Source organism: Microtus oregoni, unplaced genomic scaffold (genome assembly GCF_018167655.1).
Source record: "Microtus oregoni isolate MIOR12 unplaced genomic scaffold, Mior012 000034F_ref0000314, whole genome shotgun sequence".
NCBI lineage: Eukaryota > Metazoa > Chordata > Mammalia > Rodentia > Cricetidae > Microtus > Microtus oregoni.
Genome location: NW_024543093.1, coordinates 21,771,060 through 21,843,148, shown reverse-complemented (window position 1 = coordinate 21,843,148; position 72,089 = coordinate 21,771,060). Strand labels below are relative to the sequence as shown.

General features: G+C 36.6%; 1 protein-coding gene across 1 annotated transcript; it reads left to right on the top strand.

Annotated features, from left to right (window-relative positions):
* The first annotated feature begins 21,905 nt into the window (after positions 1-21,905).
* On the top strand, positions 21,906-56,151 carry LOC121432339 (solute carrier family 7 member 13-like). The gene is made up of 4 exons (XM_041630185.1): positions 21,906-22,572; positions 50,157-50,288; positions 51,753-52,114; positions 55,906-56,151. The coding sequence occupies exons 1-4, from the start codon at positions 21,906-21,908 to the stop codon at positions 56,149-56,151; spliced, it is 1,407 nt and encodes a 468-aa protein (XP_041486119.1).
* Positions 56,152-72,089: the final 15,938 nt, after the last annotated feature.

The window sequence follows — 72,089 nt, the reverse complement described above, 5'->3', positions numbered from 1 at the left end:
AATCAGTAGCCCCATGGTAACACACAAAATAATAAAAATGAGCTAATTTAAGATGTAAAAGTTAGGAAATAAGAAATCTAAGCTATTGACCAAATAGTGTTATAGTTAATGTAGTTTCTGTGTTATTCTTCAGGTCTGGGAAGCCGGTACCTGAACAAGTAGCCTCTTACTACAAAATGACACCAAACATGGGGCTAACCCTCATGGCCAGCCACACACTTTGGGTCTGAGTTCTTGTATGCCTGCTTGGGGTTACGAGGATAGTAGCTGAGAGTATTCCTGCTTCTCAGCACCCCAGACTATCAAGCAGCTCAATCAGGTATGCTAGGCATGCACAGATTAAAAAGCAGAGCAGATTCCTGCCACTATACACAGGGATATTTCCACACCACACAGCATATAAAAGGGTTTATGTTCTGCACAGTACTTCCCAGAGTTGAGCTGGTGATCTCAGCTTCCACTAATCAGTCCAAGAGCTAGTGGTAAATATACCTCTGCCATAATAAAAGGTCAAAGAGACAGAGTCTAAATCCAGGGCTGGCTACTGTGACTACACTGCTTACAATTTTAAAATGCTACTTGTCCAAAAAGATTTCAATTACACAATAAAAGAGATTCAGACATAAAAGATCTCTAAATAAGGCACAGTGTGTTTCAAAAAGATATGTAGCCTTGGGAGAGAAATGAAAGAAATAGATAAAACAAAGTCTTTATAGAGACAGTAGCAGTAATATAAAAATATAGTTATATATTAAAAGAGAAAAATAAGTCATGTAAACATAAAAATACACAAAGTCTGAATTATGCATATTATTGTGCTTTTTTGAATTTTTTAACTAAAGAAAGACATTTGACAGTGGGCGCTGCTAAGCTACACCAACATATATGTGTTAAAGGTATCCTGACTCCAAAATTTAGGTCTAAGGATGTGTTGCTTTGGAAAAGAGGTTTTGCTTTTGTTTCCACAGAGGATAAAAAGCTGTGGATTCCTTACTGACTGATATGGTTTGATAAAATAAGACCCATGATTTAATAGCCCAGATGGTCCAACATCCATGACTGCTTCTGAACTGCTGGCTGATATGGACCTGCCACACAGGATACCCCATAAAAGACCTGATTAACAGTATGCCAAACACCAAAATGTAGTCTAGAGAACAACACCCAAATTCCCTAAAGGATTGTAGATAAGTGTTTATTTTCATTTAAAGGGAGATATACTATAGAGATAAATACTTTGCATTGATATAGATCTTAGTTCATTGATACAGATTTAAGGTCAATTTTGTTATATGTATATTTCTGCTCTTGATTAAGGTATTGTGTTTGTATACTTCATTTAAAAATGCAATGTATAATTAATAAATACAGGTTAATAGATAGTAAAGCTTGTAGTCATGTTAGATAAGTTTTCTAGTTGTACAAAGATGTATTTCAGATGGATATTCTTCAAATCTTTCAAAAATACAGAATATGGCATTTAAAATGCTTTAAGAATTTAAATTTTTTCATGACAAGGAGACATGTCTTCTTCTGGCAGCACCAATTACTTTTGAGAGGTTGATGGGCATTGATAAAACTAATTATGAAATTTGCCTTCAATGTGACAAGACTAGCCATTTGTCAAGAAACTGATCTTTCCTTGACTGCTCAATTGTACACTGTATAAACTGGGCATAAAATGGCTGTATAACCCACAAAAATTGACTGCAGAAGATGTCTAAAGAAGGTGACATAGTCAGTCAGGTTCCTGGTTTGTAAAACCATCACCAGACATTCTGCAGGACACAAAATAAAGTCACTGACAAACTTTCAAAATAGGCAAAACTTTCTTTAAAATATCCTGCTTCATGAAAAAGTCTGCCAGATATTATGGACCTGCAGGTGGAAGATGGATGCCCCAGTGTTACAGAAGAACTTTAAATTACTGTTCAGGCAGGGAGTTGTCTCTGTCAGTTCAAGAACATTGAAAGGGCATCTCTTGGGTATATTCCCAGGAGTGGTATTGCTGGGTCCAGGGGTAGGTTGATCCCAAATTTCCTGAGAAACCGAAACACAGAATTCCAAAGTGGTTGCACAAGATTGTATTCCCACCAGCAATGGATGAGGGTACCCCTTCCTCCACAGCCTCTCCAGCAAAGGCTATCATTGGAGTTTTTTATTTTAGCCATTCTGACAGGTGTAAGATGATATCTCAAAGTTGTTTTGATTTGTATTTCCCTGATTGCTAAGGAGGTTGAGCATGACCTTAAGTGTCTTTTGGGAATTTGAACTTCCTCTGCTGAGAATTCTCTGTTCAGTTCAGTGCCACATGGGGTGCACCCACCCACTGAGACAGTGGAGCTGATCTATTGGGAGCTCACCAAGGCCAGCTGGACTGTGACTGAAAAAGCATGGGATAAAATTGGACTCTCTGAACATGGTGAACAATGAGGGCTGATGAGAAGCCAAGGACAATGGCACGGGGTTTTGATCCTCCATAATGTGCTGGCTTTGTGGGAGCCTAGCCAGTTTGGATGTTCACCTTCCTAGATATGGACGGAGGGGGGAGGACCTAGGACTTACCACAGGGCAGGGAACCCTGACTGCTCTTTGGACTGGAGAGGGAGGGGGAGAGGAGTGGAGGGAGGGGAAGAAGGGTGGGAGGAGGGGGAGAAGGGTGGGAGGAGGGGGAGGGAAATGGGAGGCTGGGAGGAGGTGAAAACTTGTTTTTTTTTCTCCTTTTCTCAATAAAAAAAAGTTAATAAAAAAAGAAAAAAAAGAACATTGAAAGTTGCTTACAATGCATTTCTGGTTTACTTAGGTAATATATACTTCTGAAGTCTTTGATGGTATTAGAAAAAAGATATAATTATAAAGAATAAATTGGATGTAGAACTTTAGACTCACAAAGATAGGATGGATATCTGATAGAGTATTTTACTTGATTTGCCAAATGTAAATGAACTAAACATTATAACGGTAATTCTTGGTTAATATTTGTATTGATGTATATAATCTTGCTATATTAAAGTCAAAAACCTTCCTTTTTATTTAGACAAAAAGGGGAGGTATTTTGGGAATTCCCATCTGTATGTTGTAAATGTTTATTACCATTGGTTAATAAAGAAGCTGTTAGGTCTTATGGCAGCACAAAATAGAACAAGGTGGGAATTCCAAACAGAGATAGAGGGAAGAAAAGGCAGAGTCAGATAGACACCATGTAGTTGCCAAAGGAGACAGAAGCTGGATGGAAACTTACCAGTAGGCCACAGCCACATGGCAATATACTTATTAATCAAAATGGGCTAATATAAGATAAAAGAGATAGTTAATTAGAAGTCTAGGCCAAGCAGTGTAGTAATTACTATATTTTCGGGTCTGAGTGTTCTGGAAGTGAACAGTTGTCTCCATCTACATCTGGGGATCTCCATCTCATCATTGGACAATGCTGACTGTATGTACTTTTGGCATCAGATTTCTATGCTGTGAGTCAGGAAGGACAGATGACTTTATCTACTCTATGGTTAAAGAGAACAACCTTCCCATTGTAGCTGTCATGCAAATTGTCATTTTCTTTTCACTTTTTTATGCTTTCAAATTAAAATTATTTAATAAAGTATTTAGAGTTAATATTCATTTTCAACAATGAGCTAAGCATCATACTTTTATTTAAATTGAAGTACTAGGACCCATATAGTACTGAAACTTATCAGGTAAATCAAATTGATAAAATTAAGTTTCTACCAACACTAGATAAATAATATTAAATTAGTTAAAATGAAGTTTAACTATCTGTGTATAACAATTCCAAACTTAATCTATGATAATCTAACTTTCTAGTTCACAATTTTGTGATATCTCCAGTTCAAATTTTTGATTGTGTTTTTAATATGCAAAACTTCAAAATTTAATTTTTATATGAATATATATCCTTTTATCATGATTTAGAAACTAGCCACTGTTTTATTAATTGGGTACTTGAATACTGGTACTGGACAAAACTAAGTTCTCTGTTACCAATACAACAAAGATACTGTAACCTTACATTCTGGCTAATGTCCTGAAGAACATATCAAATTTCTATAAGATGTTGATAAACCTCAACTTCAGTGACTATAAAAACATTTTAAATTTAAATTTAACTAACAAGACAAAATTATTGGTATAGGTTAGTTAAGCAGTCTACATAGAACATGTAAATATTTTATATTTATTATATATTATATAAATATATAATTATATTAAAATATTATAAATATTTATGAGTATAAATTTTTTTGTTGATACTAAGGAGTGAACCTAGTGATACAAACACTCTTAAACAAGAGCTTACCACTCAATTTTCAGGACACCTTCCACTGGGAAAATGTGTCACTGAGTCCAGGTGCAGATCTTTGTGACCAGAATATAGTGCGAATTTAAATAAAATTTGCTATTGAAATGGCTACACAATTACAAGATAGAATATACAAACAGTAAAATAGAGCAAAAGAAAACGAGTTCTTATGTTAAAAGATAGTATTGAAAACTCTATAAAACATGAGTGAGAATAAGCATGCATATATTCAGTCTGACAGCCATCATAAATTATATTAAGTAAATTTATTTTAAGGCAACTATGATGTTAACTCGGATCACCCTATCTGAAAGAAGGAGCAGGGTTTTCTGATATCACAGTCTATTTATTTGCTATTGTGATGAATATTGTTTAATGAGTGTATTAGATGTTTATTTTGTTTTTTGATCTCGGTACCAAGGATATGTTCATGTGTGTCTCTCCAGAAGTAATTCTTTGCTTTTGGCTTGTGGTGGCTGCATTCAGTATCCACAAAATACTGCAGTGGCAAACATTTTTATGATCAAAATTTCTTCTTTTTTATATTTCCTTAGTTTCCCTCATTTTTTCATTTACTCAGATCTTTATGTCTCTTTGTTTATCTCTGTGCAATGAAAGGCAGAAAATTTATAATGTTTTTTTCTAATGAAAGACAGAAAATCTATAAGGTTTTTCCTTTATGCCTTATTCATAGTATAAAAATGGTATCAAAGTGGCCTATTTCAGATGTTAAATTACTTGGAGATGGTGTGAGTAGTAAAGAAGAATCTCTTATTTCCTGTCAATCATTATTATATGCACTAAGTATTCTTTTTTTGTTCTTATTGAGCTATATATTTTCACAGCTGCTCCCCCATCTTCTCACCTCCCCTTCTAGTAGGTATGTTTTAATTTTATGATAGAAACAATAAATTAAATTTTAAATAAGAGGTTAGGATGAGTACAATTTCAATATTATACTGTTGGAACTATATTTACTTCTCAACTGGCTAGTTCTAAAACTGTGGAATTGAATCTATATCTGTACTCTGAAATGTTCATGTATTCTTCCACTATTTATAAGTTTATTCATTTATTTACTAAAATCAAAATATTTTCAGAAAAAGGATTAAAGTACGTATTGAAATATATTGGGAGCTACTGAGTACCAACCCCAGGACTCCTCCACAGTTCAGAGCTGGATGTTTATGGCAAGCAAAATCTGGCTTGGGAAATGGATCTGAGGAGTAGATCTAACTGACTGATTTGTGCAACTTTCTCCTGCATGTTTCTTTATTCCTTGGTAGAAGAAGAAGGAAAGAAGAAAAGAAGAGAAGGGAAGAGAAAGGCCCATTCTCCACAAGGTTTTTTATTTTATATAGGCATACAGACAAGTTAGCTATGCCATAGGTTGAAGGTGTAAGTCACAAAACAATGCCACCACCAGTTTGGAATTATGATTAATAGAAGGGTTATTTATTTAAGGGGGAAAACTTACAGATCACTGTCCCAGACAACAACCCTCAGCACAGCCAGGAACAGAGTAGAGCAGCCAGAAGTAGGAGCCAGAAGCAAGAGAGTGAGTGCAAGGTTACGAATTCTTTTTAAAGCAAAAGAGACCATGTCTAAGTGTATCACCATGAGGTCTTGGCCTACCAACAAAATTTCAGCATGTCTATCTCCAGCTGTGGCTCCATGGTGTCCATCTAACTCTGCCTTCCCCCTCCCATGCTATAGACCATGCCAGCTCTTTATTCGTTAAACAATAAAAACAACACATAGACAAAAGACCTCCCACACCATTTCCCCTTTTCTGTTTAAACAAAAAGAAAGGCTTTAACTTTAACATAGTAAAATTACATATAACAAAACAGATATCAAATAAGAATTAAAGTTACAATTTTCTTTCTCTTTTATCATAACTAAGGAAAACTATAACTATAAATTCTTCAACTCTATCGAAGAAACCAGAGGGACATGATATTACCTAAGTAAACAGAAAGTGTCTTATAAGTAATATTCAAAACTCTAGAATTGAAAGAGACATTTTGCAACCTGAAGAGTCAACCAAAGTTCTTCTGTACCATTGGGGCATCTATCTTCAGCCTAGAGCCCTATAATATCTGTCTGACTTTTCCATGAAGCAGGAAATTTTAAAGAAAGTTCTGACTATATTGGTAGTTTGCCAATCACTTTCCTCTGTGTCCTGCAGAATGTCTAGCAGATGTTTTCATATATCAGGAGCCCCAAAAGACCATCTCACCTTTAGGCAAGTTAAGCAGTCATTTCTCTGTGGGTTCTGCACGTCTATTTAAGCAGTCCAGGAAAGAACAGTTTCTTGCCCAAATGACTAGCAAACTCCATAAGGAGGCTCTTCAATGCCCATCTTCCTCTTGAAGTAGATTGGTGCTGCCAGGAGCAGATGTGTCTCACTGTCATGAAAGTCTTAAGGTTTTAAACATTTTAAATGCCATATTCTGAAGGTCTCTGAAAGATTTGAAGAATACCTTCCTATCTGAAGTACATCTCTGTATATCTAGAAAATCTAACGTGACTACAAGCTTGACTATCTATTAACTTATATTTCTTAATTATATATTACATTGTTTAATGAGATACACAAACACAATACCTTAAACAAGATTAGAAATATAATATAACAAGATTGACCTTAAATTTGTATCAATAAATCAAGATCCATACCAATGCAATTTATTTATATCTATATTATATGCCCCTTTAAATGTAAACAAACATTTATATACAATATTTGGGAATATGCATGTAGTTTTATCCAAACTGCTTCCTGCTGTTTGGGGGTGCTGTTAATTAAGTCTTTCATGGTATATCTTAAGTGCTAGGTTCATCTCATTCAGCAATTTGATAAAGTAACTTTTTGGGGAGTTATTCACAGAGATCTTTCAGGGGGTCTTGTTACATAAAACCATATTGGTCTGGAAGCAATCCACAGGTTCTCATCTTCTGTAAAAACAAATGAAGAATCTCTTTTTCAAGGCACATATCCTTAGACTCAAATTTCAGAATCAAGATATCTTTATGTTGGTTTAAATTAGCCGTCCATACAGTGAAATATTTCTCTGTATTTAGTTCCTTCACAGTCAAAAAATTCAAAGAAAACACTATAATATACATAATTCGGACTCCCTGTGCATATTTCATCTTTATGTGGCTTGTTTTTACTTTATTATTTTTAATAATTGTTTTATTATCTTTATTCCTTTAATCTATGACTGTCTGTACCCTTTTTTAAAAAACCATTTACTTCTTTTCCAACACTCTATACTCTTTTTCATCTCTCTATCCAACACTGTAACCAATTTAGAAGTTTTTATTTCCATCTGGATTTGTCTTTGTTGCCTATCTGTAATTCTTTTCTGACCAGAAATATTTTGTAAAATGCTAAATGCTTAAGAATCTAACCTCTGACATTTCTAGGGTACATATGGTACTTCCAGCTTGCCCCACCCAGTCTAAAACTTAAGCTGTGCCATGACTATATATACGGTACTTCCTATTTGTTCCACCCATTCCAACATGGCAGAGTCACTAGCACATCTGAGAGCCAAACATACAGCCCCATTCTCAGGCACACAGCCAGTCCATGTCATCATTAAGCAAGCTGCAGCAGTCTGCTCACAAACCCCATCCAAATAGTTGGTTGCCCAAAAAAGCCAGAAGTCATGCTGGCAGCACATCCCAAAAGGCCTACCTTTCAAAATGGCACAGCTATTATATGCTGCTGCTGCCAAGTCAGGAAAACCCCTCTTAAAGGATTTTCCTCACACCACAGGCAAACAGCAAGAATTTGTGTTGAACTCTGTAATTTTTTTTTTTGTCTAGAATTCCTTTTCAAGAACTCTCAAGTTTTACATGGATTTGGTTACACTTGTTGGCACCAATCTGTAAGAGGAGGGGCCATTTGTTCTTCCTGGCTTCCTGGCTAGCTAGGAACCAAAATAATCACACAGAAACTGAATTAATTAAATTACTGTTTGGCCCATTAGCTCTAGATTCTCATCGGCTAACTCTTACATATTAATTTAACCCATTTCTATTAATCTTGCATCACCATAAGGACATGGCTTACCAGCAGTTTCAGCATGTCTATCTCCAGCTGTGGCTCCATGGTGTCCATCTAACTCTGCCTTCCTCCTCCCATGCTATAGACTAAGCCAGTTCTTTATTCATTAAACAATAAAAGCAACACATAGACAGAAGGTCCTCACATACCAAAGGCCAGATGGTTTCAGTGAAGAATTCTACCAGAACTTCAAAGAAGAGCTAATACCTGTACTCCTCAATTTGTTGCACACAATAGAAACAGAAGGAACATTATTAAACTCTTTTTATGAGGCTACCGTTCCCCTATTTGTAGGTCCCAGGTTTACCCCTGCTCCCAGGGTTCATCTTGAGGACAATTTTTGGCTAGGCAGCTAAACATCCTGTTTGTTCCTGTGCTCCCTCTGCCTAGCCTGGTGGTTAGCTATAGGGCCATTGTTTACTCCACCTTGAGCATGGTAATTTCCCACCTGCCTGGGGGAATTCCATTGTGTAGCAGCTAGGTATATAAGGATTTTCCTAAGCTTGAATAAACGGCATCAGCTGATCTCCTCTCAAATGACCCAGGTCTTTTATGTGTTCTTTCAATCTCCACACCATTGTCTGTATCACAAACAGTACAGTGCCATGCGAATTGTACTGAGAGTAATGCAGGAGTTAAAGTTGGAGGCTCATCAGTGAGATTGAGAAGTAGGGGACCTCTGAGAGATTGCCCTCTGATGCTAGCCAGGGGGTAAGAAATTAATAGTGAGGGTGAATTGAAAATGGGTGAAAGTAATTCTGTTCCAGTATTGATGGGCCAATTAGTGGGTCAATTGATAGTTCTTTTAGATAAATGAGGCACCAGTATTAAAACTGAGACAGCGTAAGAGATCATTAAGACAGTTTTAGTGTTTAGTCCCTAGTTGCTACAATAGGGGCTTTAATATTACTGATTGGGAGCAGGTAAAGGCTGACTTTCAAAAAAGTATTGAAAGAGCAAGGCCCAGAAGAATTTTCCATAGTGATATTTTCACTATGGTGCTTAGTCAGAGATTCTCTTATCAGTGATGATGTAAATGTAAAAGAACAATTAGAGAATTTGACCAAAAGCTTTGAGGAGATTCAGGAGGTAGAATCTGTGAGTTCTATTTAGAGTTTTGAGGAAAGGGAAGTTAAAAGTACTAAAAGGGATATAGAAGAGGAAGAAGAAATTTTATAAAAAGATTGCACTGATAAAAAAGAAATTAGAAAAAGAAGAAAGGTATCTTTGCAGAGTCTGTCTTTCCAGAGAAAACGGTTTGTTGTGGATAGGTGAAATACAGGAGGATTCTGCAAATGCTGAGGGTTTTTCTCAGCATGACGTTGACCTGTTAATGGCTTAGCAGCACAAATTGCTTATGACCTTGCTGTTTATGATCAGATATCTGCTGTAATGTATGCATAGCTTTACTTAATAAAGGAGCAGGGGAACAACTGTCTAAGGTCCTTCAAGGACCCTCAGAACATTTTCCTGAGTTTGTTGACCACCTGCTACAGCTGGGTAGTCATGTTTTGGGGGATATGGACACACCCATGCCTGTCATAAAGCAATTGGCCAATGAAAATGCTAGCAAATACTGTCAAGAAGCTATATGCCCCCATAGAAATAAGAGTTTAAATGACTATGTCTGATTATGCAGACGTTGATGGCACACATGTAATGGGACAGGTAATTGTTTCTACCCTTAGGGAAACTCAAGGTGTAGTGAGGTCAAGGAATTGTTTTCAATGCAAACAATTGGTACACATCAAAAGGAATTGCCTTATGGGTAATGGAACGATTAATCAGCCTCAGGGGATACCCAGTTGTTTGTCCAAAATACCAAAAGGGGGCTCATTTGGCTAATGACACTCCCTCTAAAACTGACATTCAAGGAAATCTTATTCCAGTGTCAAGAAATGGAAGGAGGGACCTACACCCAGCCCCCAAAACACAAGTGAATAGAGTCATGAGCAAACCAGCTGTTCCCATCAGATTCATTCCTCAAAGAAATGCCTCACTGTCTATGAGCTTGTCAGAGGCACCCCAGAAAATGCAGGACTTGACCTCTGCACCTCCATCTGGGTAGTATTGACCCCACAAATGGGTGTGCTGGCCTTGGAGACTAGAGTATATGAACCTATTCCTGAGGGTTCAATAGTTATTGTCTTGGGTAGAAGTCGTTCAGCATTTATAGGAATTAAAATTTTACCAGAAAGTATAGACCATGATTATGCTGGAGAAATTAAAGTTATGATTGAAGCTGAGATGGGAGTCCTTGTCAACCCTCAATGTTCCAAGGCCTTCCAGATACAGGGGTTGATAGTTCTGTGATTGCTAAAAGACACTGGCCTGCATCCTGTCCTCTCCAGCCAGCCTCTATGGCATTACAGGGGGTAGGAATGGCCAGTTCTCCAGAGTACAGTACCCAGTATTTAGATTGGAAGGATGAAGAAAGCCATAAGGGCATTTTTAAACCATTTGTCCTGGAACACCTTCCTCTCAATTTGTGGGGAAAAGATGTTTTACAAGCTATGGGAGCAATTCTGATCACTGATCCTGTGAGGTGCATGTTAATAAACCAGGAATTTGCCCTAGTTGGGGGTTGTGCAAAGATCTGCATGGAGACATGCAAATTTTAGCAGACAAAAAAAATAATACAACAATTACCTGTACAGTGTGCAGCTTTAGGAAATTTTTCTTAGGGGCCATTGCAGAGCAGACAGAAAGCATTCTTATTAAATGGAAAATTGAAAAACCTATATGGATAGAGCAATGGCCCCTAAGTAAGGAAAAATTACAGGCTGCTCATACCCTGGTCCAGGAAGAGCTAGAGGCAGGACACATAGTGCCATCCACTTCTCCTGGAATACTCCTATCTTTGTTATTAATAAAGTCTGATAAATGGAGGTTGCTGCAAGATCTTAGAGCAGTAAATGATTGTATGAAAATAATGGGGGCAACTCAACCTGGGTTGCCTCAGGATACCATCTGACCTGAAAGATTGTTTTTCTCACTATTCCTTTGCATCCAAAATGTTCTGATAAATTTGTTTCAGTGAACCGTCTATAAATTTCATAGAACTATATAGATGCTACCAATGGGTAACATTATCCCAAGGATGGCTAATATCATTTGCCAAATGTTTGTGGCCTGGGTTATTGCCTCGATAAGGTATAAATATTCTCAACTATATATCATTCATTATATGGATGACATCCTATTAGATGGACAGGACCCAGATATAGTTCTTGAGGCTTTTACCCACTTGCAAGAATGCCTAGCACATGCAGAATTGATGATTGTCTCTGAAAAGGTACAACAGTTGAGGCATCAGCTATTGCAGATAGGAGTGAAACCACAGAGAGTTACTCATCACTTAGATAAACTACAAACTTTGAATGATTTTCAAAAATTACTTGGAGACCTCAATTGGGTTCGGTCCAGTCTAGGAATTCCTTTGGGAGTCTTAAAACCACTTTTTGACATTCTGCAGGGAAATCCAGTTCCAACCTCCTTCTGTAAGTTGACACCTCAGGCAAGGAAATATATTACTTTAATTGAAGAAAAGCTTGCCTCTGCTCATATTCAATATATTGACTATAGTAAGCCTTTGCTGTTGATAATTTTTTTCCCTCTCAGTATAGTCCTACTGGAATTTTTATTTTTTTGGAAACAAGGACCCATTCTATGGATACCTGAACATGAGTCACTTGCAAAAATTATTATCTCGTATCCATCAGCTGTGGTATGTGTTATTCAGAAAGGGTACAAACTTAGTTTGCAAACCTTTGGAATGTTACCTGATAAGGTTATTACACCATATACCCAGGCAGAAATAACTTGGGTGCAAAATTTTGCTAAAGATTGGGCCTTGTTTTTATGTACTAATCCCTGCAAGTTTGATAATCATTATCCTTCTGATAAGTTGGTCACCTTTTTCAAAACTCATCTGTTATGCTTCCCTAAAGTTATTTTTTTGCAACCTCTGGCAGGGGCACACAATGTGTTTACTGACGGGTCTTCCACAAGGACAGGTGTAGTGGCCACCTCTCCTGATTTTGATATTATGCCTATTGATGCTAAATCTGCTCAGGTGACTGAATTGGTCTCTGTACAAATGGACCTAGAGAAATACACTGATATTCTACTTAATCTTTTTACTGACAGCCAATATGTAAGCAAAATTCTTGAACCTTTGGAAACTGCAGCTTATATTGCCTCTGTATCTTGAGTCCAGATGCAGTTATTAGCTATTCAAATATTGCTTTGGGCCCGATCTGTCCCCATTTGCGTTGGGCATTTGTGGGCTCATACTGACCTTCCTAATCCCTTGAGTGAGGGGAATGCATTGGCAAAGCAGCTTACTCTCCAAATTTTTGCAGTTAGTAAAAAAATCTTATAAGGTGCAGAAAAAGCTCATAATTGTTTTCATCTCAAAGCTAGGTCTCTAAGATTTCATTTTAAGATATCGCAAGAGCAGGCCACTAATATTGTTTTTTTAAAAAAAATGCTCTCTGTGTACAGAGCTTTGAGCTGTTTTCCATTTGGGAGTGAATCCTGGGGGGCTTGCTCCTAATCATTTATGGCAAATGGATGTTATCCATGTTCCTTCTTTTGAAAGTATGCAATATGTTCACATAACTGTGGATACATATTCTCATTTTATTTTTGCCTTAGCCAATACAGAAGATAAATTATGGGATGTTAAAACTCCCTGTCTCCAGGCTTTTGCCTACATGGAAGTTCCAAAAACTGTAAAAACTGACAATGGGCCAGTCTACACCAGCAGTGGCTTTGTTAATTTTTGCTCTGAGTTCTCTATTTCTCATAATACAGGAATACTTTATACTTCTCAAGGACAAGCAATAGTGGAGCATGTACATCATATGCCCAAAGCCTATTTGCATAGAACAATAAAAGGGTAATATGGTCCCACCCACAGAGACCATTTACTTTTTATTTTATACATTTAAAAATTTTTGACTGTTGATGGTCAATCTTGTTCTGCTGCTGACTGACATTGTTGGCCAGTTTCTTCTGAGATGCCTCATGTCAAATGGAAGCATCTAGCAGATGGCACTTGGTGTGGTCCAGATCCCATACTGGTGTGAGGAAGAGGGGGGCTATTTGTGTTTTCCCACAGGATGCTGACAGTCCAGTATGGGTACGTGAGCATCTGGTGTGTGCTATGGATTTTCCTATCCCAAAGCCTGAAGAGAGGACAGAGCCAGGAGATTGAATAGACACTGGTCTGTCAATTCAAGAGTTTTTGGGATCCTGAGGAGCTGGCTGTTGTTGAAATAAGGAGCAGTGGGCTGTGTCCCAAGCACCCCAGCTGCCCGCACGGCTAGCTTATGCCTGAAATAACAACACACAAACGATTCATTTAAACACTGCTTGGCCCATTCTCTTCTAGGCTAATTCTCACATATTAATTTAGCCCATTTCTAATCATCTGTGTATGGCACCCCAAGGTGTGCTTACCAGGAAGATTCTAGCCTATATCCATCCTGGGTTGAAGCTTCATCCCGGGAGCGGGGCATGGCGTCTCTCTCAGGCGTCTGCTCCTGAGAGGAGAGCTGTCGAGACTGAGCTCACTTCCTCTTCCTCCCAGCGTTCTGTTCTGTTGACTCCTCCCACCTATCCTCTAACCAATAAAATGGGCCAAGGCAGTTCCTTTATTAGCCAATGACCTTCCTCCATCAGGCTGTGGTGTTCCAAGTGCCAAGGATTGTTCTTCTACCTATCAACTCATCCCATGATAATGACAGCCATTGTTGTGGCTGCCAGAGTGGCTACAACTGCTAGATTTTCCATTAGTCAGTCAGATGCTTCTGCTAGCACAAAGGATACCTTATCAGGGCAAGTTACAAATGCCTTAACCACTTAAATTGAGCTAAATTTACAAATGAATATTACAGTTAAATTTACATTTGGTTTTGGTTAAAGACCACTGCTAGTTACACAGTTATAGGTTTAATCTGTTATTCATTATCCCTGGAATGCACAATTTACAAATTGGCTCTTGAGATTATTCTAGTTAACTATACCAGGGTTCCTCCCACCAGTGCTGAGACCTTACTTAAAGGGTTCCAATTTGTGGGCAGACTTATTAAGGATTGAGCAGGCACACCCTCCTTAAAAAGTGCTTATATGTGCCAGAACATCATCATGTTTTCATTCATGGTGCCAGAGCCAAAGGCAAGCTTAGGTCAAGTCACCACTTGGTGAGTTTTCTTAGCTATTTTCCTGGATGATCTTCCAGTGCAAATCTGGCTGAACTCAGTGATATGTGACTAGTGAGCCAATGACAGGAAACGCTTTTTGGGGGCTGCCCCAACCTAAGACAGGAAATGTGTTTTGACCTGACCACTTTCCCATGATGGGTAAGGGGTATAGCCTGAGGTACAATGCCACCTAAGACAGGCCTATTTATATAATTTATATAATAGGGTGACCTATAGGGCCCATGGATCTACCCCTGCTCCAGGAGTTCATCTTAAAGACAATTTCTGGCCAGTCAGCTAAACATCCTGTTTATTTCTGTGCTCCCTCTGCTTTGCCTGGTGGTTGGCTATAGGGCCATTGTTTACTACATCTTGGGCATGGTAATTTCCCACCTGCCTGGGAGAGAATTCCATTGTACTAGGTATATTAAATTTTTCCTAAGTTTGAATTGGTGTTGGAGGGTCTTCTGTCTATATGCTACTTTCATTGGTTAAATAAAGAGACTGCCTTGGCCTTTTGATAGGGCATAAAATTAGCTGGATGAGGTAGACAGAACAGAATGCTGGGAAGAAGAACAGAGTCAGGCAGATGCCATGATTCTCCTGCCCAAGATGGACCCTGGTTAGACTCATGCAGGTAAGCCATAGTCAATACACATTAATGGAAATGGGCTAATAAAGATGTGAAAGCTAGCCAATAAGAGGCTAGAACTAATGGGCCAGGCAGTGTTTAAATGAATACAATTTGTGTGTTGTTATTTCTGGGTATAAGCTAGCTGGATAGCTGGAAGCAAGGCAGCAGGACACAACCCACCACTTGTACTACAACATTGAATAAATGGCATTTGGCTGATCTCCTATCAAATGACCCAGGTCTCTTGTGTGTTCTTTCAGTCTCCAGGCCATTGCCTAGCTTGTGAATGATACAGTGGCATGTAAACTGTACCAAGAATAATGCAGGCGTTTCACCTGATAATGAAGCCACATAACAAAGACGCAACCAAAAAAAGAAAAAAGAAAATTGCAGACCAATATTGCTAATGTACATTGATGATACAAAATACTCAATAAAGTACTAGCAAACTGAATCCAAGAGCACATTAAAAAATCAACCATAATCAATTTGGCTTTAACCCAGAGACTCTGAGATGGTCCAATACATGAAAATAAATAAACTGAAATAGAAAAATGTAGGATCATCTTATTAGATGATTAAAAAAGCATTCAACAAAATCCAACACCCCTACATGATAAAGGTCTTGGAGAGATACCAGAATCAAGAAATGTATCTCAACCTAAAAAAGCAATGTACAGCAAGCTAAAACAACAAATTAAATGGCAAGAAGCTCAAACTTATTACACTAAAATCAGTAACAAAACAAAAACATCCTGAGTGATGTAACTTGGACCTAGGAAGACCAACACTGTATACACTCATAAGTGGAGATTAGACCATAAGTATAGTAAAAATTCTAGAGAAAAACTCCCAAAAAATATTGTCTCCCAGAATCACTGTAGACTTACTTTTTATATAATAAAATGGGGATATGCTATTAAGTCTTTCCAAAAATGATCCTCTCCTTATTATGGTTATAACTACAGGTAAAAGACTTATCTTTTAGAAATATTGGAGATAATATATCAGAATTGGCACAATGCTAAGGTCTCAAGTCAGACACTCAATTTTGGAGAAAAAGTATACCCTACTGAGGTTGCTCCAAGTAAGATCAGAAACTACCCAAGTATTAGAGCCATTTGCTTACTCAAAGGTGAGTCACAGATTGGAAATCTCAAAGGAGTAATGGTAAGGTTCAGATATAGCTCAGAGTGATATCCCTCGTGGAACACAGGACCTCTAGTTTCCTTGTCCTTTGGTCTCCCATTTTGACCTGTAGAACACTTATACGGAAAATCTTCCACAATGCCATTGGAATCTCCACTTGGCTGGGATCATAATCATTTGACCCAATAAACCAAAAAAGTAAAGCTTTTATTAAGGTTATACTTTTGATAACTTTATTTACTTTGTAAAACTAATTTGACTTCACACCAATGTTCACAATTAATGCCTCATTTTCTCTTGAAACTTAGAATATTTTAATGATGTGTATAATACTCTCAAATGTTGTTGGATTTTATCTTTCTCTTAGCTCTTTGCTCTTTGGGGGAGTACCACCCAGTTCCCAAATAAATCACACATGGAGAGTGTAATTACTTACAAATTCCTAGCCTTAGTGTTGCTTACTTCTAGCTAGCATTTCTTAATTTAAATTACACCATTTTCCTTTGGCCCTTGCACTTTTTTTCTTTCTCTATTTCTCATACCTTTCCTTACTTCTTACTCTGTTAATGGCTGTATAGCATAGTTGGGTGGCTGGCCCTTGACATCCTCCTCTCCTTCTTTATCATTTCTTCTACTTTTTTTTCAAGATTTTTTTCCTACCATTTATTCTCTGTGTCTGTCAATCCTGAGTCGAGTCATCTCATCATCACTCAATTAATAATTTTGAGGATATAAATGTCACAGTTTCTTCTGAAAGGAGCAGTCTCTGAGGTATTTAAGATGTAACGTCATCTATAAATGGTTTGTAACTGGTATGATGGCAGATTATTTAAGACAGGAAGAATGACAAATTCTACCTTCCTTTTCTAGATTAGGATAGAAGTTCTTTATAGAGAGTTGGTGGGTTGAGTTTACCATTAATTAATACATATTTTGGGAACTCCTGACTATTTCTCTCTCTTGCTTTGCTATTGATTGTTCATCTCTTTATTAGACCAATCGCAGTTTGGACAAATTATCAAGCTTCACAGACTTAAACAAATGAAACTTAAAAGAATACAACAAATCTCTGAATAATTAAAACAAATGCTCCACAGCATAAATGAATGTAACACAACTTAAAATAATATTCCAAAATAGCTTTATTCTTTGCATCTCAGTCAATTAGGTAGAAAGATGCATGTTGATTTATTTAACCCACAATATGGACAAAACACCAAAAATACCATTTTAGCTATTCCTTTGAAAGCATTTGTCAGGTAATTCATTCTCTTTAGTGTATGAATGGGAGTCAAGTCACTACCAGAACACATAGGGCTGTGAGTGGCTTGTTTCCTTTCACATTATCAGAGAATTATTTAAAGTTGTCTCTGAGAGCTTAGAAGACCTGGCTCAGAGTATTATACAGTATACCCTTCAAAACCAAATATATTCACTAGAGACAGGGGCTTTCAAAATTGAAGGGGCTTATAGCACTTAAGTGCTGAAAGGAAGATTGCATCTCTTCCTGAAGAAGAGTGCTATTTCCTGTTAATCAGTCAGGATTGATCAGAAATGCTTAATAAAAATTGATAGGCCATGTCAAAAAAATTCAGCAGCTATATGAACCATATGACTAATGGTCTAAAACTTGATTTTTTGATTATTACCCTTAGCAATGGCATTCTTTGTTTCTCATAGTCCTACTCTTCAGAAATCTGTTTCTTCTTTCCTAAAAGCCATGCACTCTATTACTTCAGCGTTTCTGATCAATCAATCTTAAAACAAGATTTAATTATCCCTGTCTCATCGGGGGTGAGAGTTCATGATCTCCTATAAATAGAGAACACATATTTTATAATTGGTAGCAGTTACTGAATATCAGGTCTTCTTTGTTTTGGCTTCTCATAAAGATTTTATTTTCAAGGATCCTGTCTCTCAAGGACAAACAAGGTATGAAAATAAACCCATACATGTATATGAGCCATAAATAATTTAATTTGAGGATTCAAAAGTCAAAAAATAGTCATAAAATTGTTTTGGACCATTCTAAGAATTATAAAACCCCACTGTCACCATAAAGCCAGTCAGTCATCTGCAACAACCTAGAAAAATAGCCCCTTCTAACACTCTTCTGTAACATTTTGATGAATAAAAGTTCTTTAATCAAGAGAAGTAGGTTTTGAGGTGGCATGCTTATACAAGCCTAATCCATTCTGTGGAATTACTTCATGCTTTTACTTTTACCTTTCAAAAAGTTACATTTTCTGTGTTAGAACTCCATAGTTTTCTCATTTTGTTCAAGTTACAAAGAACCCAGAATTTACTTCAATGGGATATCCATCTCTGGAAAAAAAAAAAAAACCATTCATTGCCAAACTACCACAGTTGAAATGCATTGATGAGTAAGAGTATTGTACACTAATACCTATAAGAAAATGGGGATTGAATTCTTGAAAATGAAAAAAATATCATCTCACTAAAAACTGCTAAGTGGCATGGTGAAGTTCAAGTCTTTGTCTGCTTAAGTTCAAAGTAAATAGTATATACAACAGCTATAAGGTATTGTCTTGGTGTAAACTTGTAAAGTAGTATATCACTGTTATATAATATTACAGCAGAACTGTCCTTTGAGATTAAACTGCTTTCTCTTCACTGCATTCTACTATGAAAAAAAGCAGTATACCTGACTAGAAGTTTCACTATGAATAATCCTGTTTTGCTTGGCAGGAACCAGAACATCTGTAACAAATTTACTTTAGAATAGTAAAAGTTCTTCACTTCTCAGTCATGTATAACAACTGAGAGAAAGAAGGCAAGTCATCATAATGTTTAACTAGTAGAAAAATAATGTGCTTAACTGACAAATTCCAGGAACTACTTCGAGGAGGTCGAAATGGATGACATTGTTCTTGAAAGTGACCAAAAAAAAAAAAAAAAAGAAAGTTGGAACACACTCGCATGATTTGACTTTTCCAGCCTGTTCATGTTGCTGTCCCTTGCACTGTCTTATAAAATCTCCTTTATGTTTTTCTTTCGTAAATACTGTCATTGTGTGCTTTTGTTTTTGTTTATTTCTTTTGATTAGTACATATGTATGCATGTATGTCTGTTTTTTGAAGTAATTGATATTAGATATCTCCTAACCATTCCAGTGTCTTTTACTGGAAAACTTTTTCTTTTCTGCCAATTACCTCCCATTTACTGGTTTTAGTGCATCAAGCAAACAGGTTATATATAGAGTGTAGTGCTTTAACAACAAAAGTATCTTACACAATGATTGAAAATACTTCTCTTGCATATAGTAACTTTTTCCTTGTCATGTGTAATATTTTAAATATTGTGAAAAGGAAATATATTTTCTGTGATTTTAGAAGGAAGTTAAAATTAAGGTTTTGCTATTGTTGTTTCTTGTTTGTTTTTGTTTGTTGAGACAGGGTTTCTCGGTATAACAGTTCTAGCTGTCCTGGAACTTGCTTTGTAGAACAGGATGACTCAGAACTCAGAGATTTGCCTTCCTCTACCTTCAATGTGCTGGGATTAAAGGCATGTACCACCACCACCCTGCTAAAAGTTAATGATTTTCAAACCCAAATTAAGTTCAAACTTAAAATCTGTGAAGAATTTTGATGGGACCTTGATGGCGATTGCATTGAATCTATAAATTGCCTTTGGTAGAATTGCCATTTTTACTATGTTGATCCTCTCAATCCAAGAGCAAGGGAGATCCTTCCATTTTCTGGTATCTGGTATTTCTTTCTTCAATGCCTTAAAGTTCTTGTCAAATAGATCTTTCACTTCCTTGGTTAGAGTTACCCCAAGATATTTTATGCTGTTTGTGGCTATCGTGAAAGGTGAAGCTTCTCTGATTTCCCTCTCTGCTTCCATATCCTTTGTGTATAGGTGGGCAACTGATTTTTTTGGAGTTGATTTTGTATCCTGCCACATTACTAAAAGTGTTTATCAGCTGTAAGAGTTCTTTGGTGGAGTTTTTGGGGTCACTTATGTACACTATCATATCATCTGCAAATAAAGAAAGTTTAACTTCTTCCTTTCCAATTTGAATCCCCTTGATCCCCTTATGTTGTCTTATTGCTATTGCTAGAACTTCAAGCACTATATTGAGAGGTATGGAGAGAGTGGACAGCCTTTCATGTTCCTGATTTTAGTGGGATGGCTTTGAGTTTTGCTCTGTTTAATTTGATGTTAGCTGTCGGCTTGCTGTAAATAGCTTTTATTATATTTAGGTATGTCCCTTTTATCCCTAATCTCTCCTTCAATGGAAGAATGGATGAAGAAAGTGTGGAATATATACACATTAGAGTACTACTCAGCAGTAAAAAACAATGACTTCTCGAATTTTGCGTGCAAATGGATGGAAATAGAAAACACTATCCTGAGTGAGGTAACCCAGACCCAAAAAGATGAACATGGGATGTACTCACTCATAATTGGTTTCTAGCCATAAATAAATAACATTGAGTCTATAATTTGTGATCCTAAAAAGCTAAATAAGAAGGTGAACCCCCCCCCAAAAAAAAAACAAATTGTTATCCTCATGGATATGGGAAGTAGACAAGATTGCCGAGCAAAATTTGGGATCTTGGGGGTTGGGTGGGATATGGGTAAGGGGAGATGGGGAGAGAAATGTGAGAAGGGGAGGGTGGGGGGAATTTGGGGAATTGGGATGGTTGGGATAAAGGAAGGATGGATATGGGAGCAGAGAACCATATATCTTAATTAAGGGATCCAGCTTAGGGTGAGCAAGAGACCTGAACTTAGAGTGGCTCCCAGGTGCCCAGGGCGATGTACCCAGTTAGTGCCTTGGGCAGCTGAGGAGAAGGAACCTGAAATGTCCCTATCCTATAACCACACTGATGAATATCTTGTGTATCACCATAGAACCTTCATCGGGCGATGGATGGAGATAGAGACAGAGACCCATATTGGAACACCGGAATAAGCTCCCAAGTTCCCAATGAGGAGCAGACAAGAGGGAGAACATGAGCAAGGAAGTCATCACCTTGTGGGGTGCACCCATCCACTGAGACAGAGGGACTGATCTATTGGGAGCTTACCAAGGCCAGCTGGACTGGAACTGAAAAAGCATGGGATAAAACCGGACTCTCTGAACAATGAGGACTGATGAGAAGCCAAATGCAATGGCACTGGGGTTTGATTCTACTTCATGTTCTGGCTTTGTGGGAGCCTAGCCAGTCTGGATGCTCACCTTCCTAGACCTGGATGGAGAGGGGAGGACCTTGGACTTTCCACCTGACTGCTCTTCGGTCTGGAGAGGGAGGGGGAAAGGAGTGGGGAGAGTGGGAGTGTAGTGGGAGGAAGGAGAGGGAAATGGGAGGATGGGAGGAGGCAGAATTTTTTTTTCCAAGAAAAAAAAAAGTTCAAACTTAAAAAGCACTTTTAAAGAAGATGCTTTAGTCAATGAAACACCCTTGGATTTTGAAGTTACTGACAGAAAAACAATACAAGGGAGCTCTATTTTTTAAGATTTGAAAGAGAGAAAAAGGCAAAATCATGCAACTCTTGAGAGTGGTAGGATTAATCCATGCGAACATGCTTTTGCTTAGTTCCACCATAGGGGCAGGGATTTTTGTGACTCCTAAAGGAGTATTAATATACTCCTCACTGAACATCCCTGTTTGTCTGAGTATTTGGGCCTTGGGTGGCCTGCTGAGCATGATGAATGCTCTTTGTCTTGCAGAGCTGGCAACCACCTTCCCTGTGAGTGGAGCATCTTATTTTTTCCTCAAGAAAACTCTTGGATCCTCTGCTGCTTTTCTGAGTCTTTGGATAAAACTTTTTGTTCATTTACTAGGCATTGGTGCTCAAAGCCTACTAATAGCTAGTTATCTCATTCAACCTTTCTATTCTGGGTGTCCTGCTCCAGAGCTCCCGAAGAAATGTCTGGCTTTGGCTGCTTTGTGGTCATTTGGTATTCTCAGTGCTCGGCAGATGAAAACAGTGGTTCAAGTTCAGACTATCAGCAGTCTGATGAAAATAGCTATTCTTTCTCTCATTTCTGTAACTGGGATTGTTCTGTTAGTAATTGGAAAAAATGAGAATGTGTCCAGGTTTAAGAATGTTTTGGATGCTGAACTTCCTGATGCCTCACAGATTGTAGAAGCCTTTCTCCAAGTGTACTATTCATATTTAGGAGCATCACTTCTGATCACCTTAGCAGGTAAACGTATCCATATATCTGACACTATGCCATAAGAGTGTGTCTAGAATTTAAATGGAAAAATTTAATATTATTGTTTTATGCTCTGTAAGGAAATGCAATCTTCTCTATAATGTGGGGTTATAATAAATGTACCCATGAATATTCATTAATGTAGACTTATAAAATTTATTTTTCTTCCATTCATGCCTTTTATATAAACCTGGGAAAATTAAGAATTTTCAAAAAAGTATTGAGATTTTTCTATACTCTTAGTTTTATTTCATGTGATTCCACCATCTTGAAATAAATAATAATTACAAGGAACTGTATTAGTAAGTTCACACTTATACAGTTAACACAGGTCTTAGATATTATTATACTTTACTTCAACTCAAAACTTTGTTCTCTTCCCTGAAATACCCACTATCAACACTATCAAGTTCTTTGTGAGTAGTTGTCACTCTTAGTGTATGTGCATTGAAAACTATAATGTAGCTTCATATATGTATACATATATATGAATAGTAAAATGTCAAATAAATTTTATTCCACTACATTAGTATAGTTACTTAAACATTCTGAAATGACACTTCTCACTATTGTGAGCATGTTAAGTGTCTCTGATATTTTCATACTAGACACAGTGCTATAATGGACATTTTTGAGAATGCAATACTATGTTTTGTAGAACTATAATTCTCATCCAGATTTCAAGGTACCAAAGGAATTTGATAATATTTGCCCATAAATCTACCTGCAATATCAAAAAAGATTTAAAGAAGGAAACTCATTACTTATCATATAAAGTTTTATTAATTTTTCAATAATTGCTTAAGATACAAAGTGATGAGTTTCATTGTGACATTTTAATACCTGTTTGTTTTAGTTAGGGTTTTTATTGTTGTGATATAAAAACCATGACCAAAAAGCAACTCAAGAAGGAAAGAGTTTATTTCATCTTACAGTTTGTAATCCATCATCTGTGGAAGTCAGGTTGTAATCGGCGTAATAACCAGGCTAGCTTAATATGAAACAGCAAATTATAATGAAGGGATAGCTTAGAACACCAGGGATCCAGTGATGAGCAGGAATACAAAAAAGAGAGCAGCGGGGCTCACGATTGCCAGATTTATATGTAAACATTAGCCCGAGGCAAACATGCCCTCTAAGGGGCTGGGCTATCCCTACATCTCCCCTTTTTGTCTAAATAAGACAGAACTAAACCAAATACAACTATATACAATAATAACAAATAATAAATATAACAAACAATATTGAGAACAAAAGTTTTGCTAAATATTCTATCTCAAGGAGTCTAAATAATGTAGAGAGTAACTACAATTATATAATCTTCAACTCTGTCAAAGATTTGAGAAGGGAATTAATATTACTTAACAAACGAGAGATATCCAAAATGTGCAACAAATGACAGAGATAACTGACTACCTGGGCAATCACCCAAAGTCTCGTTTGCAATGTTGAGTCAACCAACTTTGGCTAAAGCCTAACATAACTGGCATACTATTATTAAAGGCAAGGAATTTAGAATTATCTTACCCTGTCTTGGCATGATAAGACAGTCCTGTTTCATCCACTTATGGATATTCTGTATCTTTGTCAGTAGTTGAGGTATGGGCTTTTCTTAACCCAAAGGCCAGTTCTGCCAAGAAGAAAAGCTCCCAGTGGAGTTTCTTTGGTGCTCAACGTTCTCTCAGGAGTAGAGTGGTGTCGCCAGGAGTGAATGTGTCTCGTTGGCACAGAATTCTAGGTTAGATTAAAGGCCATTTTCTACAGTTCTTCGAAGAGACTGAAGATTATACTATCTATACTAAATATAATCTGTATGAATCTAAAAGACCTGATTACTTCTCAATACCTATCTAACTTGAAGACTAAGAGAATAAACAACTGTGCAATATATGAAGACAATGATCTTCAACTGTAAACAATGTCATTACATATCAAATGTACATAATATCAGAGGTAGAAATGTACATTGTAATATGGTAAATGTATCAATACAATATAGACAAAGTTATAAGCATACTCTTATACAAAAATAGAGGTAGAAACACTCACATTCAATATTCAATATGTCAATATACAAGAAACAGTACCAATACAATTTTCTAAAAACAGTAATTCACAAATACCAATCATCCCATCAAACCAGTTAGTCCCCCCCTTTTTTGAAAATATCCCTAATTCCATAAAATATCTCCCCATCCCTAAACCAACCACTAGATGATGTCCCTAACCCTGAGGGCAAACTCTGTTAGGAGAGGGGACGTCATCCTCTAAGATTGCTGCTAGCTGACATGGGGGCGACGTTCTTCTTAGGGGGTCCTGTGAAAGCAAATGATGGGAAAATTTCCAAATTAACCTTTGACCTAAGAAAATTGTAACTAGTCTCTGAGCATTTTGAGAAGGTCCGGCCAGTGTTGTCAAAAATGTGCACCATTCGAAATTGTCTCGTGCAGTTGGTACCAAAAAACAGGTCTAATTTAGCGCTTAAAAAAAAAATTCATGACATCATAAAAACCAGATTGAGTTGATGTCATGGGGCCCCATCTTCATCTTTAAAGATTACTGTAGAAAAATTTGTGGCTTGTTATGGGAAGTTTAAACATTAACAACAAGAACATGTACTGACATATAAAGAAAGACACAGATGTGAGGAAAGGCAAAGAAAGTTTATCAAGTATAAAATTATTCTTATTCTGTCCCATTTCATGGCTCCTAACCTGAGACAGAAACTCTGAAATATCTCTTATCAACAGGCTTGGGAATGAAGAGGGACTGAGCCATAGTCCAACTCCAAAACCATCTCTACATATTAATAAAGAAATGTTTGATAAGACATATATATATATATATTTAATACATTACATATATGGTTTTATTGCCGATCCTTAGTGGGTCGTAACTACTTTATATTCATCAGTAATTAAATATTCAGAATCCCTTAAACTCTTTGAAGATGGGTTTTTTCCTGTGGAGATAAGAAAAGAACCCTGCCCCAACCTATCTGAATTTCTTACCATCAGTATTATCGCCATTCTTGTGAATGAATTGTTATTTATATTTTCCTAGTGGCTTCTCTTCTTCAAACTGAACCTTTATTAATTTTGACAGTATCCACAATTTTTCCTCACCTGTGGAGACAAGAGCAAAACCCCTTCCCCAATCAATGCAGCACATCTCCTGGCGTCCATTGTGAGGTCATCACACCCTTGAAATAAATTGGTTGATTTAGTTCAGTAGACTTTTCCATTATCCAATGTCTTTCTGCAGCCGTCATTCCCTTCTCATTAGCTTTGAGAAAATTCAAGGTTAACAAAGCATTATGTAACCTATTTCTGGGGGTGTTTTCCACCCCTTTCTGTTTGTTCAACATATCCTTTATAGTTCAATTTGATCCTTCTATGACTGCTTGACCTGTAGGATTGTATGGTATACCTGTAACATGCTTGATATTGTAGTAATCAAAAAACCATTTCATTTTCCTAGAGACATAAACAGGATTATTATCTGTCTTTATTTGTGTAGGTATACCCATGATAGCCATGACTTCTAATAAATGAGTGATTACTGAATCAGCTTTTTCTGAACTTAAATGCCATTGAAAGCCTGAATAAGTGTCAATGGTGTTATGAACATATTTTAATTTGCCAAATTCTGCAAAGTGGAACACATCCATTTGCCAAATTTCATTCTTTTGGCTGTCCTTTGGATTAGCCCCTGCAGGCAGTGGCGTTTGGTTATAAAAAGAGCAAGTAGGGCATTTCTTTACAATCTTTACAACAAGCTAAGAGCTTGTTGCCATGTAATAGAAAACTCTTTCTTCAAACCTTTGCTATTAACATGATGTTTTTTATGAAATTCAGAGGATTGTAGCATACTACCAAACAATAATTGATCAATTTCTGCATTACCTTGTTATAGAGGACCTGGCAGACCCGTATGGGATCGGATGTGTGTTATGTACATAGGGCAAAACCTGTTCCTGATCAAATCTTTAACCTGGATAAACAATGAGGTTAGTTCTGTATCATCAGGTATAAATTCAGCAGTTTCAATACGTAAAATAACTCTTTCTGCGTATTGTGAATCAGTGACTATATTAATAGGTTCTTTAAAATCCCTTAGCACCATAAGAATGGCAAATAATTCTGCCTTATGGACAGAATCATAAGGACTTTGTTCAACCTTACCCAAGTCTTCTGATTTGTAACCTGCCTTCCCGGATTTATTGGCATCAGTATAAAATGTACGGGCTCCAGTTATTGGAGCATCACAGACAATTGGAGGAAGGATCCAAGAAGTTCTCTTTATGAAATTAAGCCTCTTACTTTTTGGATAATTGTTATTAATGTCTCCCCAAAATTAGCACAAGCTCTTTGATATGGTTCATTATCTTCCCATAATTTTTTTAGTTCATCAGCAGTGAAAGGCACTATAATTTCTGCTGGGTCTATGCCTGCTAGTTGACGAAGTCTCAACTTGCCTTTTATAATTAACTCAGAGACTTTTTCCACATAAGTTTTCAGTTTCTTACTTGGTTTATGTGGTAAAAAGATCCATTCGAAGATAATATCATCTCCCTGCATTAAAATTCCTGTAGGAGAAATTTTTGAGGGTAATATGACAAGAATACAATTGAGCTCTGGATTCTACCTGTACACATGTGCCTCTTGTAATTTTTCCTCAATCATTGTCAGTTCCTTTTCTGCTTCAGCTGTTAATTCTCTGGGATAGTTCAAATCGTTATCACCATCCAAGGTTTTGTTCAAATGAATTATTAGATCAGGTGTTATCCCAATAGCTGGTCGTAGACTGGAAATGTCTCCTAACAGTCTTTGAAAGTCATTAAGAATCTGTAGGCGATTTCTCCAAATTTGTGCCTTTTGTGTCTTAATTTTTTGCAAACTTATTTTATAACCTATATAATTAACAGAATCGCCCCTCTGAATCTTTTCAGGAGAAATCTGCAATCCCCATTTAGGTAAAAGTATCTTTATTTCTTCAAACAGTCTTTCCAAGGTAACCATGTTTGAATAGGATAACAATATGTCGTCCATGTAATAATATACTATCGATTTGGGAATTTTCTTGTGTATTATTTGCAATGGTTGATTTACAAAATATTGGCACAGGGATGGACTGTTCAACATGTCCTGTGGGAGGACGGTCCAGTGGTACCTTCTCGAAGGTTGAGAATTGTTGTAAGTGGGCACTGTGAAGGCAAATTTTTCTCTATCTTCTCATTGTAAAGGTATAGTGAAAAAACAGTCCTTTAAATCAATAACTATGAGAGGCCATCCTTTTGGTAATAAAGAGGACAAAGGAATTCCAGAATGCTGAGGGCCCATAGGTTGAATAACCTTGTTGATAGCCCTGAGATCTGTCACCATTCTCCATTTACCTGATTTTTTCTTAACCACAAATACAGGAGAATTCCATGGGCTGGTAGATTCTTCTCTATGTCCAGCATCTAATTGCTCTTGTACCAGCTGTTCTAAAGCCTGTAACTTTTCCTCAGCTAAAGGCCATTGCTTTGTCCATATTGGTTTCTCAGTCAACCATTTTAGAGGCAAGGCTGTTGGTATCTCTGAAGGGACATCAATTACTTGTTCTTGTACAGCCCAAATGGCCGGTTTTCTCCGTTTGTAATATCTTTTAATATTATTCTGAGAAATATAGGCTCTAGAAGTAGCAGAAATGTTAATTTGGGTATTGCATTGTTGTAATAGTTCACAACCCTATAAATTCACTGCAATATTGGCCACATACAGCCTTAATTTTCCTATTTGTCTCTCTGGCCCTATGCATTCAACCCATCTCTTGCTCTGCCTTACTCAAGATAGGGTTCCAATTCCCAGGAGCTGAAAATTTACATTCTGAAGAGGCCAATATTGATGCCAAGATTCTGGAGTAATGATACTTACATCCGCACCTGTGTCCAGCAGGCCAGTAATAAAAATGCCATTTACATACACTCTCAGCTTAGGTCTTTGATCACTTATAGAAGTTTGCCAAAACACATGGAACTCATCTTTCTGATCATTATTGCTTGTAACAGTAGGTATGGGGCTTCCTAATTGTTCTCACCAGGCATGTTCTCTGCAATAACTGGAAATGATTGAACCATGTTTGCCATGGGGGCCTGTGAGGCGCCCCTCTCATGTTTCCCCATCTGTATCAGGTTGCCTTGTCTATCTCTTGTAGACCTGCATTCATTCGTCCAGTGTCTGCCTTTCCCACATCTTCTACATAAACCTGAAGGCTGAGTCATCCTATTTCTGTTATTTCTAGAAGATGCATTATTATTATTTCTGAAAATCCGTTGTCTACAATTTCTTTTCATATGACCCATTTTGCCACAATTAAAACATTTGGTATTCTGGTGTCTCCTTTTACCATTGGAAATTGCTTCTTCTACCCATGCTTCAGTGCCATAGTCAAATGTATCAACATTCAGTGTATGCAAGACCCATTCTTCCAAAGGTGCTGATCTGAGTTTTAAAGGCCCCAAAATGCTTTTGCATTCCACATTTGCATTTTCATAAGCCAAAGACTCAATCATTATACATCTTGCTTCTGGGTCAGATATCCCTATTTGTACAGCCTTAGTTAGTCTTTGTAAAAAGTCACTAAAGGGTTCTCCTTGAACCTGTTTAACTCTGACAAATGATTCCATTCTCTGTCCTGGGTCTTGTACCCTGTCCCAAGCCCTTAAGGCTGCTGTAGTACACATGGAGAGTGTGTTTTCATCAAAATTAGCTTGCTCCTGAGGGTCGGAAAAGAGCCCTTCACCTAGAATTTTATCTAGGGAAATGTCAATTCCCTTCGCTCTTTCCTGCTGTTCTAAGAGTCTTGCCTCTTGCCTGAATAAGCATTTCCAGTTCAATTGCTGTCCACTCTCAAGTACCGCAGAAGCTAACTGGAGCCAGTCAAAGGCTGTGGCCCTGTTTATTGTGGCCCAAGATTTTAGCATCTCTTTAACAAAGGAGGCGTGCATCACAAAAGTAGTCACAGCCTGTTTAATTTCTTTAAGATCATTCATCCGGACAGGCTCCCATGTATCTTCCTTGATGACCCTAGGGTTTCTGGAACCAATCACTTTCTCTGTTGTTATTACTGGAAAGGCAGGTAGAGCTGTAGGTAGAGCTTTGTGGGAATTGTCCCGGAGAGATTTACCCACAAATGGAGTTAAAATTTGCCTTTCTACCCTTTGCTCTTCTTCATCAGAATTTAGAAATTCCTCAATCTTTTCAATTCTATTCACTATTGCCTTCTGCAATGTCTGAATCTCCTGTCCAGAATTATGTTCCAAAGCCTTCATTGAGGATTCTAAAGTATGAAGTTTGTCCATTAGAGTTAACATCTCATCTTTGTATAATTTTCATGGCATAAACTGTGCCTTCTTGAATTGACAATTTTTTTGACAATCTGTCACAGGGTTTAGACAAAATCTGATTGTCAAATTCAGCAGTTTTGATTCTCTCAGTTAATGTTTCACTTCCTACAGAAAGGGACTGAAGCTTACAATCCAAATCAGCTGTTCCCTCTTCCATAGTAATGAATTTCTCCTTAATATCAGCCGTTAATGTTTCAGTTCCTACAGAAAGGAACTGAAGCTTGCGATCAAAATCAGCTGTTCCCTCTTCCATCGTAATGAATTTCTCTGTAATATCAGCCTGTACCTTTTCTAAATTTTGCTCAGTTGATCGAGTCATATTAAACAAAGATCTGTTCTCTTCTTGGAGAACTTCAAACTGATTCTTGAGAAGATTGTTGTCATTCTCAATTGTTTTTAAGCATTCAACCTCTGCCTTAAGAATCCTGGATTTGTCTCATAAAGACTTTAACATATTTCTATTATCAAACCATATAGTACCAAGGAAAACTATGAATCCCAGAAAGATCCATAGATGTGGGATGACAGACACCTCTTGTAAAATCTCCCACATGGTACAATCAAAAAGGCTGTTAAAGTCTTGAATAGTAACATTTTCAATCAAATCTTTACTTATTTTTATTTATAAAGGAAAATTTTTTACCTGTAATGACCATTTTCTGCCAGCAGATGGTTGTGGTGGCGAAGTGCACGTGAATCTACGTGGCAGGAGTCAGAGCAGGTCTGAAAAGTCTACTCAAAACCCAAAACTGAAAGTTAACTCTAAGCAGCAGGGGGGAGCAACAGGAAATGGGGCAGAGCCAAGGTCGAACTAAGCCACCCCCAGGGAGGGGACGCAGAGCAGTCATGTGTGTGGAGTGACATTGTGTACTGATCATGCTGTTTACTGCTGGGTGCTGGGGGGGGGGGGGGGTCCTGTATACAGAGGTGCTTGCACCACTGTTTCTAGACCCAAGTAAGTCTGTTGGGCGGGGAGTGGTGGGCCCCGCAGGCTATGCCGTGCATGACCAAGTCGCTGTCCTGCCAAACTGTATCTGTATCTCAGACTCGGTACTGGGGCCCAAATAACTTACTAAAACACAGCGAGGCACCTGGCAGCTGGACGGGAGTGGGGGAAGAGAAAGCAAGCTGGGAGCGTGCTGTGAAAGCTAGCGGGCTATGCTCACTTGAGCCCAGTTGCACTTCCTGAGCTCCGGTAGCTGACTTGCTCACAAAGGCTGGTAAAGATGGAGCTTGCCAGCCGGGCGGTGGTGGCGCACGCCTTTAATCCCAGCACTCGGGAGGCCGAGGCAGGCGGATCTCTGTGAGTTCGAGACCAGCCTGGTCTACAAGAGCTAGTTCCAGGACAGGCTCCAAAACCACAGAGAAACCCTGTCTCGAAAAACCAAAAAAAAAAAAAAAAAAAAAAAAAAACAGCGATGAGCAGGAAATACAAAAAAGAGAGCAGCAGGACTCACGCTTGCCAGATTTATATGTAAACATTAGACCAAGGCAAACATGCACTCTAAGGGGCTGGGCTATCCCTACATCAGGGCAGGAACCTACAAACACAAATTAATCCAGAGACCATGGAGGAATGCTACTTTGTAGCTTTTCCTTCATTGCTTCCTCATCCTGTTTTCTTACTCAGCGCATGACCACAAGCCAAGGGTGGCACTAGCCACAGTCGGTGACCTTCCATATCCACCATCAATCAAGACAATGCACCACAGACTTGTCACATGTCAATCTCTCAATTAAGGTTCCCTCTTCCAAATTCTAGCTTGTTGTCAAGTTGACATTAAATTAGCGAGCACTATATGCCTCGTATTTTGTCATCATTTGGTCCTTTCTCCACTACTTTTCTTTCATTCTCTCTTTCACCTTTGGATATTTCCCCTTCTTCCTGACCATTATTTTTCTATCACATATATTCTTATTATTCTCCCTTGGCATACTTCCTCTTCTGTCATAAATGTTTCTAGGTTTAGACCTATATAAACACACACACACACACACACACACACACACACACACACATATATATATATATAAAATTTTGTTTTTCCTTTAATTGAGTGTAATTATCTCAGTTTTGCCCATAGTTTCCTCCCTCCAGTCCTTTTCAGATAGCCTCCCACCAAACCCTTCAAATGATTTATCAAACTCTAACATGGATAGCCTCTTTTTCTATAATTATTATTTTATGTAAAATTATTTATGAATATGTTTATTTGTAAATACAACCTGCTGATCTATTTCTGCTGATGGTGTGAATATGATAAAGCTGACTTAATGGAATGAGATTTTTATGTTTTTTTTTATTTCATAGACTGCAGCATTGTGAGAATCATTGATGTTAATTTTTTTAATGAGTCTATAAAATTTGATAATGAATATATTTTGTCATGGACTTTTCATCATTGGAACACAATATATTTTTTAAATTTCAAATGAAGTCCACTCTAACTCCATCTACTCACACTCTTTCACAATCATACCAACAATTTTAGTTCCACTTCATCTAATTTGTTTCTCAACCCACTACAAATTCATCTTAGTATTTCCAATGTATACATCTGGCCCTACATAGAAACATTGTCAGCCTATAATGGTCCATCTCCAAAGTACAGTCATGGAATCTTCCTCCAGCAAGAGTTGTTAATAGGTCTTCTGATAGAGGCAGTGTTTCCTGAGACTCACACACATCAATTCAGAGAGATTCTTATGTAGGTCTTGTGTACGTAGAAACAGCTGCTGCAAATTCATGTTTTCAAGGTTTCTCTCATGACTTGAAAACACTGTTTCCTCTATTATCTCTGACTCTTACATTCTTTCTTTCTCTACCCCCTTCCATGATGATCCCAAAGACATTGAGGGGAGGTCTAATATGGATATCTTATTTATGGCTAAACTTGCCATAATCTCTTACTTTCTACTCTTTGATAAATGTGGGTCACTGTACTAAACACTATATACTGCAACAAAAAGTTTTTTATTATGAAGGTTTAGAGTGACACTAATATATGTTTATAATGGTATAAGATTCACCATAATACTATGTCCATTTATGTGAATAATAGGAAAAAGTTCTTACCTAAACCTATGATTGTACCTTAACATTGACTCTTGGCCTAGTTAACAAACAGTATGAGGCACAAATTTCATCTTATGATGTGGGCCTTATATACAATTATAAAGTAGTTGGTTACTTTCAAAACATTTGTGTTACTGTTATACTAATGGTCCTCTCCTTCCAGTCCTATTATTATAGCTGGCAAGGCATACAACTGGGTAAAATTGATGATTATTTTTGGCCTCTGCTAGAATGATTAGCATATTCTGCAGTATAAAAATATAGAGTGAGAATATTGTTTTCAAGTCAGTACAAGCCTGATTTCTTGTACTGTGACATGAAATCAAGCATATTGTGTCTTCAGCAATATAATCTTACCACCAAATACCAGAGGATAACCAGGAGTAATAATAGTAGCCTGCATTTTTTAAGGACTCTAAGAGAACTTACTGATTAACAACTTTAAGAAAGCATTCTGCAACTGAAAAAGGGCTTTTGTTTAATAGTCTTTGACATCTAGGAAAGGGGTTATCCCCTTGAAAATTGTAACCCCATTAAAACTGTTTAATATGGATATACATTTATATATTTAAGAAGCTTCTACAGTTATGTTCAATATGGGTTTTTCAAAAATCTTTACTATTATATTTACTCTTTCCTTTTTCCTCTCACATTTTCAACCATTCTGTGTCTAACTTTACCATCTTTGCTCCATTAGACATACTGCTTTTCCCATTTATGCCACTATTTTCTGCTATCTTCATTGCACTGAAACTCTTCTCTACTCTTGGCTCCCTTCTTTCTTCCTATGTATCTTTCTGAATTCTTAATCAAAAAGCAGGTGTGCACTAACATCTGGTCCTCTATCAATTCCATTGATCAATACCATCTGAATTTTTTTTATTGCTATATCTCTGTAGTACATTTTGAAAACAGGATTAGTGACACATCTGGAAATTATTTTCTTGCTCAGTATTATTTTAGCTATTTTGAGCATTTGCTTTTTGTTCTGAACTAGGGAATTAATTCTCACATATGTAACAGAAAGGGAGTCAGCTACAGTGAAAAAATTACAGCAAAGGACAGCCACTTTGTTCATTAAGCAATAACGTCAAAAAGGCTTGCTTTTTGGTTTAGTCTTTACCAGATCCCTTGGTTCTGATAAGTAGCTTGTGAAAAGATGAATGAGCAATTATTATATCATGTTGCAGTTTGTAGCAAAAAATTGTTTCTCAAAAGCAGGCAAAAAGTCATAGACTGCCCCTGATCACACTGGTAGAAGCTCCACAAGAACATCAAGATACATGACCATAACACTCACAACACACATGCAGATGACCTGGATCAAATATATACAGACTTCCTAGTTGTCAGTTAAGTCTCTGTGAACGTCTACAAACCATGACTAGTTTATTTTGAGGACCATGTTCTTGAGACCTCTGGCTCCTAATATTCTCCCTCCCCTTCTTCAGCAGGTTTTCCTGAGCTCTGCCTAATGTTTGGCTGTATTATTGATTGTAGGTTTCTGCATCTGTTCCTATCAGCTGTTAGATAAAGCTTGTCTGATGTCAATTATTCTAGGCACAAGTCTATAACTAGAGCAGAATAGAAATAGGAATCATTAGCATTTTATGCCAGTCATGTTTGGTTCTGAGCTACCTAGCCTCTGGTTTCTGTCTCTCCAGGTGTTTTTAGTGATGGGATACTCTCTTCTGATGGGTCTCAATTTGGAACAGATATTGATTGGTCATTTCCACAAGTACTATTCCACCTTTACAGCAGCACAAATTGTAGGTTGAAGGTTTTGTGTGTTGGTTGGTGTCCCTATTCCTCCACTGGTTACAGAAGATGAACATTTCCAGTTCTGTATTTCCCGTTACTAGGAGGCTCTACTATGGATCACCTCTGTAGGAGGCTTTGCTATGGGTCACCTCTGTAGACTCCAAGAAGTTTCCATTGCACTTAGTTTCTGTTTTGCTCCCCAAATATTCCCTAACTCTAGTTGTCTTTGCAATTATTCATGTTGTGTAGGACATTCAGAAAAAGACAGTTCCTCCAGAATGTAAGTTTAGGTTCACTGGCATCAGGGAGAAAGAGTTTCTGTGAAATGAGCCATAAAAAGCTGAACAAAGCTTTATTTATTGTTAAGAAAAGTTTTATTGGGGAGATAAAACAAGTTTCTCATACCAAAATCCTTTTGATATATATGTTGTCTGAAGGAAATCACCACATCCCTTCAATTCTAGTCTTGATTGTGTATTGTTTGTAGTGCCTAATAATTTAAGGTGCTCCAGGTGTGCCAGGATAGTCTTGTGACCGTTGCCATGCAACAGATGGAAGGCATCCTAAGAAAAGCAACCCTACAAATCACAGAATATAATCAATGGTTGCTAAAAGTTCTTCAAGGTCTATGTTCCTCCAACAACTATTGCATTCTAATGTTACCATAGATACTATGAGAAAAAAAACTATTTCGTTCTAGTGTTTACCCTTGATTCAATGACTCTACTAGATTTGTACTGCATTTATCCCATTTGTTTAGGCTATGTTAATTATATTGAAGATTATGTAGTCACACCATGAAGACAGCCTCATATGTATTGTATTGACTCATAGTCTTATACAGATAAATCAGAATAAATTTTCTCTCCTTCTAGCCATTTTTTATTGATTTTTTATTGATCTCTACATTTTTCTCTGCTCCCCTGCCTCTCCCCTCCCTCCTTCAACCTTCCCCTTAGGCCCCCATACTCCTAATTTACTCAGGAGATCTTATCTTTTTCTACTTCCCATGTACATTAGATCTATGTATGTCTCTCTTGGTGTCCTCATTGTTGTCTAGGTTCTCTGGGATTGTGGTTTGTAGGCTGGTTTTCTTTGTTTTATGTTTAAAAAACCACCTATGAGGGAGTACATGTGATAGTTGTCAATTTGATTATTTCCTGCCATCTAGTTTCCTTAGGTGAGTTTGCTTCTTTTTGTTCTAGTTTTCAAATGTTCTGTTAATTCACTAGTGTGGGATTTTTTCAGCTTTTTAATGTAGGCATTTACTGCTATTGATTTCGCTCTTAACACTGCTTTTATTGTGTACCAAAATAAATTTGGGTATGATGTGTGATCACTTTCATTGAATTTTAGGAAGTCTTTAATTTCTCCCTTTATTTCTTCTTTGACTCATTGATGAGTTAGGTGAGAATTGTTTAATTTCCATGTGTTTGTGGTTTTTCTGGAATTGCTGTTGACTTCTAGTTTTAAACCATGGTGATTTGATAAGGTATATTGGGTTATTCCAATATTTTATATTTGTTGAGGTTTTGTTACTGAGTTTGTGGTCAATTTTTCAGAAGTTTCCATAAGGTGCTGAGAAGAAGGTATATTCTTTTCTGTTTGGATGGAATATTCTATAGATGTCTGTTAAGTCTATTTGAGTCATAACATGTGTCTTATTTCTCTGTTAATTTTTTTGTCTGACTGACCAGTCAACTGGGGAGTGTTGAAGTCTCCCATTATTAGTGTGTGGGGTTTAATGTATGATTTAAGCTTTAGAAGTGTTTCTTTTACATATGAGGGTACCCTTGTATTTTGGGCATAGATGTTCAGTATTTTCCTCTTGATGGATTTTTCTTGTGACTAACATGAAATGACCGTCTTTGTCTCTTTTGAATGATTTTAGCTTGAAGTCTATTATGTTAGATACTAGGATAGCTACACCTGCTATTTGATATTTGTCTTTGAGTTCGAGATGTGTTTCTTATATGCAGAAGAAGGATAGATTCTGTTATCATATCCAGTCTGTTAGCCTGTGCCTTTTTATAGGTGAATTGAGTCATTTACATTAAGGGATATTAATGACCAGTGATTACTATCTCCTGTTAATTTAGTTTTCATTGTTGGTGACATTAATTTGCATGTTTTTCACTTCTTTGGGATTTACTGCTATGAGACCATTAATTGTCCATGTTTTCGTTAGTGTAGCCAACTTACTTGGGTTGGAGTTTTCCTTCTAGTATTTTGTGTAGGGATGGGTTTATGGATAGGTATTGGTGAAATCTAGTTTTGTCATGAACTATCTTGTTTTGTCCTTCTATCGTGATTGAAAGTTTTGCTGGGTATAGTAGTCTGGGCTGGAATCCATGCTTAATGCTTGATCATGACCTTCTGGCTTTCATTGTCTCCAATGAGAAGTCAGGTGTAATTCTGATAGGTCTACCTTTATATATTATTCGCCCTTTTTCCTTTGAAGCTCTTAATATTCTTTCTTTACTCTGTATGTTTACTGTTTTGATTATTATGTGGTGAGAGAACTTTTTTTGGATCCAGTCTATTTGGTGCTCTGTAAGCTTCTTGTATCTTCACAGGCATATCTTTCTTTGGGTTGGAAATGTTTTCTTCTATGATTTTTGTTAAATATATTTTCTGTGCTTTTGAGTTGAACTTTTTCTCCTTCTTCTAGACGTATTATTCTTAGATTTGGCCCTTTAATGGTGTCCCATATTTCCTGGACATTTTGTGTTAAGTTTTTGTTAGATGTAATGTTTTCTTTAACTGTTAAGACTATTTCCTTTATTGTATCTTTAGCACCTACTTTGGCCTAGGTTCCAGGTTCTTGCCTATTTTTTTTGATGTCCCAGGACAATTTCTGGACCCACAAAGGTCCTGGCTCAGTCCTACTCTCTCTGAGGTTCCAGACTCATGCCTAGCCCTACAGAAATTTCTGGTTCCTGCCTACAGCCTCTCGGAGGTCCCAGATTCATGCACAGACTGGCAGATGTCCTTGCTCAGGCCTAGCTCCTGGGAGGTCCTAGATTCACATCAACTCCCTTGAAGGTCCCAGATTCAATACTGGACCCTCAGCAGTCTCTGGCTCTGGCTCAGTCTCTCAGTAGTTATTTCCCTGTACCTGTTCTGGTGCAGATTGCTAACTCTGGATCAGGTTGCTGGCTCAGTCCAGAATACATTTTAATTTAGTAAAATGACTAAAACAAAATCTATAAATAATTGCTTAAATTAGAAACCTATTAAATGATGGATAGGACTGAATAAATCTTAGTTATCTATAATGCTTACCATAATATCTATCACAAGTACATCTGGTAACTTATTGTAAAAAGGTCCCTTAATTTCTTGTTATAAATCATAGATCATCTGACAAGAATTAGGATAACTCAACAAATGCATTTTAAACTTTTCTTATTCATACTTGCTTTTATTATATCATAAAGATATAATGCATAGGTAAAATATACTAATCGTATTTTAATTTAATTTGCTCTCATTAAATGTCTCTCATTGATCTCCGAGTAAGATTACAGTTTATCCCAAATCAACTTTTTCTTTAACTACCACAATATCTATTCTATTCTGCTGAGTCCAAAGCTCTGCAGAATGCTTATGGCAGTTTTTATAAATTCAGTCATCTAAATTTCCTTATAAAAGGCCAATCCAGCAGTCTCAGCCATAGCATTCCAAGCAATTATTCATATAACTGTGCCTACAATCAGTCCAGTTCCTATTATTATTCTTTCAGTGAGTTTCTGGACTAGAATCATCATAGGTGACTTTTATCATCGTCTCAACAATTTCAGTGGAATCAAATCTTACTCTAAAAATATATAACTTTTTTGAAGTTACATCTAATGTTATACTAGAATTAATACAAGAATAAAGAGTATAGCATTCACAAGTGATACTATAGTTATTAGGATGACATTGTATAGGCCCTTTCAATAATATATGGTGGTACAAATGCTACAAAATTATTACATCAATTTAATCTAAAGGACAAAATACATTTACAATAATTAATATTTAACCTCCTTTCTGTGCTTTGGGACTCTTGCTAATTTACCAAATTCCTCTTATGTAAATTTCCAAATTGCAAGATAGGACATGAAATCCAACTCTGTAACATGGAATAGATTCATCAACATTAGAACTAATTCTCCAAGTTCTACACAAATAATACTTTTGCCATCTGAATTCTGAGTGAGAAAATTTTCTGAGGGAAGTTATAAGGGCACCATTGACTTCTACTTAGGAGATATTAAAAAGACAAGAGTTCTCACTTTTACATTGTTGTCAAGGTGTCAGTCAGATTTCTTGTTGGTAAGTCACATCTCACAAAATAGCAGAATTTTGGAAAGTATAACATTTATCTTCTGTCCTCTAAAACAAAATGAGTGAAGCATATAAAATTTACCATGAAAATTCTGGATAGTTTAACTATACCTAAGTAAATTTGAAAGGTTACACTTAAACAGTAAATTCCTTGACCCACATAAATAGGAATTCCTTGCACTGCCAAAGTATAATTTGTAAATTTCTTACCCTCTTCTTTAGGCCTACCAGGTCCTCTGTGGCTGTAAGGACCAGTTAATTACCCAAGAAGATTCATTGACTTCAACAGAAATAACCCTATCTCCCCAATTTAGCCATTTGTTAATTGAAGGCTTAGGAATATAATGCAAGTTAATATGATTGGTTCCTGTTACCTGTACAGTTACCACAGAAAGCATAGCAAGGAGCAAAGGTATAGCATTTATAAGTTTCCTATCCAGCTAAATTCTTGCTTCCCCCTTTTCAGAGAATTACTTAACCTCTTTCTAAGTAGGAAGATCAGTCATCTGCTTCAAGGCTTCCTGTATCTCTTTCTTCTTAAAGTTATGTTATCCATGTCAATAACCAAGACATACAAGAGACTTCTCTTGTTCATATTGAAGGATTTATTTGTTTCAATGATATCCACAACTTCCAATATTCTTCAGAAACAGAAACATAATCTCAATACCATTGTGACAACTTTCATGGTATCCATTTTGATGTCAAAATATCCTTGTACTGCACATGCTGAATGAACTCATCAGTTTTTTCCATGCTCTAATGCCTTTCAGCAGCTGTTATCCCTGCTTCAATATCTATTAAAATTTAAAGTTAGTAGAGAATTATATAAGCTATCTCTAAGAGTGCTCATATTCTCCTTTTGTTTTATAAGCATCCCTCTTAAAATGTGGTAATAATTGTTTGTCTGTAGAATTATATGACTTTTTTTTAATAATGTGATTTGCATTATAATGTACAAAAATTATTTCTTCTCACTGAAAATATAATTAAGAGAACTGTGAGGTTGAATTTGTATTGGTATACTTATTATACTATTTACTCTAGTAAATGTATAATTATGCAAACCGACTTCACAATTTAGAGAAGATGCCCATTGAAATCCAGAGTATGCGTCAACAACATGATGAACAGATTTTAATTTTCCAAATTCTTCTAAGTGAAATACAACTATGTGCCAAATGCTATTGCTTTGAGTGCCCTTAGCGCTACTTTTTGCAGATAAAGGAACTTGATTACACAAAGAAGAAGTGGGACAATATTTTTATAACTTGTTTTAATTGTTAAAAAGAAATGAAAAATTTTCTTTAAACCTTTACTCTGAACATGATTTTTTATGAAATTCTGAAGCTTTTAATTTATTTCCTATTAGTAGTTGAACAATCTTTTGATTTCCTTTTTTTAATGGTCAAGACAATCCCATATGAGACCAAAAATGAATAATATATAGTGTTAAATTCCTGTCCAAGATTGCCTCTTGAAGTTGTATAAATAATAAAGTTAATCAGAAATAAATCCAATTTTTAGGTATAATACAACACCTTCTACATATTGAGAATAAGTAATCATATTAAGAAGTTCGTTAAAATCTTATGAAACCTTTAGAATGGTATGTAATTTTGATTTTTAGAGAGAAGCATAAGAACTTTGGACTTATTCATGTTTTCTGTTGTATAATCAGTCATTTCCATCCTATTTCTTTCATTATACAATATAAGCATACCAGAAATGAATGAGTTTTCCACATACTACACACCCTCTCCAGCATAAGCTGTTATTGGTGTTTTTGATCTTAGCCATTCTTACTGGTGTAAAATGGTATCTCAGAGTTGTTTTGACTTGATTTGCATTTTCCTGATGGCTAATAATGTTGAATATTTCCCTAAGTAACACTGATTTTTTTGCAAAGATTAAGTTCAGTAGTGCGTAGAGCAATAGATAATTCTGATATTAGGAAGTACTTTGGAAATTAGTATAGTGGTTTCTCAGAAAATTGGGAATCAACCAACCTCAGGATCCAGAAATACCACTCTTGTTCATATACCCAAAAGGTGCTCAATCATACTACAAAGACATTTGTTCAACTGGGTTCATAACAGAATTATTTGTAATAGCCAGAACCTGGAAACAACCTAGATGCCCCTCAACTCAAGAATGGGTAATTTACTCATTAGAGTACTACTCAGTGGGGGAAAAAAAAAACAATGACATCTTAAAATCTGCATGCAAATGGATGTAACTAAAAAACACCATCCTGAGTGACACAACCCAGGCACACAAAGATGAGTATGTTATGTAATCACTCATAAGTGGATGCTAGTTATCAAAAAAGGATATTGATTACGCAGGATCCTCGAGAATCTAAGTAACAAGGTGAACCCTAAACAAAACATATGTAGATTCACATGGAAAGTCAAAATAGAAAATATTACCTGACAAAAATGGGAGCATGGGGTGAGGGAGAAGGGAGGAGGGAAGGGGAAAAAAGGGGGAAGGAGAGGGAAGAGGAGAACTTGAGAGAATGGTGTGGTAGAGAAGGAGGAAGGACAGAGATGAGAGCAAGGTAAGAGATATCTTGATTAAGGAAATTATTGTGTGGCTAGCAGAAACCTGGCTCTAGAGAAATTTCCAGGAATCCACAAGGATGATCCCTATTAAGACTCTAAGCAATAAAGGAGAAGGTGTCCAATCTGACCTTGCCCTGTAGACAGATTGATGAATTTCTTAAATGTCACCATAGAAACTTCATTCAGCAACTGATGGAAACAGGCAGAGACCCGCATGGGAGCACTGGACTGAGCTCCCAAAGTCCAGTTGAAGAGTGTGTAAAGTAAGATTATGAGCAAAGAGGTCAAGACCATGAAGGATACACCCACTAAAACAGTGTACCTGACCTTATGGGAGCTCACCAACTACAGTCAGACAGGGAAGAAACAAGAATAGTTCCAAACTAGTGCCTCTGAATGTGGTTGACAGCTGCATTCCTGGGGCAGAATGAAGGGCCACAGGCAGTGGCACCAGAATTTATCACTACTGCTTGTACTGGCTTTTTGGGAACCTATTCTCTTTGGGTGTAAACCTTGCTCAGTCTAGATATAGTAAGGAGGCCCTTGGACCTTCCCCAAAGCAATGTGTCTCTTACCCTTTCTGAAGAGTGGATGGGGATAGGGTGCAGGTATAAATGGAGGGAATGGGAGGAGGAGAGGGAGTGAGAACTCAGATAGGTATATATAATGAAAAAAGATAGTTTGTTTTATTTTAAAAGATAAACATAAAATAATAAAACATAAAACTCTAAAAAAGAAAATTCAGTGTCAGATTCCCCGAACTTAGTGAAAATTTTCTAAGTGTGATAATTCTCTTTAACTTTATCCCAGTGTCTTAATGTTGTTGAATGTCATTACAAGATAGTAGCATCATCAAACTGTACCTATCTTTGTAAATCAGCATATTTGCCTTTACCTAGGAATTAGTCCTTCATATGCACTCGTCTAGCATTATTGTGCTGTTCCACTGCAGTCACATCTCTCCACCAGGTGAACCAGTGTAATTGACAATCAACTTCCAGTTGTGTGGGATAATTCTATTCTAAGAATCCCAAATATTTAAAACATATTTATATAAGTTGAATGCATTCTATATACTACTAATTCTTCTTAAATCATTTTAAATCTGTCATGTATGTACATCTGAAAACTGAAGAATATTGATTATTTTGGGGCATTCTTTTATAGCAATTGTATAGCATGGAAACACCTGTGAAGGTGTCTTCTTGATTTTAGGCAACCAGTCTTCTCTTTCTTAATAAGATAGTATTATAGTTCTTTGATTAAAAGCTTTCAATATTTCAAGTTTTTACTGGGTTAAATAATTTTTGGTTTTATTTCCTTCCATGTTTTCTATCAGGAATACACTCTTTTCTTATTTTTTGCCTTGAGAGTTCTTTTCATGTTTTTATAATTCCTGCAATGTGCAGGTAAAGACTCAGTCTTTTTCCCTTCTAAGTCTGTTTCTTCTAAAGAAGAAGGAGATTCATCTCCAGTGTTTTGATGTTTTTTCACTTCTTTTTCCTCTGAAACAACATCCCTGTCTTCATGTAAGAAAACATTCTCCTCCGCTGACTGACAATTTCTAGCAAGAATGCTATCCTTTTTAATTCCTTGTTCCATATCTTAGTGGACTCTCTGTGACTACTCATTCTGCAATGGGATCCAGAGAATTAGAGAACAAATTACATAAATATCAATTCTTTACTGGTATAGGTTTCCATCTCTGATGAATTCTCCTTGAAGCTTTCAACTCCTGCTTCCATACTATCAGATTTAATTGAATAGGAGGTGTTGCCTGAAAACAATAATAATGCCATTTAAATTATATCCAAAGCTCTGTAGGCTATTTCTTTTTTACTTTCACTCCATTTCCTTTTAAGAACACTTAGCAATTGCACATACTCCTTATCCTGAGATGGTGAATTCCCTAGGTCTCTGCCCAAATCTGGAGTCTCACCTATAACTGTGTATCCAGTTCTGGAGTATACCTTCAGTCCCTAAGTATCCAGGCATCTCTCTTCTCTGAGCCTCATGACGTTGGGGGCCAAATGTCATTTTCTTGTTACATAGGACATTCAGAAGGGGAGCATCTCCAGATCATAAGTTTAGGCTTACAGTCATCAAGGACAAAGAGTTTCTGTGAGCTGTGTATTGACAGGTTGTGCAAATGCTTATTTTTGATTGTTATATAAAGCTGTTTCTTTTTTTAAAGGTAAAACAATTCTCATATCAAAACACCTTTGATCTATTTTATATATTCCCTGAAGGAAATCATAAACAGACACACAAAGTTAGTTCTTATTGTGTATTGATTGAAGTACCCAATATTCATGATGCTCCAGATGTGCAGGATAGGCCTGTGACAAAAGTCATGCAATGGATGGGAAACTTTCTCAAAAAAACAACTCTAGTTGTTTGATTTGAAGGCAGGCACTGTTTCCTACAATAACTCTTTAAGGTCTATGTACCTCTAACAAACAACTACTATATTCTAATGTTACTTATTATAATTATAATTCTACATACAGTAAAAAATCACAACTATTTCATTCTGATATTTACATTAGATTCCAGACCCAGTACTATTTTCCTCCATCCCCCACACCTGATTCCCTCCTGTTCCCACCATCATTCCTGTCAGTCCACCAAGAAAATCTGTTCTATTTCCCCTTCCAAGGAAGATTCTTGTGTCCCCTCTTAAGCCCTCCTTGTTTCTTAGGCTCTCGGAATCTGTGGATTATAGCATGACTATCATTTTCTTTGCAACTAATATCCATTTATAAGTGAGTACATGTCATGTTTGTCTTTCTTGGTCGGCTTGTCTCATTCAGGATTTTTTTTTCTAGTTCCATCCATTTGCCTGAAAATGACTTTTTAAAAATATAGGTGTAATACTATATTTTGTAAATGTACGTCTTATTTATCCACTTTTCAATTGAGGGTCACCTAAGTTGGTTAAAGTTTCTGGCTATATAATGAGCAAAGTTGATGGGAACATATTTGAGCAAATGTCCTTAAGGTCTATGGTATGTTATTTGGGTATAGGAGTGGTATAGTGGGACCTGAAGTCAATTGATTCCCAACTTATTTTCTGAGAAACTGTCTTATTAAGTCCCAAAGTGGCTGTACAAGTTTACAGTTCCACCAGAAATGGAGAAGTATTGCCTTTGGTCTGCCATGATCAAGTAAGCTTTATCACATAGATTCAGGGAAGGTTGAACATATGGAAATATGTTAATGTAATCCACCAAACTGAAAGCAAAAAACACATGATTATCTTATTAGATACTGAAAGAGTCTTTAACAAAATCCAACACTCCATTCAAGATAAAAGTCTTAGAAAAATCAGGGCTACAAGGGACATACTTAAACATAACAAAGACAATTGACAACAAACCTTTAGCCAACATCAACTTCAATGGAGGGAAACTCAAGGCAAATCCACAAAAATCAGGAACAAGTCAAGGCTGTCCACTCTTTCCATATTTATTCAATATAGCAGTTGGAGTTTTAGCTAGAGCAATAAGACAATGAAAGGAGATAAAGAAGATACAAATTGGAAAGGAAGAAGTCAACATATTACTATTTGTAGATGATATGATAGTGTGCATTAGCAACCCAAAAAATTTTACCAGGGAATTTCTACAGCTGATTAAAAATAAACCTTTTTTCTTTCAGTTTATCTTTGTATTTTTTAATTTATGCCTTTTTCATCATGAGATGATTATTTCATGCTATCAACTCATTTTGAATGTAAATCATTCTTTTTCCTAGGCCTTTCAGATGTGCTATTATGTTGTTAGTATAAGATCACTCTAGTTTCTTTGGTGGACAATTTGTCATATGAGCTTGTCTCTTAGAACTGCCTTCATTGTTCCCCATAGTTTTGGATGTGTTATGTTTTCATTGTCATTCAATTCTATAGAGTTATCAGTTTATTTTACTTTTTCCTCACCCACTCCTCAGTAAAGAGTGAGTTGTTCAGTTTCTATAAGTTTTTAAGATTTATTTTATTTCAATTATTGATATTCGCCTTAACTCCATAGTCGTCAGATAGGGTTCAGGGTGTTATTTTAATTATCTTGTATTTGTTGAGACTTTATTTAAGTTATGAGTATATGATCAATTTTAGAGTAAGTTATGTGAGATACAGAGAAGAAGGTACATTCTTTTGTATTTGAGTATAATGTTCTGTAAGTATCTGCTTGAAGTATTTGATTAAAGATGTCATTTAGTATCACCATTTCTTTTTATAGTTTTTCTTTGGATAAACTTCCAATTGGCAAGAGTAGGATCTTGAAGTCACAAGTATCATTGTGTGAGTGTCAATATGATTTTAGCTATTGTGTTGTTTCTGTTTTGAACTTGGTTGCATTGTGGTTTGTGTAAAAATATTTAGAACGGCAATTACTTCATTGTGGTTTTCCCCTTGATGAATATAGTCCCCTTATCTATTAATATTTTAATGTTTTGAAATAATAGTTTTAATAGTTTGAAATCTATTTGTCACATTTTAAATTGGCTATACCAACTTGATTCTTAGGACCCTTTGCTTGGAATGTCATCATTTTACCCTAAGGTGGAATTCTCTCTTTGATGATAAGTATATTTCTTGGACGTTTCTAATCTAATCTGATAGTCTGTGTCTTTCTTTTGGAAAACTAAGACAATTTATATTGAGAATTATCAATAACCAGTATTTGTTAATTCTGATTACTGTGTGTTGTGGTGTGGGGACTCCGGTCCCCACCTAATTTTAAAGGACTATTTCTCCTTTGTGTTTTATTGGGTATTTTTAACCACTTCACAATGAAATTTTTATTCTAGGGCCTTCTGTAGAACTGTATTTGTAGATAGACATTGCTTCAATTGGTTTTATTGTTCAGTGTTTTTTTTTTCAAATTTTGTGATTGAAAGTTTTGTTGGTTATAGTAGTCTGGATTGGCATCTCTAGTTTCCTACAGTTTGTAGAAAATCTTTCTAGCTTCTTTTGGATTTTAAAGTTTCCATTGTGATGTCAAAGGTATGCTAATGAATTTGGTTTTACACAATATGTTTTTACATTGCAGCTTTTAATGTTCTTTCTTTGATCTATAAATTCAGTGTTTTGATTATTATGTTTCCTGGAAAAGTTCTTTCCTGATCCAGTCTGTTTTATGTCTGTATACTTCTTGTACCTTGGTAGGAACATCCTTCTTTAAATTAGGAAATATTTCTCCTGTGATATTGTTAAAATATTTTTCTATGCCTTTATTTCTATTTTTATATATTTGGTCTTTTCATATTGTTCCATATTTCCTGGATGTTTTGTGGCTAGTGCTTTATACTGAGACTTCTGTATCTTCTGTCTTATCTTTATGTCTGAGATTCTCTATTACATTTCATGTATTGGGCTGTGAGATTTACCTCTGAGGTTTTTGTTAGATTTTATAAATTTACCAGTACTGTGGCACTGTAGAATTAATTCCCCTTAGTTATTCTACTTCTACTTTTATTTTTTTAATTGTTCTCATCATTCCATTTCACTGGTCATGTTTTCACAGATTTAATTAATAAGTTTATTCATACCCTTTCTGTGGCCTTACAGCATATTCCTAGTAGATATTTTGAAGTCTTTTTCTCATGGTTTATCTATATTGAATTTATCTGGGCCTATTCTAGTATTGTTTCTGGGTTCTGAGGAAGGAATAATTTCTTTGTTGTTAATGGCTGTGTTTCTCTGATGGCATATCATACTCTGGATTTCCAGATGGTTAAAATTGTGTTTATATCTGTTATTGTGTTTTTAAAAAGTACGTGTTTCTACCCTTTATTCTACCTTTGCTGTCCTTTCTGGATCTTAGGAATTTGGTTGGCTGTGGATTGCTTCTAAACTTTGGCTGACATGTTCCCTAGTGTTCCTGGCTGAAATGTGTTCCTAGGTATTTATAAATGGAGAGAGGAATGGGGATGCCATAGAAGCTGCAAGGTGAAAATGTTCACAGGAAACTGGAGGGTGGTGGTGCATGCCTTTAATCCCAGTACTCAGGAATTAGAGGCAGGAAGATCACTGTGAGTTCAAGGCTAGCCAATTACAACTAACCCGTTATTAATGAACTTGTGTGTGAAAACCAGCTAAGTGCTCTACTGGAATCTTTTCAGTCATAGATGGGATTTTTTCCTTTAAGAATCATCAACCTCTCTGCATTGAATCAGAAAGCCCTCATTTCTTGTCATCACTGCCAAGTAAATGCCATTCATTTTAGTTCAAAGTTTGCCTCACTTGATAACAGTTCAGTGCCTTTTGTAGAAGGAGGAATAGAAGTAATTGGTAATGTTTCATCCACCACAGGGCTTCTTACCATTTTCTTTCATGGCTACTTCCCACTTGGTAATTTTACTTGACCCGTGTGTGTGTGTGTGTGTGTGTGTGTGTGTGTGTGTGTGTGTATAATGAAGTAAGTACATAAATAAAATGTTGAATGATAATAAATCATAGCAATGTTCAAAGTTATTGGAAATACATAAAAGTCATCATTGAACAAATAAAAAAGAAAATTTTCATCCTAATGGGACAGATTGTGCTTATGTTCTTCACCTAAAGAATAAAATCTCTGCTAGATAGTTGATAATATTTTACTTAAACTATTATATACAATTTCTATATATCGGATAGTTTGGTTTTATAACTGTTAAAACTAAACATACCATTTTATAGAAATATCTAGTAAAATTGGCATAATTGTTTAGGGCCTGTGGTTGTTTGAATGAAAACGTTCTTCATAGGATGACGGTATTTAAACCCCTGTTCCTCAGTTGTTGGTAGTATTTGAAGAGTTTAATAGAACCTTAAAATAGAGCCTTGCTGGAGGAAGTATATCACTAGACTGGGATTTGAATGTCCATGTTCACACCCTAAATTTGTTAATGCCATCCATGCTTCCTGCTTATTTAAGAAGGTGTGAGTTCTCAGCTTTGTACTACTAATACCAACATGGTGGACTCTTATCCCTCAGGATCTGGAAGCATAAATACATCCTTCCTTCAATGAATTTTGTTGGTCATAGTGCTTTGTCACAGTAGAAGAAAATAACTCATGAAGAACCAGTTTGGATATTATTAGACATTGGTATTAATGTCAAGCCAACTACAATTAACAGTTAATTTTAACTTAATTTATATATAAATATGCTGTTTTCTCCTCATTCCTTCATCTCACTTTCCCATGTTGGCACTTATCCCACAAATTCAAACTTACATCTTTAACAATTGTTGTCACATGTACACCTAAAAAACATACATTCAACCTGTTGTGTTCATTCAGTATTGCCTGCATATGTAAGTTTCTATGGCTGACTGGCTCCAATTAGTGTGTTCATCCATTGAGAAGACTAATCCTATCTCTCTTACCAATTGTTAATTGCTATAGTTCTTCACGGTTGTATGGAGCTCAATAATATCGCCCTCTGTGTTGAGATATCAATTGTGGTAGGAGTCATCCCAAATTTTATGAAACTTTAGTCATCATCAATCAGCAATATTAAAATATCAAACATTCTAACACAATGCAGTTAAATTATGTACCCATTTGGCACATATGCGGCTAGAAATATAGTAGGAAAACACAAGAATATTCGCTTGGTTTAATTAAAATTATTTATTGGAAGAAACTATATATATGTATATATATGTGTGTGTGTGTGTGTATGTGTGTGTGTGTGTGTAGTGAACTTTATAGTATCCAAATTTCTCAAATATGAGCAGGAGTATTACGGGTAGCATCTGTTGATCTCTGAAGTCAGACAACCTTACTTTGTGTAATGTGCACACGATATGATTGCTTACTCATAGCTTTAATGAGGTGCTCACTGAAAGAAAGACTTCAAGTTCCAAGTTTATGAATTAATATTTGTCATTACACAATAAAAAGATATTATTGTTGCCAATTTCTCATGTTATCTACTTTAAGCTAAATGACCCCAAATATGAAGGTGAACCAATATTTAAGACACTGAGCTTTGGGAACATTGCACTGACTGAAATTGAGCTTACAGACAACAGTACATTAACATCGCTGTAAATCTATATCACATTTGTTGACTTGGGTTACTTCATAATAAGATTTGTTATTGGGAATGAACAAAATTGTGTCTTTCCTAGTTGTCTCATGAGTTCAACAGTATGTACCTAAAAAGCTTAAATATGTCTAAATTCTTATCTTCAGGAAGCACTGAAGGAAACAAAGCACTACTTTATATTCAATAGGTTCACTAAATACATGTGAATACATAAAGACATGTGTTGAATATCCAAGCCATCAATAATATTATCTCAGTAAAAGGAAGACAGTATATAATCTCTAGAGGCAGGAAGAATTACTTTAAAGAAGATATGATTTGATTGTCTCCATAACATGGGACATGAAAAGTTCAGATGTTTAATGTGTCATTTTCTAATGTATTTTTTTATTTATTTTTCACAGGAGAAATAAAAAGTCCTACCAATACAATTCCAAAATCTATAATGTCTGGCCTGTCCATTGTTATTCTGATGTACTTATTGACTAACATATCATACTTGACAGTTCTGACACCCCAAGAAATCATCTCTTCAGGTATGAAGATGTAGAAGTAAATAAGATAGATGCCTCTCTGTTCTCATAGTTAAATATGGCAAGTTTTATATGATATATATATATATACATATATGCTTATGCACAAAATTATATAAAATAGTATGTTTTATTTTGGGCTTTTTAATGAATCTACGGAAAATATAATGACCTGAGCTTAAATTATAAGATAAACAATCACATGTTAACAAGTAAATTATAAATACAGAAGGCCATGTACCAAGAATTAAAATAAATGAAAAAGAAAAAAAAAGAGTAGGAAAAGAGGACAAAGAAAATGAAGACAAGACAGCTGAGCAAGCGGAAGAAGAACACAAAGCATAGATATTATGCTCAGATGCTTCATCCTTCAATATCCACTTTTACTTTACAATGAAAAAGGCTGTTCAAAATAGGCACCATATCCTTACTTTGTTAGATGTAAAACCCAGTGACAAGATTTTCATTAGGCTATTATTAGCATCCATCATAGATTGTTCAAAATGTAAGTCACAACCAGTTCTCAGCCACACTTTGCATATTATAACACTGTCCTTCTCTAAGATATTACTAGTAATCTCTAAATGTGAGAAACAATTTTTATGATAGGCTCATATATATATATATATATATATATATATATATATATATATATGATGGATTCATCATATTCATCACAGTATCACTAGGAATAAGTATGGCTCCACCACCACTCATTCATTATTGTCTGGACTTGCTGTCAAAAACATGATTTTTTTGGAGATAAATGTTTATTCTGGTTGGAACTAGAAGTTCAACATTCCCTTCATACACATGAAAAATGGGAAATTTTCTATTCCAGGCATAGGCAGCAGCACTGATTTTAAACAGCATGATAAAAAGAAAGGGCATACACAGTCTCTCTTTAGGATATTTTCAGTCTTATATGAATAGTCACAAAATGACATAGTAGTATAAGCAATATTTGGCAATTTCAAAGGGGACATTGTACAGGAGTGTTTTTAAGTATATCTGCAATATAGGGACATTAAGGCGAGGATATGTGGGAAATGTCACAGCTCACAAACTTTACAATGTATTCTACACAATAGTAGCTAAGTTTTAGGCCACTTTTGCTGGGGGGTATGTATCATGCAGTGCAGGGCCTCACAGCTATTACTGTCTTACTATCTGGCAAAAGGTTGTGTATTGTTAATACATGAGATAGACATATTAAGAATCAGGAGAGCAAGAACTATTATTCCTGCCACTGAACAGCCTTGCGGCTCTCAAATATGCACATCTAATGCTGGACAAAACCAGCCACAGAGAACAACAGATTAAACAGTAAGAGACGCCTTCTCTTAGAATGAATTGACAAATTCTATTACATAATGTATAGATAAAGGGACAATTACAGAATGCTGCTCTATTGTCTTTCAAGCAAAAAATCACTTTGGCTTTTTGAATTTTCATTTAATTTTTCAGATTCTATTGCTATCACATGGATGAACAGAGTTTTCCCTTCGACACAATGGGCTGTTTCTTTGGGGATCTCAGTTTCACTGATGAACACCATTTCTTGTGGAATACTTTCAGCATCAAGAATATTTTACTGTGCAAGTCAGGATGGAAAATTACCTGTCATATACTCAATGCTTAATGAACATCATTCTCCAGTTGTAGCAGTCTTCATGATTATCATTTTGTCTTCTATTTCAATAATAGCTTCAAATTTAATTTACTTAGTGAAATATGTGGGGCTAGGAGCATGGTGTATAAATTTGATGAATATGATAGGGTTGCTTAAAATAAGGTACCAGAAGCCTGATCTGCCAAGACCTTACAAGGTAAGTCAATATGCAAAAAAATGTTGAATATATAGTTTGTTTGTTGTTAAACCTTTCTCAATAGCTGTGAGTTTCTTCTAATCACTCTATGAAGCAGTAACTCTTTTCTTCTTACCAAGCATTTGTGATATTGACCATTTGAGGCTTCATTTTTTTCATTGTGTGAAAGGTAAAAACCGATATACTGCAGGGAAAACAGATGGCATCATTATCTTCCAGGGAGCAAACAATAATACTAAGGAGAAAATTACAATTTCCATGCTTAAATGAGCTGCCTCACCTCGTAATTTTACATAGTAGAAGTAGCTTCCTTTTTTTTTCTTATTTCCTTAGTAGACATTTTATTTAATTCAAGATTTTAAGGAAAGACTTATGTTGTATGGTTTTCATTTAAATTGTCTTGGTAATGTGTAAATCACACAGTTATATAACATGAATCCGTAGATGTTCCATTATTTTTGCCTTCCTTTTCAATAGTCTTATGAATATCCTAAAGAATTAATCTGTATAATGGTTGCTGAGATAATAGAAAATGATGAAAACAATTTTGTATTTTTATAGTGACTATAATAAGCCCATTAGCATCGTTAATAAATTACACATTCACAAATTTTTCCCTAGGCATTCTGATTCATTCAGTGTCTACTGGACCACTGGAATGTATACTAATATGTTTCATCTTAGGATCCTAATATATAGTTAAAACTAACAGTATTTTGAGAAATATCAGTCTATATTATATTCCAAACTCTTTTTTGAAATTGCTTCTTCTTCAAATGTATCCCAAGTCAGCCAAGTGAATACATTGTGTATCTCTGCTATATTTCAGACAATCATATATATAATTCAGAAAATTTGAGGTTCATATATTTTGAGACTCTTACTATATTGAGGAAGTGTAAAAAAATATATACACTTCAGTAAAATTAATTAAGAAATTTCATTTTTGAGCACATTCTAGTGAATTTGATTTTCATATAAACTTCATACGAATCATATCAGATATCATCTTGTAAGTGAAAAATCAAATGAACCTGTGAGATACCTGAACAATGCCTTTCAGATTCCTGTTTATTGATTTTTATTATCTTTCCTGAGCATTAGTTACAGTAAATGGCAAGTAGGAGTATTTCAGAAGTATGAGTGTTCATGCTGAAAACATTATCAATCTAAAAGTGTGAAGTCACTGAAGTGCTGGTTATTTATGTATCACAGTGTAAAGACTCAGCAACAACAGACCTTAAATAAATCAATATCCAGACCTATATTCAAGGCATACTTGGTGTCAGACATTATGAAATGAACAAACACTCCTATTGAAGAAAACACTGAGTCTTCTGTATAATGGTATATTGTTTAAAACTGAAAAGCAACCAAACCAATTTTTGTTTCAAGGTAAATGACAGCTAACCAAGATTGCTACATCCACCAAAACTATATTGTAAAACTAATATGGAAATAATGACAGTTAAAAACATGTAAGTAGATGTTATAATACTCATGGCCATCAAATCATCTGTGCAGAATGTACTTAAATGAATACTGTATATCAAGAATGAAGAAAGAAAATATCATGAAACCACCACCCAGAATAAACTTCATGAGAGGAATAGATGATTAATGGAGAAGTAGAAGCGGATACATTGTTACTAACATTCTTAACAAGTGACTCTCACAAATAGAGGAGAAAGAAGAAAGCACAATAATCTACACATCAGCATCAGGAAATTAATCAAAATTAAAGTACTTTTATACCATTTTCAATAATAATATTAATTGCGAATAAACTCACATCACCAATAGAATGACAAAGACTACTGAATAGATGAGAATTAATAAGTAACTGCTGGACATCATTAAGAAACGGGTCTTATTAGCAAAACTGACCATGAACTGATAAACAAAGAAAGCAGGACAGTTTTTTAAGAAAAGAGAAGCTGAAAACCACTAGAAAAAATAGTAAATAAAATACTACATACAAATAAGATGGACAATTCACCAGGAATATAAACAAGAAATGCCTGCTAAATGAATGGAATTCCCAATTTCATTTTAAAATTGCTAAACAGTAATGGACATAAAATATCAGATAAGTCCTGGTGCAATGACAGTAAATGAATTCCATACAGCATTCTGATCTTTATGTAGTTCATTCAAACCAAAAATAAATTTAAAAAATTCAGAGATAAACTATACTATACATCAAATGGATTTTAAGGGTATTTTCAAAATATTCATTGATAGTAAATTTCCCTTAAATGTCCATAAATTTATGTAAAAAATCCCTACAATAATGATTTGTCTCTGATCAGATCATAGTAGAAAATACTAGAAAGTAGTAGCAAGAGGAACTGTACATTTATGTGGAGTATGGGTGGGACTCCTAAAACTAAGTGCCATTTGAGAAAAAACTAATAAAGTAGATACTTTCTAAAATATATACATGTACATAAACAACCTCAAAAAAGCTTCCAAATAATAAGGGAGATTGAGCCAAAACATGAAATCTGTTGTCTCCAAATGAAGCGTCCAGGACAAGGTATGGGTTACATCTAAAAGAGTTGTTCGCCAAAGGGGCCACATTGAAGCTCCCAAACAACCGAAGCAATTATCAAGGATATTTTTGGCTCTAAACCAACTGAAAGGAAGGCCCTATCAACGAAAATCCCCACACAACTCATTAAACATAGAGATGAGCTAATGTCTAATTAGAAACGTCATCCCTGAGTAGTGTTGTTGGTACTGGAAGAAACAGTTTTAAGGAGCTATTGAAATCAACCAACTTTTAAAATCTGGCACCAATGCGTCTCAAACAATTCCATAAACAAAATGGAAGGAATGCTAATAAATCATTCTACAAAGACAGCAGTGCACTAATATCAAAACTACATAAAACCCAATAAAAACAAAGAAAACTATAGAACAATTTTTCTGGTGAATATATGTGCAGCAAATTTTAACAAAATACTCCCAATCTGAGGTTAAGAGTGCAGAAGGGAGATCAAACACAACAGGAAACTTTGGCTTAATTAAAGGAATGAAAGGATAATTGAACATATTTAAATCGGTAATTGCAATATTACACATAACTAGACTTAAGGTCAGAAATCACATTTCTTTGTTAAAATATGTATTAGTACATATGCACATATCAGACATAAGCACAGACGTGAGATCACAAGAAATGATGATGCATAAAAGACAGAGACTTATGAGAACAAAAAAAGAAAGTCAAACATATATTAGGAAGCATAAGTGAAAACAATTTTGTGGAAGGAAAGAGATAAATAAGAAAGAAAAGGAAATTTTCATATATATATACTCATTTTACCTATAAACACATCACTATACTATGCCAACTAAAATTATTATAAAGAAACAAAGAAGGAAAAGGAAGGAAAGAGTTTGGCTGTTTATAACTATTTAAGTAGTTTTCCTAATGCAGTAAAATATCATTGTAATCATTATTAAGTAGAAAAAATACTGCTGTTTTTGTTTATGGCAAATGGTGTCTATACTGTTTGAAAATAAAGCACTGGCTTTTCTGAATGATGACTCAGTTAATAGAATAGATATTAATGAATACTACAGGTAAATAAGTAAGTTAAAAGTGACATTTTGTGGTAAGGAATATCTAATCTACTATTAGCTAATGCCAGGACTACCTACTCTAAAACTTTTAAAGATGTGTATGCACTCACTTTCTTTGGGTTCTATAACATTTTTAATGTCATTTTGTCATAAGAACTTGCCATGGCATCACAAATCTTAATTTTCTTTTTTTCTTTCAGGTATGGCTGCCATTCATATTTGGATCTATAGCTTTATCAGTTTTTCTAATTTTCACACCAATGATTCAGTCTCCTAATATTGAGCATGTCTATCAGGTTGTCTTTCTTTTCTGTGGCCTTCTGTGTTACTGGCTTCAAACTCACCTTAAAAGATATGATGTTTGTTTTGACAAAATCACTTGTTATTGGCAATTATTTTTCAATGTTTCACCATCTGAAAACCAAGATAAATTAATTAATTTATAAAATCCTTACTAAAGGAAAAATATATTTGAGACTATGCATAATATAATTTTTCAGATATGAGTACAATTTTATTGCAATTTTGCTTTTTAGATGTGAATACCATTAAACATAATTCTTGCTTATATTATGTCTACCCTAAAAAATTGTTGAACAGCTTCACTTTCACTTCTTCAATGTCATCATGCAGTAAATAATGAATAGAGATGATTAAATTTTCCAAATAAACAATAACTAAAAGAATATGGAAATTTCATTTCTCATTAAGGGAGATATACGTGTCTAAGGCATTTTAGCATCTTGGCAAATGTATTTTGCCTCACAGCAAATCATAGCATTTTTAGGTAGAATTCTTTTATAACATATTTAGGGTCCTAGGGTCCTAGGGTCCTAGGGTCCTAGCAGTCCCTGTGTTGCAGGAACTCCCCCAGACAATAGCCTTTAGGATACTGGCCCACTCTGGGCGTGGTCTCATGTACTTTAACTGCCTGAAAGCTGAGCAAGGTTTGGGTTGGCTGATCCTCAGTAGGGACTTGGTAATTTCTAGCCCTCCTACCCCTGTGTGGCTCAGTCCTGCCAGCTAAGTGGCTGAGTAACTGATGCCTGCAGATTCCTGCGGCAACTCCTCTGTGGCTTCTCTGACCCATGTGGCTCACTGCTGCTACCCAAGCTAGAGTCTGCTTCTCAGGTCCAGCTGCTGTCTGGCCTGCTCTGATCAGCCTGAGCTCTATGCCTGCACCTAGAAAACTGGCTTGCATTCCCAGATTGGAACCATGAGAACCACTGACCCAAAATCCACCAGCAACTTCACAGCTCGCAATTGCCTGCAAGCTCTGAGTCCTTTGAGCTTCTGCCTGTGAAGCTCAAATTTCTCCCTGTGAAGGTGCGCTACTTTTAAAATTTTTTGCTGAGTCTCAGGTGATTCAGGCCCTGATCTGCCTTACTGCCACAACTCTGACACCTGCTGAAAAATCCACAGTATTACACCTACAATTTTCTCAAAATTATAAGGGAGGTAAGTTAACTTGATACCTAAGTATCAGATTGATTGGTAAATAAATAAATAAACAAATAAATTTGAAGATTGTAAACCAATCCCAAGATAACTGTAGACAATATCACTACCCAGGAATATAATAATATTTTTTGTTTCTGCTAGGAATGGATTGATGCAAGAACTAAGCTGTATGACCTACCTGGTACATATATTTTTGTGGCCATGGTGGTTATTATTTTTTTCATATGATATCGCTAAAGAAATGGTTTCATAACAGAGTCAAGAATGAGAGACTTTTAGAAATGATACAGTCTTTATTGACTCGTAATGAGAAGTTATCTGTAAGGATTCATACTTTTGTCACTTCTCTTTTTTTAGTTTTTTTATGATGCTTTTTTAAATTTTTTTTTAATTTATTTATTTATTAAGGATTTCTACCTCCTCCCCGCCACTGCCTCCCATTTCCCTCCCCCTCCCCGGATCAAGTCCCCCTCCCTCATCTGCTCCAAGAGCAATCAGGGTTCCCTGACCTGTGGGAAGTCCAAGGACCGCCCACCTCTATCCAGGTCTAGTAAGGTGAGCATCCAAACTTCCTAGGCTCCCACAAAGCCAGTATGTGCAGTAGGAACAAAAACCCACTGCCATTGTTCTTGAGTTCTCAGTATTCCTCATTGTCCGCTATGTTCAGCTGGTCCGGATTTATCCCATGCTTTTTCAGACCCAGGCCAACTGGCCTTGGTGAGTTCCCGATAGAACATCCCCATTGTCTCAGTGTGTGGGTGCACCCCTCACGGTCCTGAGTTCCTTTCTCGTGCTCCCTCTCCTTCTGCTCCTGATTTGGACCTTGAGATTTCTGTCCGGTGCTCCAATGTGGGTCTCCGTCTTTGTCTCCTTTCATTGCCTGATGAGTTTTGAAATTGACTATCAACATCTGTTAAAAAGGTATGATAAGCCAGGAGATAGAACATCCCACCAGGAAGGCAGTCTACATGCCATCCAAATAATATCTATGGATAAGAAGATATAAGTGAAAAATTTAAAACCTTGAAATAACATGTGCAGAATGAGAACTAGAAATTAATTGATTTGAGGAACTCATTAGAAATATTCAGAGGTCAAGAGGTTTAGATTTTACAAAAGACAGTGATAAAAAGATTTGAATCAATCAAGGACCTTGTCAGATCTGATAAGCAAGGAGAGGAGGTACAGGCAAAGGACAGTAGTAAAGATTTAGCATTGCCAATAGCTCAGAGTCAGAGATGACTTTTCAAGAGTATTAGCTATTGATCCTGTTACTACCGCTGAAAAGCCAGTAAATTCTCAATACCCAAAAGGATATACAGAATGTAAATTGAAACCTATACATTTGAAAGATCTAAAAGATTAAGCAAGCAGTAGTATCTTATGGCATGCCATCACCATATGTGAGGGAGTTGTTAAAGACATAGGCTTCAAGAAATATGGTTACTCAAAATGATTGGCTTCAATCAGTCTCACCCATGCTAGAAGATGGATTGTAGTTACAGTGGAAGTGTTATTGGAGAGAAGAGGCTAAAGCCCTGGATCATCAAGGTATTGAGGCCTCCCAAAATTAAATTCTTGGTGAGGGATGTTACACTGATCCAGATAGTCAAGCTATATACAATGAATACATCTTATTTCTGTGCCATACAGCAGACTTGAATGCTTGGGACACAGATTCAAGAACTAGGAAGAAAACTGAATCATACACTAAGGCCATGCAAGGCTCATGAGAATCATGTAGTGACTTTTTACAAAGATTAGCTAAGCTGTGCAAATAGGGGTAACAGATCCAGAAGCTAGACAAGTACTTACTGAATCTCTGGTTTTTGAAAATGCCAACTTAGAATGCAAAATGATACTTGGACCATGAAAGGTCAGATCAGCACCAATGGATGAATGGATCCTGCACCCAGTCAATGTTCAGTCATTTGATTATAAGGCTGAGGCTTGACTGAGGCTTGGGTAGGAGACGAAATTTCCAAAGGTATGAAAAGTCATCAAAATATCAAATGTTTTTATTGTGGTAGAATGGGCCATCTGAGAAAGGATTGTAGAGAGGGCATTCATACAAATAATGTTTCTTGTGGAAATAACAAAAATAAAAAGTCTCAATATTCTGAATTATAGAGAAGATGAGGCAAAGGCCAACATTGCACCAATAAACTCAGATAAATAAGAGACAAGCAAGGTAAGCTGTCAGCACTGGCAAACTCCTTAGGGGGTTTCTCACAGACCCCAGTTCAAACATGGTCCAGTCATTCTCAGTCACTGTGGGGCACATGCCTCCCCAGAACAATTCAAAACTCCAGTGCCTGCTGTAAAAAACGTATTGCTATTGACAATAGAAAAATCCTGGAGGATGAATCAAAAGTTTCAGTAGAACATCGGCAATGTATATTTTGGCAGACTTCTATAAATGATATCAAAGACCAAAGCCAAGAGTATGCATAAAAAATCACTATAATTTAAAGGATGATTGAAACTTCAGGTTCTACAGCAAGAAAACCAGAACATCCCAACTCAGATGAAGTAGAAGAAAATAACACTAAAAATCACCTTATGGAGATACTAAGGCACTGAAAGAGGAAATGAAAAAAAAATCCCTTACACAAATGGAAGAAAAGAAAAAATCAATAACTCCCATGAAGCAAACCAAAAAAGCAGTCAAAACAGGTCAAGGCAACAGTTCAAGACTTAAAAATTGAAAAGGGGGCAATAAGGAAGGCCCAAGCCAAGAGAACTTTGGAAATGGAAAATCTGGGTAAATGATAAGGAACTACAGATGCAAGCATAAACAGAGTACAAGAGACAGAAGAGAGAATCTTAGGAGTTGAAGATATCATAGAGCAAATAGATTCAAAGAAAATGTAAGATCCAACTAATTCTTAACACAAACTATCCAGGAAATCTGTGACACCTTGAAAAGACCAAACCTAAGTATAATAGGGATAGAGGAAGGAGAAGAAGTCTAGTTCAAAAGCACAGAAAATCAATTCAACAAAATCATAGAAGAAATCTTTCCCAAGCTAAAAGTACTTACCTATATAAAATACAAGAAGCTTATAGAAAACTAAATAGACTGGACCCAAAAACAATTCCCTCAAAACATAACAATTAAAACATTAAACATACAGAATAAAGAAAGAATATTAAGAGTTGCAAAGGCAAATGCCAAGTAACTTATAAAGGCGGACCTATTCAATTTTAGCCCAACAGTGAAAGACAGAAAGTCATGATCAGGTGTTATGCAGACACTAAGAGACCACAGTTGCCAACAAATACTAACATATCCAGCAAAGCTTTCAATCACCATAGACAGAGAAAACAAGCTATTCCATGACTAAACCATATTTAAGCAATATCTATTCTCAAACTCAGCCAAACAGAAAGTACTAGGAGAAAAACTCCAACCCAAGGAAGTTAGATATATCAACAAAAACACAGGCAATAGATATTGCCACACAAGCATATTCCTAAGAGAAACACACACACAAACACAATATCACCACCACCAACAAAAACAAAAATAACAGGAACTAGCAATCACAGGTCATTATCATCCCTTAATATCAATTGACTCAATTTGCTTACAGAAAGACACAGGCTAAAAGATTGGATACAAAAACAGAATCCATTCTTCTGCTGCATACAAGAAGCAAACCACAACTTCAAACACAGACATTACCTCAAAGTAACAAGTTGGGAAAAGATTTTCCAATCAAATGGTCTGGGGGGAAAAAGTTGGTGTAGTTATCCTAATATCTAAATAGACTTTAAACTAAAATTAATTAAGAGATGAAGAAGGTCATTTCATTTTCAAAGGAAAAATCCATCAAGATGAAGTTTGTATTCTGAACATCTATGCCCTAAATACAAGGGTACACTCATTTGTAAAAAGAACCATTGCTAAAGGTTAAATCACACATCAAGCCCCACACATGAATAGTGGGAGACTTCAGTATCCCCACTCTCACCCCTGGACAGGTCTGCCAGACATAAAGTTAAAAAAGAAATAAAATAACTAACATGTTATGGATCAAATGGGCCTAACACACATCTCTAGAACATTCAATCCAAATACAAAAGCACATACCTTCTCAACACCCAATGGAACCTTCTGTTGAAAGTGATTTCTGTCCCACCTGGTCCCGCAGCCATTCAGTCTTAAATAAACACACAGAAATCTATACATTTGTTGACAGAGATTTCCATCCTGCCGATCTCACAGCCAATCAGCTCCCCCAAAACACAGAGGTCTACATTAATTATAAACTGGTTGGTCTATTAGCTCAGGATTCTTAGTAACTAGTTCTTACATCATATAGTAACCCATAATTCGTGTCTATGTTAGCCATGTGGCTTGGTACTGTTATTAGTGAGGCATTCTCGTTTTGCTTCCTCTGTCTGATTTCCTCTGTGACAGTGCAGACCGTTTTTCCTCTTCCCACAATTCTCATGTTCTTGTTGCCCTGCTTCTATTTCCTGCCTGATTGCCCCACTAACATAGGTAATGGATCAAATGGACTTAGCAGGCATCTATAGAAAATTTCACCCAAATAGAAAAGAATATACCTCCTCGGTATCTCACGTAACCTTCTCGAAAATTGATCACATACTTGGTAACAAAGCAAACTTCCACAGATATAAAAAAAAAAAGTTTAGGAACCACCTGTGTCTTATCGAATCACCATGGAATAAAGTTAGAATATAACAACAATTCAACCCCCAGAAAACCTACAAACTCATGGAAACTGAACAGTCAACTACTGAACCACCCCTGGGTCAGGGAAGAAACAAAGAAAGAAATTAAAGTCTTCCTTAAATTCAATGAAAATAAAGATACAAAATACCCAATCCTATAGGACACTATGAAAGCAGTGCTAAGAAAAAAGTTCATAGCGCTAAATTCACAAATTAAAAAAAATGGAGAAAACTCACATTAGAGACTTAACAGCACAGGTAAAAGCTCTAAAAAAAGAAGAAGAAGAAGAAGAAGAAGAAGAAGAAGAAGAAGAAGAAGAAGAAGAAGAAGACTCACCAAGGAGGAGAAGAAGACTGGGAAAATCAAATTGAGGGTTGAAATCAACAAAATAGAAACATGGAAAAAAATCCAAAGAATCAATGAAGGAAACAGTGCTAGTTCTTTGAGTAAAATCAACAAAATTGACAAACCCCTATCCAAACTAGTTAAAAGGAAGAGAGAGAACACACAAAATAATGAGATCAGAAATGAAAACGGAGCCATAACAACAGACACTGAGGAAATTCAGAGAATCATTGGGTCTTGTTAAAAAGCCTATATGTGACAAAGTTGGAAAATGTAAAAGAGATGGACTTGTTTTTAGATAAAATCTAAATACCCAAATTAAATCAAGACCAGGTGAGCAGCATATAATGCCTGTCTGCACTCTATGTGCTACCATACAGTTTGTGAGCTAGGAGCAAGAGGCTAGAGGTTAAAATACACAAACACACAGACAGAGAGACAGAGATATGCACCTCTACTAACTGGTAAGAAGCCCTTTATACAATAGCACCCTGGAGGCTTAGCACCCAACAGTCAAGTGGGCCAACAGGTGAAAACCTTATCCTCTGATCCTCAAGGCCAAGGCAACCTCTTTTGGCTACAGAAAGAAGAGCTGGAGAGATAGCTAAGTGGTTAAGAGCATTGGCTGCCCTTCCAAAGGTCAGAAGTTCGATTCCTGACAACCACATAATGGCTCACAACCATCTGCAGTGAGGTCTGGTGCCCTCTACTGACAACAGAAGGGAAAGGCAGGAGAGATAGCTTGGTGGTTAAGAGCTATCTTCTTTTATAGTTGATTAACCAAGATTTAAGCAAACTACATAGATTTCAACCAATTCCTTTGTACTGGCAGGCAACTGTTTGTAGTTTTAGTGTAACAGATTTCTATTCCTAATTTTACTCTAGAGAAACTTTAAACAAGTGATTAGCTAACCTATTTTCTTTATAAACAATAGGGTCTTTTAATTTCCTTTTACAGCTTGTTTTTTAAGGGTCATACTGGGGCCTGTGATTAATTCTGTAACCTATTTAACCAACGAACTCAGTTCTCCCCTTTCATATAGAAGCATAATTGTTTTCTTTCCTCATCAATTTGTTTTACAACAGGCAGAATATATGGATCTATAATGCATGAAACTTCTTACTTTTTATTTTTTCATATTCTGCAAATCTCATATATAACAAAAGGGAAAGTAAATTCTAGCCTATTTTTTATTCTTTGTGTATCTTTTATTGGAGCAATTGACAGAATAATGTCCCCAATCATCTTTGCTAACTGTCCTAATGACCTGTATCTTTTAGACTAACTCTGAAAGTCCAATTAAATCATAGATTTAACTATTTAGCATTTCTCTTATATAGATCATCTTGATTATGATCTACAAGTAAATTTCCTATAAGAAGTGGAATTTTCTCAATAAATGATCACACAACACTAGATACAGTATGATTCCTTCAAATAGTAATCACACCATGCCAGATACAGCATGAACATGGCAGAAGCAAAGAAAAGGAAGCAAAGCAAAAGGAAGAGGCACTCTGGAAACATCATGCAAGTGCTTTGACTCTCCAGGTGAAGGGTACAGAAACAGATATTTAGAAATTAAATATGAATTTATAAATCTAAAGAAATGGGACTGACAGTCATCAACTATGTCAGCAGCTAGTTTTTAACAAAGGGTTTTCTTTACTCATGATCAGCAGTTCTGACTGTGAAAGGTTAGCATTTTCCAGTGTCTCTCTACAGCTATGGGTTAGTTTTTTTTTTCTTTCTATAACTCCCCTGCCACTTGGAACTGACAACTGCTGTTGATCAAAGTTAACTTTTACTAATGGTTTTTGAAAAACCCCATGCCATAAACTTTAACCAAATGTTTTGACATAATTTTTACATTGTTTTGTATCCTTCCCCGCTATGGGAAATCACTTGTGCCAGAAAATTTGTAAATTTCTTTGCAAACACTATTAAATATAAAGGAAAATTTCAAGCTTATTCAATCAAAATTTAGCTAAAACCTTGTTAATGAAAATTGTGAATCTTAAAATGCAGTTTGTCTCTAAGCTTACCATTAAAATTGTAAAAACATTTTGTCCATGCTTAATGCTTACAATAAAAATGGGGTCCAAAACCAAATCCCACAGCCAGTTTCAGAAGCATGAACTTTGTTTGTTGTCCCAGTTATCTGGTAAACATTTTTTGTTCCACAGTGATTTTTGGAATAAAGTTTGGTTCTGGTTTTATAGACTTTTGTGGTTAGTTCCCCATTACTTACACATCACCAGACCTAACATTTTTGGTGGATCATATGGGAATTTTTACAATTCTGCTTCTCTGGGTGGGAGTACCCCAGTCTCTGGCAAACTTTATTCTACTGGTTTTGGCCAATTGGTAGGTTTTCCCTGTTTTGCCTGTCTCTCCTAATCCTGAAATGGACTCCCATACTCCTCCCTATATCCATCAACCTCATAGATAGACTGATTCTCCTTCTGACTCACCTCCTAAACCTTCTATTCCCATGTAGAGTGCTTCTTTCTCTCCTTCATACCACTGTTCACTTTCTGAGTCAACCCCATTCCATAGTTGTTCTGGAAAGTCGCTTATGGCAATCCCAATTGTTCTTTCCCTCCACACTCTGTGACCCCCTGATAAGGAGAGCAGCCCCTGCCTAATTTACTTTCCCTTTGCTACTACTGGTTTGTATAACTGGAACTTTCAAACTCCTTTTACTAAGAAGCCACAAGCTCTAACAGTCCTTCTTGATACAGTTTTGGTCACGCATCAGCCCACCTGAGATGACTATCAACAACTCTTACCGATCTGATTTGACACTGAAGAGAGGAACAGACTCTGGCTAGCATGCTGCAAGCTGGTTCCAAGACAAGATGGTTGTCCCACAGATGATGAGATGACTATTAATAATGCCTTCCTCACCTCTTGGCATAAGTATGGTACAGACAGGCTAAAGGTCTTTCACCAGATTCTTGTGGATGGTCTTCCATCAGCTTCTAAACAGCCCACAAATTTGTCTAAAGGGAGTCAGGGAGTGCAGGAAAAGAATTAATCATAGGGAGCATTTCTTAAATGTTTGTTTGAAGTTTGTTGTACTTATACTCTTGAGGCTCTAGAGAATCATGTAGCAGTCCATCTGGCTTTCCTTGACCAAGCAGCCCAATATATGAAAAGAAAAGTTAAGCAGCTCAGTGGATATGAAGGTGAAAAGTTGTCTGAATTGATTGCTATAGAACAAAAGTCTATCAAATCAGAGAAGCATCCAAAAAGATGAAAACTTGGGGACTAGTTAAGGTCTTACTAGCAGATAAGAGCCAGGGACCTGATGGATTTAGTGAATGCTGGTAGTCTCAAATATCCAAAAGGCAGGGAGATGATAAGTGCCTTGAGTGCTCCCCTTAAAATAATTAATGAGAATATTGCAATAAATGGGTCATTGTGTTGTGCTTAGGTTGAGACCCCCAGAGAGACCACCACTGGAATCCAGTCAAGTCCAGAATGCAAAAGCAAGGTTCATTTTTTTTTTTTTTTTTTTTTTAGCTAGCTGGGAGTTCTCCCATGCAACGCAGTGCTGTAGGGAGAGCTCCTATTCCTCTTTTGCAGTCGACATATATAGGCAAAAACTGCAAGCCAGGGTTACTTAGGGTCAAGGGGTTGGTTTTCCTAAGTACAGAGTATGGACTACTTCTTCAGTGCAGGGTATGGATTACTTCTGCTTCTGTGCATGTTCCCAGGCCTCACCCCAACCAGTTATTTCTTCTCTTGTCTAAACCACTTCTGGGTGTTGACAGGGAGCTAACTGCTAGGGACAGTTGGTCTGCACTTTTGTAAAGGTTCCTGTTTCCAGATAACTCTTAATGCTGCACTCAAAGCCACTGTCTTAACCAGCTCCTAAGCAAGCAAAGCTTTTTTTAAAAAAATATGTCCTTACATTTCCCACTTCCCTTGTAACTTGGGGGACCTATCTTGGTTCCCCTTAGGGCCAAGTGTGAGCAACATTTCTTTTCTCTATTATATCGAGAGGGACATAGTTCTGTAAAAAGAAAATTTCTTTCCTAAACCTGCACAGTCTTCTCTATAAGGGAGTTCCCTTTTGGATTAGCATCTCAACCCGGGATTATAGGACAATGTATTCTTTTAACTGCTTCCAGTTGTCTTTGGGCATCAAGAGTTAACAAAGGTGAAATTCTAGTCAAAAACAAAGAGAAAATTTAGGCAATGGGGTATTTATCAGGATCATCTGGTTTGTGGACTCTGTTGAAGAGCCAGGGAGCATTCACAGTGCCCAAACTGGTATGTAAATCTCTGGACCTTATCAAATGCGTTTCAGAAGAAACTCATGTGAAATATTACTAAGTTGGCTTGACTGTCTCTCCCATAACCTATTCCTGTAAAAACAAATTCTGGTGTCCATTCTGGGATTGTGAATCATGAGCCCTCTTTTCGAATGTTGTTAAGAACTTCTTTCTAAACAATATCTGTAGTTACTTCACAAGACCTATATACTGTAACTCTATCATATCAAAATTAAGAAATTAGGTGCTGTGTACCCACAAGCTAATAATCCCTGGGACTTAGGAAGATCCTGGGGATTTAAGATATGGGAAACCAGTAATGACCTCGGAATGATATTTACCATATCATGATGAAAAGTTAAACCCCCATCCTCCACATAGGACCTCTACAGGAACTCCTCCAAACTCAAGCTGACCCCATCCACATACCTACATCTCAGCACAGCTTGTACCTGGGAGGCCCCTTTACCCTGGGAGACCTTAGAGGAAATGCCTCTGCTTCCATTCATATAACTGCCCTTTGACAAAACTGCCTATTTGTCTATATGCAAAAATGGTGTATGTTTCCTGCGGGTCTGCAAATACTCTTAAGTTAAATAACTCCCATCAGCTAGTCATCACGAGATTACATTCCTATGTATCAATCAGCCTTTTCACCATGGGAAACTGTTACAAAAAGTGGGGACCCTTGTTTATCCCTGCTGTCTGGCTAGCTTAGCCCCCAAAATAACCACACAGAAACTTTACTCATTAAAACACTGCTTGGCCCATTAGCTCTAGTTTCTTATTTGCTAATTTTTACATCTTAATTTAACCCATTTTTATTAATCTGTGTATCGCCACATGACTGCGGCTTACCGGCAAGATTCTAACCAGTGTCCGTCTCAGGCAGAAGATCCATGGCATCTCTCATTCTGCCCTTCTTCCCAGCATTCAGTTCTGTCTTCTCCACCTACCTATATTCTGCCCTATCAGGCACAAAGCAGTTTCTTTATTCATTAACCAATGAAAGCAACACGTGAACAGAAGAACCTCCTATACCAGGAAACCAACCTGAACTCTGTGTCTTGGTATAGATTGTTTCACAAATACATTACTATGAGGGCCCTTCTGACTGGGAACATTTGCACTCTTTCCCAGAGAGACTACATAAGAGAGCAACACAAATCCTTGTATCAGTAGTGGTGGTAGTAAGTATTGTAGGTTCAATGGTATTGATTACTAGTCAAGCCAGTTATAATAGCCTCTCTGAAGCCATAGAGAAAGTCTTATTTGCATCCAGACATCAACTGCATATCTAGAACAACAAATAGACTCTAGCAGAAATGGTTCTACAAAACATAAGAGGATTAAGCTTGCTACTCCTAAGACAAGTAGGGCAATTCTGGTTATTTTGATGTTAACTGCTCAGGTGCTGTACAGGGCAGGGAACCCTGACCGCTCTTTGGACTGGAGAGGGAGGGGGAGAGGAGTGGGGAGAGGGAGAGAAGGGTGGGAGGAGGGGGAGGGAAATGGGAGGCTGGGAGGAGGGGAAAACTTTTTTTTCCTTTTCTCAATAAAAAAAATAAAAAATAAAACACACACACACACACACACACACACACACACACAAAAAACAGTCCTCAAGAGCTCAAATTAAGTCTCCTTGAAAAGAATAAAGAGAGGCTACAATCATTTTCCTGGCTCCATAAGCTTTTTGACTTTTCCTCCTGGTTAACAACCTTAATATCTGCTACTGCTGGTCTGTAGCTCATTCTTTAGATACTCTTAATGGTTGGTCCATGTGTAATCATTGTGTTGATTAGATTTATAAGAAGATGCATTTCTTCAGTATAACTCTTTATTCTCTGCTTACAATTCATGTTATTTAGGGATTATGACCAAAATCTAAATCTCAATTCAGATTAAATCCTAGACAGGTCATATATATATATATATATATATATATATATATATATATATATATACACAGAGGAATCAAAGGTTTGATTCTGGTTATAATTCAAGGGGAGAGAATAAAGGAAAGTGTTTGGGAATATAGATGTAGAAATAAAAGTATAAACTCATAAGCCTAAAGAAATGAGAATTGGCAGTCAATTCTGTCAGCAACTAGGGATTAACTTTTAACAATGTGTTTTCTTTACTCATGACAGGCAGCTCTGGCTATGACCAAAGGTTAGCTTTTAAAAATGACTCTCTGCAGACACAGGTTAATTTTTTTATGGTAATTCCTCTGCCACTTATAACTGACAACTGCCTTGAACCAAAGTTACATTTTAATAGTGGTTCGTGCACAACCCCCATCCCATAAACTTTAACCAAATATTCCTTCATAGTTTTTGTCTTTACATTGTTTTGTATCCTTCCCTGTTATGGGAAACCACTTGTGCTAGAAAAAAATGTAAAGTTCTTTGTAAACATTGTTAACTATAAAGGAAATCTGCAAGCGTATGTCAACATAATTTAGCTAAAACCTTGTTATCAAAAATTGTAAATTTTAAAATTTCTTAAGCATTTTTAACATTTAACATTTTTAACCTTGACATTGTAAAACTTCCTTTGTCCATGGCTAATGCCTATAAAAGGGGGCACTGAACCCACTCCCTTTGCCACAGTTTCAGAAACCTAAATTCTGACTGTGTTCCCAGTTAGCTGATAAACTATTTGTGGCCTGCAGTGATTATTCGAATAAAGTTTGCTTCTAATTTTATAGGCTTTCATGGTAAGTCTCCATTATTTTTGTTCCCCCAAACTCAACAAAGGATGCAGTCAAAGTAGCTTTTTATCCTCTTGGCTGTAGTCCATAAATTCCATTGCTGTCTGCAACCCCTCTGATAAATTTCGGTGCCTTTGCAAAAGTAAGCTGAGTGGACCTAGCAAGTCAGAGGGGTTCATAGCTGAGAATTGCTTAGGCAAATGGTTTCTTCAGACAAATGCAGAAAAGTTTTATTAGGCAGAAATTGACTTGCTAGAGGTATAACTTATTTTTTTTAATTAATTTATTTTTTATTGAAAATTTCCACCTCCTTCCCTCCTCCCACTTCCCTCCCCTCCCCCCACTCTCCCTCTCACTCCCTCTCCAGTCCAAGGAGCCTTCAGGGTTCCCTGCCCTGTAGGAGGTCCAAGGTCCTCCCTGTTTCCCCCAGGTCCAGGAAAGTGAGCATCCAAACAGACTCGGCTCCCACAAAGCCCGTCCATGCAGTAGAATCAAAACCCAGTGCCATTGTCCTTTGTTTCTCCATTAGCCTCCACGGTCAGCCACATTCAGAGAGTCCGGTTTAATCAGCTCCATCAGTTCCAGTCCAACTGGCCTTGGTGATCTCCCATTGGTGATCTCTCAGTGGGTGGATGCCCCCCCTAGCGGTTCTGACTTCCTTGCTCATGTTCTCCCTCCTTCTGTTCTTCATATGGACCTTGGGAGCTCAGTCTAGTGCTCCAATGTGGGTCTCTGTCTCTATCTCCATCTATCGCCAGATGAAGGTTCTATGGTGATATGCAAGATATTCATCAGTGTAGCTATAGGATAAGGCTAGTTCAGGCACCCTCTCCTCTGCTGCCCAAGGAACAAGCTGGGGACATCTCCTTGGACACCTGGGAACCCCTCCAGAGTCAAGAGGTATAATTTATGTAACAATAAAAGTAGGCTTTGCAAAGGCATGTCAGTCAGTCCGCTGATACTGGCTCCCCTAGTTGCTGTTGTTAAAAACCTGCACTGACCTCTTTTCTTTGAGGGACCCTCACAAAAGAGAACACCAACAAAAGTATGTATGCAGAGGACATACTGCAGACCTCTTTATGTCCTATACATGCGACTGCAGTCTCTGTGAGTTCATATGAGATTTGTTCTGTTATTTTAGAGAGCTTTATTTTTCTGGGGCCTTCCTCCCTTTTGTCATCCCTCATGCCTTCTGCTCCTCTTCATCAGGGTTCGCTAACCTTTGAGGGGAGGGATTTTATGGAGACATATTGTTTAGGCCTGTGTGTTCTGAGGTCACTCTCTTTGCATAAAGTTTTGCTGTTGGTCTCTGTATTGTTTTCCCACCTGGTGCAGGAACAAGCCTCTCTCATCATGGTGGAATAAGGCATTGGTGTATGAGTATAGCAGAATATCCTTAGGACTCACTGTATTACATTTTCTAAACCAGTAGTATTTGGATTTACCCTAGGTCTCTGAACTATCTAGACTTTTATTGTTAACCAAATTAGTATCAGGTAGGGGTTCTGTCTGTGCTGTTTGTGCAGGTCTCTTGAAAAAAAGGGGGTAATTGCAGAATATAATTCCGACTTTAACAACAGCAGAAGGAATCAGTCTCAATGGACTGATCAACAAGGCTTTGCAAAAGAGAAGTCAATTTCTGCATGGCAAATCCTCTTATCTGGAGTTGTGTGAAGGCACCATAAATGCCTAAGAAATTCTTACCCATGAGACATTCTGGTTTGCCTGTGTCCTCTAAGACTGTTTTTCAAAGGTTCTGAAATTCTTTCAGGAAGAACTCAAATAAGAAACATTGATTTAAACAAAATGTAACAATCACTGACTTTAAACAAAAAGTAGTTCAAAGCATCGATGCTATCACTTTGGAATTCAAGCCAGCTACAAAGGGTCTGGCCCCACTACATAGTATAAAATTCATTGTTACACAATTGTAGGAATCCTGAATGTATAAGAAAGTGGGTCTTTGATTCTTGTGACTTCCCTTGGAGCTCTTCTCTTTTTCTGTTGATTTGTTTTATTCAACTTTGATGTGATGGTTTATGTTTTATGCCTAGTATATTTTATTTTTAATATGTTTTGCAATCTCTTAGAAGGCTATTCTTTTTAAATGAAACAAAAAGGCAGTGGATATAAATGGGAGATTAGGTGGAGGGAGAGGAACCAGGAGGAATAGAGAAAAAGGAAACTGTATTCAGATTAGATTGTATGAGAAAAGAAGCTCAGTTTAATTAAAGGGGAAAAAAAAAGATTTTTTTTTTTTTTTTTAAGAACACAGCCCAAAGGCTCCCACACATGTTTCAAAACTTCAGAATTCTGGTGAAGGACACCCACATGCCCACCTGAGGCTGATAGCTCTTTGTGTGGATAAATGGTGAGCAAATAAATGGTGAGGAGCCAGGTGATGTTATGCCCATGTCAAAAAAAATTCCACAGATCGGGATTCCAATGTAAAGCACAAGATGGTTGTTAATATTCAAATGAGTTTGGACTACACCTCCAGGACACCAATGCAGTGGGTGAGGGGAACTAAAGGGGAAGTGCTGGAACTAGGATTGTTCAAATCCTGTCGTCTTGGGACTGGGTAAGGAGGGCATAAGGTAAGGTAGTTTCTGAAACCATTGGTCAGTTTTGGGGCATGAAAGCCCTAGCAAAACGCCATTAATAACTGACAAGGTATCTTCAAGAACAGGAGGCCTCCTAGGAACATCTGAATCTCATTAAATGTCATGGCCCTGCTCCCCAACTCTTTAATTGGCTGTTTTCGGAGTATTCATTCAAATGTCACTATCGCAGCACAATTCTGGTGCCGAGATAGGCCCCTGTTCTTTGCATGGCTAAAGATGAAGCCCCTTCTTTAAAAGGAGTTTTCAAAG

Excerpts from the sequence above, each read along its gene's own strand:
- LOC121432339 (XM_041630185.1), top strand. The coding sequence starts at position 21,906 with ATGCAACTCTTGAGAGTGGTAGGATTAATCCATGCGAACATGCTTTTG. Across the intron at positions 22,573-50,156 it reads ACTTCTGATCACCTTAGCAG|GAGAAATAAAAAGTCCTACC; the intron begins GTAAACGTATCC and ends TATTTTTCACAG. Across the intron at positions 50,289-51,752 it reads CCAAGAAATCATCTCTTCAG|ATTCTATTGCTATCACATGG; the intron begins GTATGAAGATGT and ends TTAATTTTTCAG.